The following is a 57,256-nucleotide window of genomic DNA, read 5'->3' as shown; positions in this document are numbered from 1 at the left end:
TTATACCGAAAGACAGGTGATAACTTAGCTATAGGATACATCAGTTTCTATTCATTTTTCAATCCTAGTAAAGCAATAACGTTGTTAATATTAATGTTTACCGCTTTCTTTCTATAATAGTTTCTGAAATAAAAAATATATTAAACGATTTTTTAATAGAATTAATTATTTAAGGTTCCTCGACACACCAAAATTTTATTTTATGGATCGATAGAGAATCTTTTTTGAAACATGATTCCACAAAACAGAGATCAATATCGGCTTTCAGTTATTTTATACGAATTTTTTTGTATTTTTTCAGTGAAATAGGAAAAACTGTTTTGCAGACAAACAGAATATATTAGAGCTTAAAACCTGTTGTCAATTCGTGTGTAATATAATTATAAATAAATTCATGCCAAAGATCGTTTGGTCAAGTGTTTAATTTTTTAATTAAAAAAATATTTCTGAAAATCAAAATTGTAATTCTTTAATATCTTTTTAATCTATGGATAAAATTTTAAAAATAACATATAGTCACATCAACTATTTACTAAACAATGATATTTTACAAAGAAATTGAAATGAAAATGCAAAATTTTGGAAAAATTGCTATTTATCAAATTTGAACCGATCCCGATTGAAAAAAAACTGATCCCGATCAGAATTTTTTTAAAATTGAAATTTTACAAATAAACTGCAGTTTTTTTAAGTAATTGATATAAATTATAAAGTTAGTAAATGACGAAACCATTTTAAAGCTAAACAACCTCAAATTTTTGCAAAATTCTGATTCATTCTAACTTTATGTGATTTCGTTCGGGATCAGTTTAATTACAATCGGGATCGGTTCGATTTTAAAATTTTCCATTTATACTTTAATTTCACTATTTGGTTTCAATTTCGTGTTGAAATATGATTGTACAGCAATTGTTAAATGCGAGTAACAGTTTATCTGCAGTTTTTATCCATCGATTTAAAAAATATATGCAATCCTTTTTTTTCATTTTCATAAATATTTTTTTTTACAAAAATATTTCAAAGTTTATCTGGCCGTTTTTGATATGTATTTATAGATAATTGTATTGTGCATTAATTGATAACAAATTTTTAGCTCTAATCTATCTTGTTCGCAGCTAAAACGATGTTTCCGGTTTCTATAAAAAAAATACCAAAAAATTCATATAAAATAATCAGAGGCCGATATAGGTGTCATTTTTGAATAATCATTTCTCAAAGAGAATTCTTCATCGATCCATCAAATAATGCATTGGTGTGTCGAGCCACCTTAATTGCATCGTATGCTCATCCTTGGGATTTTTTTTATAAGCATGGAATGAAAATTTGAGGGGGTGAAATATGATGAAGAATATGACGATGACAGGGAAATATGAAGGTTTTTTTTGCCCTGACACGTGATTGTCTAGAATCAGTCAGATGTCGCTTTATGTAGAATAATCATATTGAGGTATAATAATATATAAATAGTGCCTGTTTGGGAGAGTAACAGTTGAAATCGACACCCCGAGAAAACCATTGTCAAGCGGAGGTTGAAAATGGTTTTCGAGGGGTGTCGATTTCAACTGTTATCCCCCCAAATAAGCACTATTTATTTTATTATACCGAATGTCAGTTTTAAAGAAAGTTTACAGCGAATTACAGAATACCGGTAGAGTTTTCAATAGCTTGTTGGATTGCTCAATAGGGTATTCAATTTGGTCAGCAAGGTATCACATTAGGTTTAAATCTAGGTCCTATGGTTACCCAAGTGTAGATTGTTATTTTGCACTCAACCAATTCATTTGGCACAAAGAAAACCTCTAGAACACTCTCTCCTATTGTTAGCTATTCTATTCATAGACCTTTAAAAAGAATGTTCACCTGAACAGCACTGGATTCTATAGAGCATCAATTCTGCTTGGAGTAATTTGAATTTTGTTTTTCAAGAAATGTAATTCAAAAGACATTTCTGAAGAAACAAACAGAAGAGAAAAGCATAACTTTAAGAATTACGGAGATATTTTTTTTCCTGCAAAAAATCATTAGACATTTTGGTTCCCCAATTCCTGGTGCAACATACAGCACTAAGAGTATTTTTGTGCTGTGACTGCTTAATATTAGTTCAGACTTTTATAGCAGTAATGTAGGACAACAGGGAGAAACAAAAAAGGCCCAAATGTGCAAATGTTTACTAGATTAACTCACTTTATCGCTGTCATACCTGAGTAATCACATGACCTAGATTTAAACCTAATGTGATACCTTGCGGACCAAATTGAATACCCTATTGAGCAACCCAACAAGCTATTGAAAACTCTACCGGTATTCTGTAATTCGCTGTAACTGCTTTTCTATTGGAATGACTTGAATTTTACGGCGAACCGTACGCGCATCATTTACGCACATGTAACAATTCGTTATGTTAATTCGTTGCCAAGTGTGTTGCTAACGCTGAGGGTAATAGTATACAATTATTTAATGCTTGAGCAGTCAATAGACCAGAATATTTTTTGCCGAGGTGCAGGGAACAGCTCAGTATGATCTATTGCCCGAGGCCAACGGCCGAGGGCAATAGATCATACTGAGCTGTTCCCTGCACCAAGGGAAAACAATTCTGGTCTATTGACTGTTCAAGCATTAAATAATTGTTTTATTACCTAATTCCTTTTTTAGTTTTCAAGGTTTACAATTTGCATATTGCAGATGATTTTCGTGCCATTATGCAGTAAACTAAGATTTTTTTTTTCATCTTTTACATGCACCAAACCTGTTACATGCATTACAACATCTCAATTTAATATTAGTTTACACAAAGAAGTAGGAGTCTTCAACCCATTAGATTTTAAATAGTCTTTTACCTTATATGAGGCTTTAAAACTGTTGATTATTTGATACTCCATTTTGATAACATTGAATTTGGTTTCACCAAGTTCTATAAACAGCGTCTATGTAAAGGAATAATTATACATCCCCTGAGAAAGGATGTAACATTATATAAATAGTGCCTGTTTGGGAGGGTAACAGGTGAAATTGACACCGCGAGAAAACCATTGTCAACCGACGCGAAGCGGAGGTTGACAATGGTTTTCGAGGGGTGTCAATTTCAACTGTTATCCTCCCAAACAGGCACTATTTATTTTGTTATACTGAATGTCTTAATTTTTAAGAAAATTTTACTGCTTTTATATAGGAATAACGTGAATTCTACAGCGAACCGTACGCGCATAATTTTTGCGCATGTAACAATTTTTAATGTTACCCGTTGCTAAGTGTGTTGCTAACGCTGAGGGTAATAGAACGGATTATGAACTGCGTCTTAACCAATCAGATTTCAGTATTTAACATGAAAGTATAACAATATATATATAGTGCCTGTTTGGGAGGGTAACAGTTTGTAATGTTACCCGTGTCAAAGTGCGTTGCTAACGCTGAGGGTAATAGAACGGATTATGAACTGCGTCTTAACCATTCAGATTTCAGTATTTAACATGAAAGTATAACAATATAACATACACGCGTTCTGATATACGTTGCCGGTCTAATAGATCACAGTCTATTGACCGGCGGCCTAATAGATCGCAGTCTATTGACCGGCGGCCTAACAGATCGCAGTCTATTGACCGGTGTCGTATAATTTAAATTGCGGTCCGTAAAATGGTCCGGCCGGACCTTTAATGTTAGCATTTAAGGTCCGGCTTTCCCCTATAAGAAAAGGTCCTACCCGTAGTCACTTATTGCAATTTATCTCAGAGTTATTATTCTTTTTGCACATGTGCATTTACATGTATCTAAAATATGTCTTTGTTTATATAAACCACTCGGCCATTAGCGTATGGTACATCACAGTATAGCCGTATCACTAAATTATGTTGTGGAATATTAAATATTGATAGCGGATTAGATTTTGACAAATTGTTTGGGAATCGGAGTAAAAAAAAATAAAAACATGAGTATTTTTACAATAATTTGAACACACTATTTACACGTAGTCCCGTTGTTTTTAAATATCTTTCGGTGTATACGGATTAGCGGAGGATTTCACGACACGTACACACGGGTAAATGAAGCCCTGCAGGCATTCACACCTTACCTAATCAGAATAAACCCCTAATCTGAGAGAGAAAAAAGGCTCCACTGTAGTGTTCTGCACAAACAATATTATCTTTTTTTCTCGTGCTTTGTTTAATTTTCAATAGATCAGGAACGTTTGATAATATACTAACAATTCATACGTCTTTAGGTAGAGTCCATCATTATTTTAGGTAATTACTAAAAGGTCGCACATGTGCATTACCTGGACAGAGGGTATACATTCACAATGTACTTAGTAGTGTATACGTAACTGTGGTAACTATAAGGGCGTTAAAAGACAAAAGAAATTAATTAGATGATACATGTACAAATGTACTTATAATTAAAAAGCATCTTTTGACTGAATGAAGGTAAGATGTTTAAAAAAGGATTAAAAGTCTGATAATTTGTTAAGTTATAATCTCTCTCTCTCTCTCTCTCTCTCTCTCTCTCTCTCTCTCTCTCTCTCTCTCTCTCTCTCTCTCTCTCTCTCTCTCTCTCTTTTTTAAGGTTTCAAAAAAGATAGAAGGTATATTATTTGTGAAAAAAGTGCTATGATACCAAGCGTTTTGATGCAGAAATATATTTGTAAACTGTCTAGCAATTATCTTCAGATTGCTGTCTGAGCGCCTTTAAGGCACCATTTTAATTTGTTTTACTACTTCACATTTCAAAGCCTCACAAAATTAGATGCATTTCTTTACATGAAAAATTAAAGAATGATTTAGTTGAAAGGGAAAAGTGGAGAAAAATTATGACATTCTTTGATCGGAGCTAGTGATCAAAGAAAAAAAAATTTATCAGTCAAATAATCTCTACATCATTCGAGCATAACGTTTAAAGAGACATGAATAACATTCGGAGACATTTACACTTTTCAGATCACCAAATACACAACACTGTGGGATTGATACGAGGATTGCTCCAAAAGTAGTGTCACAGTTGCAATAAAATCATGAAAACTCGCTGTAATGACAAAATTTGAAGTGTATTATATTTACATATATTTCTTTAGATCTGAAAATTTTAGTGCAAAACGATATTTGTTTCCGAAGACAACGTATATAGAGCGTTAAGTAAGGACGGTCGCCGCACGCCTGCGACGTTGTTTATGCATTTTTATCTGTAAAATCCAGTCGTCCCGGGTACCAAACACAATTCTATGTTCTATTATTGTAATTTTCAATAGAATTTTCCAGATCGTTTTTAAAATATTACACAGTGTTGAAATGGCAAATACTTGAAAAGTGCATTTCTTCTGTTGAGATATTTCAGATCTTATTGAGATGTTAATTTTCTGAGTTTGTCCGGGCTTGATCTCAATAAAGTCTAGTGACTGAACAACCAATCATTGCAATAAAAATAGACCTTAACATGTAAATGTGCAGAATAGATACATTGTATCAGTTATTAGTCCATCACTTCAGTAGTCGCCGAAGGTGACACCAAAAATCGGCTTTTTTAATGAAAAATTCTATCTATTTTAGATCCTTTCGAATGAAATATACGTTATCCTCATTTGAGATATTTAAGGTCTTCCGTTTCCAACGGAAGACCTTTCTATTATTGTGCTGGTTAAGATTATTCTTATTAGGGTCTTCCGTTTCCAACGGAAGACCCTCTTGTTATTCTACGGTTTCTTTCTATTATTATTATTCTTAACATTCTTTTTCTGCCTTCTTTAAAGCTTTATTTCTCGAAAACTTTTCGCCCGATTTGCACAAAATTTTCCGGACTTATAGGACATCGGAGGGGATAAATGTTTTTAGTTAAATTTTTTGCTGACGTCACTTCCGGTTTCAGATATTGACGATTTTATAAATTTTTAAGGGTCATTTTGTCCATGCATCTCCTCCGAAACTAATCAAGATAGAAGCTTGAAATTTTCAGGGATTGTAGATGAATGTATGTAGATGTACCCCCATGCTTCCAATGATGAAAATTACTAAAGGCCTCAAAGCTCGCCTGGACCTGAAAATTGACACCAAATGTTTTCACGAAATTTTTGCACATTTTTTGTGAAATCTTTTGATGTACAAATATTTTTATAAAACATGTAATGCAAAAGTTGTTTCAAATTACACGGGCTTTCATTTGATATCAAGAAAAAGGGGCTGGCCTCTCAAATTAGGGACCAAGAGGGCTGTAAAGTCTTCTTACAATAACTCTTTACTGAATAATAATTTGTTATTAATTATAGAAGCAAAAATGTTCATTGTACAGCTGTTTATCTATACAGTACCAAACTTAAGTCATATGTTACGTAATTAGGGGTTTCAAGGGGCCAGAAATTCAAAATTTCGAACATTAATATATGAAAAAGGAGAAATATTTTGAAAAGCATTGAAGAACAAAAGTTGCTTAAAATAATGTTCTGTACAATATGCCACCTTTAATTTTTTTTGTTCATGGCCCCATTTAGGAGATAAAGGGTCAGCTCTTAAAAACAAACATTTGTAAAGATATCCTTAGAACGGTTAACATTTCGTGAACACTTGTTTAACAAAATATTTTTATATTTGCAAGACCTTTCATTTGATATCAAGAAAAAGGGGCTGGCCCCGCCAATTAGGGGTCAAGAGGAGTCTTAAATCTTCTTACAATAACTCTTTACTGAACAATTATTTGTTATTAATTATAGAAGCAAAAATGTTCATTGTACAGCTGTTTATCTATACAGTATCATACCTAAGTGTCATATATTACGTAATCATGGGTTTCAAGGGGCCAGAATTCAAAACTTTGATCATTGATATCTGTGAAAAAGGAGAAATATTTTTTAAAGCAATGTAGAACAAAAGTTGTTCAAAATAATGTTCTGAACAATATGATACCATAAATTTTGTTGTTAGTGGCCCCGGTAAAGAGTAAAAGGGTCGGCCCCTAAAATACAGTTGTTTAGATATCTCGATAACGGTTAACCATTCGTGAACAGTTGTAGAACAAAATATGTTTATATTAGCGAGACCTTTTATTTGATATCAAGAAAAAGGGGCTGACCCCTCAAATTAGGGGCCAGAAGGGCTATTAAGTCTTTTTTATAATAACTCTTTTCTGACTAATAATTTGATATAAATCATCAAGCAAAAAAGGAGCTTTTATTAAGCTTAATTTAAAACTGAAATCCGTTTTAAAATCGGACGATGCTTTACAAAAATATTGGGATTTAAAAATTGAGTTTTCCGGAAATTTTGATTCCAGGTTCTTGGTTAAGAAAATAGTGTTATGTTAAAAGTTAAATTAACTCGTGCCTAAAATGATTCGGAAATTGTTAATTCGTACTTGAAGACATTCGGGACTTTGTTTTTATTAAGTCGTTCTAGAAATTGTTAAGGTTTTTGTTAATTCGTTCTTGAAATCATTCAGACATTGTTAGGTCGTTCTAAGAATTATTCGATTTTTAAAAAAATATTTTTTTCATTTTCTTTGTAGTTGGTTTTAGAACTCTGCTTCATACAGGAACTTCTATCTTTACTCTCGACACCACCGGAAGACCCACTCGTTGCTGTGCAACGAGCTTTGCTCTAGTTTTTTTTTTTTTTTTTTTTTTTTTTTTTTCTTCCTAGACGCGAACTTTGAGGCTTCATATCGTGCTCATTTCTGAACGGTTTTTGCTCAAATTTTCAGGGCTAATGGACTTTACAAAACACTATCTTCATCAATTCATAAAAGTTAGAATTCCCTTTCCGGTAACGAGTTATTCCCCTTTTAAATTTTTTTAGGGCCTTTGGTTTCCAGACAAAGGCTCCGAGACTATGATAGCAGGGAATGGGAATCCAACGAATTTGAATAGCAGAGACATTGTAGTGGTGCACATTAGTTTTTGTTTTTAGATTACGTTTTTTATTTAGGAAAAGGTAGGGGGTCAAAAAACAGGATTCCAAAAAGTGCAAAAATTTAGACATATTTTCCTTTATATCTTTTTAACGAAAAATATTTTGTAAAGACATGTAGAATAAAAGTTGTGCAGAATATCAAGGGCTTTCATTTAACACCAATAAAAAAGGGCTGGCCCCTTAAATTAAGGGCCAATAGCCTCTAAAAAATTTTGCTTAATAACTCAAAAACGGTTAGGATTTTGATATGGCTGTCGCTGGAAAAGTTGCTTGTTGGGATCTCATAAAGGTCGTAACAATGTTATTTTGTAAGTGATTTGTGTAGGATGAGTGTAAAAAGCTTTACATTTTGACATGTACCTGTTTTCATTTGACAAGTTAACGAAAGTCTTTGTGCGTACAACTGGCATAAAGTTGCCGCAGAAAGTATGCTGGTTTATACAGGAGGCATTAATTCATAAGAGTTTTTGTTGTTGTTGGAGTATAAGCTTTTCCTTTAGGAGTTAAAGTCATTGTTGTTAAGTTCTTATAGTGCACAATCATTAAAAACGGCAATTGCAAAACAAAACATTCTTTTTCTTTTCTAGTAAACCACAAAATTTGAAATTAAAAAACTCTGTGCATTACATTTTAGTTATTAACTCCATGCATTTAAAATCTACCTTGAATCAGAGCTGCATGTGTGTGTGTACCATTACGTAAGCTCTCCCTTGCCCGCGGCCGAGAAAATCGGTTACCATGGTCGCGGCTGGACTACCTAGCGGTCAGCAGTTATCTAATACACGAGAGTTGCGTCTCTCATATATGAGTTTATTTAGCCGCGAACTCAAGAATTGTTTTAGTTTTGATTGCACAAAATCTTTTGTGGAATAAACGAGTGGATGTCAAGTAAGAAATAGTTCATTTAATTAATAAAAGCAATGTCATTCTCTAAAGCAATAATAGACATAGATCAATTGTGGGGTTTAAGTTTAAAATATATAACTTCTATTTGATAGAGTAAGGTCATTATACTGCAAGCTTTTCAAATCTTCCTTGGTTCTGAGCTGTGCGTTTCTGTGCGTTGTACCTTTACGTAATCTATTCTTCGTCCACGGCCGAGGAGATCAGCCACGGCTGCATTACCTAGCGGTAAGCGGTTATTTAATACACAAGATTCGCACACCGCGACTTACACTTACATGCATATGAACGTGTTTGAGTTAATATAGCCGTATATACAAGAACTGTTTTAATTTTATGTTATAAAAGTTTGTCCTACTTGTATATATATTTAATTAAATATTTGAGTGTAAATGAATATTAATGAACGATATTACTCCAAATCGGAAAAATCGTTAGACATAAACTAATGGTTCATTTGTTCAGGTAATTAAAGTACTTTAAAAACTGTACAATTAATGTTTTAAATCAACACCCCCCCCCCCCCTTCAAATATTAAACCTTTAAATGATGATCATCCCTCGCACATGGCTGAGGAGATCCGGCGCGAGTGGAAAAGTGATCCGCCGTCGGTTCGTATTCTTCTACATGTACCTTATGACGCGTTTATGTTTCATATTTTGCACGGACACAACTATATTTTATTATGTTTTCAACTATTATATTGGTTTAAGATGAAAATATAAATTGATTTTACTTGTACAGTTGATTAAGCATTGATTTATACGATAGCGTACAAGGTAGTTTAAACATGAAATCAAATTATAATCAAAGTTCCATGTTTGCGGTAGGGGCTAGCACGATAAAGGAATGCCCTGAATTGAGGCATTCGATTATTATTTTAAAAAATATTCACATGAGTTTAAACAACTTTAGATTAGATTCTATCGGTCACATATTAATCACTTCTTTAGTTTCATTGTGGAAGCGAACTCATTGCTGCCCCCCCCCCCCCTTCCCTCCCGCCCCGCTGACAGGTGCTCGCGCTGGATTTTTTTTAAATTGGAGAAAAGATAACAAGATCTGTCGAAAATCATTTTTGGTGAATTCTTCTTATGTGTAACATTTTGTTTCACTTTCCCACCCCTTTGTTTATTCGGCCAGTCTGTGTTAATTCAATTGCCGCATGCGACCGAGAATCTTGTGTCGCTTCAGCGCACACAGCTCAGAACATTTATAGCCCCAGGTCATCAATTATTATGTAATTGAGTAACAGTTGGAAGGGTGATTTTACTACATAAAATAATAAAATCATAATATAATCTATTTGAATTGAGTACCATGCGTATAGATTCCCATAATAATAATTTTTTTTTCCTCTCTATGTTTACATTTAATTTTGTTCAAATAATTAATAAATTTTCTATCATTTAAATTGTGTGCTTCATCAAATACTGATTCCGATTACCTTGAAGTCATTAATTTTCCATTGGCTTTGGACAAAAGAGAGACGCCTGACCATCCAATGAAAACAAATACACAGAGTTTGATTGACAGGTTCAGCCAGGTGCAGGTCTCACCCGATGTCCGAGGTTATGTGTGCTGTTTGTACACAGCCGAATGGTCTCAGTAAGAGTTATCAGTAGGAGTTATCGATGTAAATAAATAATAAAAATACATGCCTATCAAAACATGATCGTGCAAGTTAAAGTTGATTTAGGTTTGTTCAAATAGAAATCATGTTTCACTAACTGTATTTAATATTTTTTATGTATTATAGCGAATTTTAATATTGTTTCAGTACTGAAACATCGCATGAAAACGTTAAATATACATGTACTCTGTAACTAGTCGTCTTTTAATACATATACCTTTCTTTTGTTTGTTAAAAATTCGTTCTATTTTGTTAAAGTAATGTAAAACACGGGCGCCATTTTGAAACAATTAACTTGTCAGAGAGTTCCGAATGAAATCTGATGAACATTTCACACGGTTCTCGCACGCTTTGCCCGAAACGCTAAACGGTTTACATGAAACTCTAAAAGGTTTACACGAAACGTTTCTCGCACGTAGGCCACACGCTTTTTTGGTGTAGTAGTACGTTTTAGGGTCTGTAAATTTTGTCAGCACGCAATTCTAAACTTGCACATAGTCTTCAAAAAATTTAGAAATATTTTAATATAGAAGTTATATTTGAGAAAAGTTTACGTGTTTTGTAGGCGGGTTTAGTTTAAAAAAGAAATACACTTCCTGACATGAATCACGAGTACATTATATTTTCAACTCGCAGCAACAACGGAAGACCTACTCGGGGCTTTGCCACGAGCTCTGCTCTAGTTCAGATATCTATTTGATATGTTTCTTTTCTGATTTTGTACGCGCGATATATCAAAAACAGTAAGTGATTGAGCAACCAATATTTGCTTTATGATAGACCTTTTCATGAATATGTGCAGAATACGTATCAATAACTTGTCTGTCAGTTCTGGTCGTAACCAGAAGCAAGCAAAATTGTACTTTTTGCTTTTATAATTTTCGATAGAATTTTCCGGACTTTTTTTTCAGCGCATTATTGTAATGGTAAATACATGAATATTGCTTTTTTCTACTGAGATATCTCAGATATTTTAAGAATCTTTTCTGATTTTTGTCTGTGCAAGACTCAATAACGGAAAGTGATTGAGTAACCAAGATTTGCTATATGATAGACCTAAACATGTAGATGTGCAGCAAAGGTATCAATGATTTATCCGGCATGACCAGTCGTCACTGGAACCAAACAAAGTTGACATTTTTAAAACTGTCTAATTAATGATAGTATATATTTTAGATTTTTTTCAAAAAATCAACCCAGGATTAAAATCTCATGGTAAATCATCGAGATGATTACCGTATTGCGTTTCTTATGTTGAGATATATCGGATATATCATTTAGATGTCTCTTTTTTTGTTATTTTCATGTTTTATTTGAAATGTCAGAGTATCAACAGAGGAACACGTTTTCTTTTTTTATTATGGTTTTCCGCTTTGCAATTGCAAATGCAACGAAGTGTTTAATGACAACTTTTGTAGTTTAGAGTTTAGGGTTTTAAAATTCGTGTATGGAAGACCTATTCGTTGCTCGCAACGAGATCGCATCTAGTTATATTTACTTTTCAGTTATAGAAGTGGGGTCCATTGCATGTACATGCATTGTATCCCCAAAAATACAGAAAAATTAGTGTTATTTAATTTTTAAAAAAAGAAGTAGTAAAACATATTTGTAACTAAGTTTCCACAAACCCCTGGAATTAATTTTCAAAAGATTGTCCGTCTCCTTGAAATAATCTCAAAATAAGGTAAATTTGTGTGACGGTTTTGATTTTCATCTAATGACCTTCTTATCTTTTTTATAATGGAGGGGCCGGCAAGAAATGCATGTTATGATATTTGTGAAAAATTTTTAATGATACACGTATATGTGAGTGTAGAAGATTAGACAATTAGATAATTAAGGGGTCCTCTAAGGGGCACAGGTATAGAGTATACCTACGTTCACCTGAAAAGTACTAGAGTTTATTATTAATTATTACTTTCGTCATATGTTGAATTCATTTTATTTCATTGTAAAAAGTTAAAAGGAATGAACACGATTTCTTAAACTAAGATGTCACTCTCCTTGTTAAGGTAGAATAACACACCTGGAAAAAGTCACTCGAATTAAAAGGATTTTTTTTGATAATGAAAGATATAATGATAAATAATGTCACAAGACACGTGCAATGAATGTCAAATAAGCGAAAAAATTGCAGTTTGGGGATAAGAAATGAATATATAAAATAATTATTCCAGTAAGTAACAAAAAAAAACCTCTGCGGGATTCAAACTCGGGATATACGGATCACAAGTACGACACTTTATCCACTCGGCCATTGATTAAGTTACATGTTTCAGTCCATAAAATCGTTTTGATATAACGAAATGTCGTTTCGATCAGCGGTCAGCCATTTTGTGATGATGTGTTATTCCACCTTAAGAGCATTATATGTTAAATTAAGTTATTGACTTATTAATCATATAGTATACGCTACATACAAAAAAATAGATACTTAGTCCAAAATTTCCTAAATGTTTATATTAGAAGCAAACAATTTTTTATAAGAAAGATTAGATAAAAATATGAAATTACTTAATTGAAAAACTTCGAATATTTTCAAAATTAGGGATATCGTTTTTATTTTGCTCATATGAATGAAATGTATTCTATCCTTAATTATCATGATAAAATTATCAAAAATAAAACAAAGATAAAATTTAAAACAAACGACAAGCAAAACAAATGGTTTGCCTCAAATCCTAATGTAAGAGATAGAAATGCATTGAATTCCCTTGAGAAGATATTTCTTTTAACAACAATAATTTATAAGATATATTTATGGTTTTTGATCTATACTTGTATGTCTTAACTTCCCTCTCAATTTTCTTTGACAATATTAAAATGAAAACTAATGTTAAGGGGATATCTGAGTGATTCGAGACAGTTAGTACAATTTACATGTACAAATATTTAAAAAAAAAATTAACTAGCTAGTATTTTTTTCTGTACACATGTCAAATTCCGTATGTTATTCTTTTTAAAGGGGCATGGTCACGATTTTGGTCAAAAATTAATTTTCCGATTTTAATGTATACAATACTTCATTAAGGCAATTTTGATAGGCAGCCAAAATTCGAGTGTCATTCGTTAAGTTATCAGCGATTTACTGAGCTTACAATTCTTTGCTATGTAAACAAATATTTTGTTTACATTCTTAATGTCGAAGACCTAAAATGAATGTGTTAAATATTAGAAACTTATTTTGTTAAAATGAATATTAAGAAGATAGAATAAGCCATACTTATCCCGTAAAGTTGCTTTTTAGTGCTGAAATTAATCAAATATTACACATGAATATTTAGTTAAGAAGAGAGACACATCATCATGATGGAAATACCAGGAGAGAGAGAGAGAGAGAGAGAGAGAGAGAGAGAGAGAGCATATAATGTAATGGTTCGGGCTGGGTGGTTGGGTTGATTATGGGTGTTGATTCTAATATGTTACATGTAATATGTTTATCAAAGTAACAGAAATTATAAAAATACATGTATACATGGATAATTAAAATGAAAAATTGATTAATATCCTTCACATTGGGACTTAAAATTGAATTAAAATTAAAACTCTCGAAATCGAAAAGATAGAAATGAAATGTATACCCCGGACCTTTTATGTTAGGCGGACCTCTTCTTATACGGGCCGGACCCTTTTATAGCAAAGGCGGACCTTAAATGTTAAAATTAAAGGTCCGGCCGGACCCTTTTACGGAACGGACCTATAATTATACGACACCGGCAGTTCAAAATAGACGCAAATATTTAATTTGTAATAAAACAACAAAATCCCCTGGATTAGGTAATAAAACGGATTATCAACTGCGTCTAAACCAATCAGATTTCAGTATTTAACATGAAAGTATAATAATACACTTTCTATCACACAACAAATTTGACTACGGCGCATAAGCACAAGTAAACGTCATCACGCGTTTTGAATAGACTTACAAACTTACCTAACCAGTATCGATATTGTTAAAAATAATCGTTAAATAATATTTATCCTACCTCAAAACTGAGTTGGCAGTTGCCAACAAAGTTTCTGGAACTATAATCTCATTAAATATTATGTTATCATATGACTGATCCTTCTAATGTTCACATCCATGACAAAGATAAAGAATTTTCCACTTTGGGGGAAAATAGTATTCCCTACAGCTTAGAATTTAAATTGGTTAGGTATTGCTAATTTTGCGATAGAAAATTTTATTTTTCGAACGGATTTTAAAAAATCCTCTTGAATTTTTGTTGTCCAATCCACTCGAAATTTTAATTCCTTTCAGAGTTTCTTACAGTATGTGATTTGAATTATTTTTAGTTATCTTGTGGGGAAAATGTTTATTCCATGGTTGCTGTGGTTTTATCTTACTTGTTAGGTGAGATACATACATGTGATTGTAAACAAAAGTTGTCATATACTCTTTCGAAAATTAATGACCTATCATATGGCAAGATTATGATATGAACGGCGAAAAAATGCAATATTAGTTGGCAAGAATATTATCATCCGGAAATCATCCAGACGGACATCTTTGACTGATTGAATTAATAGTACATGTAATGGAATTCCACTACCAAACGGATCGGAGAGAATAAGGAAAAAATGTCTTAGCTAAACAAAAAGGTATCTTTCTAAAATATTTTGGAGAGAGAGAGAGAGAGAGAGAGAGAGAGAGAGAGGTGTTAAATCTTCACCGATATATATTTAAACAATAAAATGCTTTCTTTGGGGATTCATTCGGGATATGAAGGTAGCGACATTGCAGAAAAAATACACAACCCGCGTTAGCGGGTTATGTAATATTTTCCTGCAATGATCGCTACCTTCATAACCCGCATGAATCATCAAAGAAAGCATTTTATTGTTTATATTAACATCTCTCTTTTAACTAATTAATAAATTGATTATAAAAAATAAGTAAAAATCACTAAATTACTGTTAATGTACATAAGTACGTTAGCTAGAAGAAACAGCCAAATCGTCTCCTGTGAGACTTTGAGTCTGACTTCATCATGATTACTTCGTGCAGTCCGTGATATTTTGTAGGTCGCTGAAGGTTTAGACCAATCGATAAACTATGTCAATTTCAGACCTGTCAATATCTTCTCAGTTTCAGCCGCTGTAGATTTCGACCAATCGATAAACGCGGCATGCATATTTCAGTGTGGCTGTTTCTATAGAGCTATGAATTAACTATAAGTTTTCGTAAGAAATAGAGGGAATATTACTTGGTAGATGTAAATATATATATATATATATACTTTATCAGAAAGTGGATTTCAACTCAGTGTCTTAAAAAACCTCGCGAGACCTCTCCCACGAGAATTGGTAAACATACTGCTGAATTTGTAAATAAAATTCGCCCGTATGCATGCAGCTGGGCGTGAATTTAAAAAGTGCACTTGTTTATCTACATGTATCGTTCATTGTGATAGAAATTATACGAATCTGCAGATAAACTATTAGGGTAAAAAAAACATAGTGCTGAATTTGTAAATAAAATCCGCCCGTATGTATGCAGCTGGGCGTGAATTTAAAAAGTGCACTTGTTTATCTACATGTATCGTTCATTGTGATAGAAATTATACGAATCTGCAGATAAACTATTAGGGTAAAAAAAAATCATTTTACGGTATTCCTAGAAGATATATACATACCAGAAAAAAATCCCCCACATTTCCAAAGAAACTTAGCATCATATCTCAATTAGTTTTACAGAGAGCTGTATTCTGCGTTATTAGGAACACGATGAATGTTTCAATTTGCCTCCTCGCTGTTTTTTTGTATCAGTTGTTGTGATATCCAAAAGTGATCTGTCGACTGGCGAAACTGTTGTAAATGGATCAGCGACCAGTATCAAAAATTACAGCTCTGTAAAAAAAAAACCGTGACAAGTCTTGGATCAAAGAGATTTTCTTGAAACAGGATATGAACCAGGCGTTGTTACTCACGAATAACGTTCTACAGGTCATGACAGACGTCCAGCGACTGAAAGAGGAGGTTCTCCGTCTGAACAAGGAAAATATCAACCTGAGGAACCAGCTGACACCTTTCTTTATGAACGATTGCTACAAAACAGTCCGTTCTACTGATCTTTAAAATGTTCATCTCGAATTGAAATTTCAATAGAGACAGAATGATTTAAGCACATACAGTGAATGAGCTATGGCATTGCCGATGTGAAGCAAACTATAGATTTGCGATTCGATATTGAGATCCCCACCCCAACGAAATTCCAGTACACCACTGTGTAATAAACAATCGATTAAGAAAATAAAACCAATGGTTTAGAAATCTATTTTGTGGTTTATGATGGATACAGCACTAGCTCATCAATCTTTTTTAAAAAGATAAGCTTGTAAGCAAATTACATAGCTTATATAATTCGTTGCTTTGTAAACAGCCCTTTTGTTTACAGGTTTAGACCTAAAACGAATACATGTGTTTAACGCTAGGAACTGTTTATTTATGCTTAAAACGAATAAGATATAGACAGATAAGCTTGAAAAAGATATTTTACTGAATATATTGGTCCTATGTAAATAAAAAACAGGGCACGAGCCTTGTTTACACGACAAAGAATTTTTAGCCCTGTTTCTTGCTTATAACACTATGAACGACACTTAAACTTGATTTGATTATTAAGAATGCATTCCTAAAGCAATCATGTGCAAACAGAAAAATAAAATTGGACAAAAATCGTCCCCATGCCCCTTTAAAAGTACATGTAGCTCTTCTTTGGATTCAATGTTGTTGTTTCCTTTTTCTCAAATTCATGATCAACAACCTAACATAAAAAACAAGGTCAAATTAACGAAGTCATCAGCATCCTGCTATGTACCAGTCATCAGGGGAGAGGTCTCACGAGGTTTATCTAAGACTTACGCTTGAGTTAACTTTCTGATTAAGTAGTATCTAAGACTTATACATGTAGGGCTGAAATAACTTTCTGATAAAATATCTTAGACTTACGTTTAAATTTGCTTTCTGATAAAATAAAAATTGGTGAAGATAAATGTATATAATTTACATATGAAAGTCTTTCTAGGACATGCTTTCGCTAAAAAAAAAAAAAGAAGACAAGATTTTGATGCCATGGTGTTCATTGTTTTTTTTAGAATAAGTCTGGGAAAACTGACAAAAAAACCCCCCGCTAAAAATGCTTCAGCATACATTCATCGAATTTATTGATTGTTTTCAAGAACTAGGTCTTGTCAGCGGTGATGATTTGTGCTTAGGTCCAAACACTGTTTCAGTTTCGGTTTTCCAGAGTAACTGCATAGGACAGTTTAATCAACTTCCAAAAATAAAACATGCAGCAAACAAGTCCTGTTCTTGATCTTTTTTTTCTGTCTCAATTATTTAATCTTTATTTTTTTTTCATCGAAGATAGGATTTGTTTTATAAAAACAGTTAATCAACAGTAATTAACAGCTAACCATTCTCCTCCCTCTAAGATCGTAGTTGTTTTTAAAGACATTAACGATCCAGTTTTTTATTTGAAATTCTACGCATTTAAAGATAAGCTGTTGGGAATAACAAAAATATTTTCCGACATTTGTATGCATGTGGCCTTGATAAAAACATATAAAAGGACCAGAATCGCATTACGACTATTTTCAAAGAAAGCCGGATCGACTCTAGGTAGAGAAACATGATGAAAGCTTCCATTTGTCTTTTTGCTGTTTTGGTTGTGGCCTTATCCAAGAGTGATCTATTGACTGGCGAAACTAAAGTCAATGCACCCGTTACCAGTATCGACAATGATAGCTCTGTACCCACACACTGTGACGGAACTTTGATCAAAGAGATTCTTCTGAAGCAAGATATGAGCCAAGCGTTGTTACTCACGAATTTTAACGTTCTACAGGTCATGACAGACGTCCAGCGACTGAAAGAAGAAATACGTCATCTAAACAAGGAAAATGTTGACATGAGGAATCAGCTGACACCCTTGTTGAATAAGAGTAAGTGTCTATAAAACAATATGACCAAAGTAAAACTTTCATTTTTTAAAATATCTTTTATTGTTTCTGTAAAATAAGAATTATAATATAAATTGGTTATAAAGCGCTATTTGTTTAATCGAACAATCAATCTGATTGAAATACTGATCTCAACAATATGGAAACAATATTTGTAATCAGATTGTTATACAATTAGCTTATTAATGTGAATGTAAAAAAATATTTGAAAATATTAATCGATATTTTTATTCATCTTTGATAAAAAATCACAAAGTATATCGTTTCTTATATATAACTTGCTGCATAAAGTCTCATCAATATTTTGTGAATTTTAATGTTTATGTAAATCGTTGTGAAAGGGGCATATAGTCACGGTTTTAGTCAAAAATTATTCTTCCGTTTTTAAAGTTTACAATATTTCAGTAAGCAATTATTTAAAAATAATTCCCCTGTTTAAAAAAGTCTATCAAAACTTATGTATCATTGTGTTTGAATCGAGATGCAGAACTTGCAATTCTCCGTTATGTAATCAGAGCTTACGTAATGTTTTTGATAACATTTTGAATGGTGAAGGGAAAGCTTTACTTTTAGACCTAAAATGAATGTGGTTAACGCTAGGTACTGTTTATTTAGGCTTATTTATTTTTAGAATATAGAAAAAAATCAGCTTGAAAAAGAACTCTTATTGGTTCATTGAACCAATGTAAATAAAAACAGGGCACGGAAATTGTTTACATGACAAACAATTGTGAGCCATGTATCTTGGTTATAACTTTACGACCGAAACTTAACTTTTGATTAATTAGAAATTAATTTCGAAAGCATTGTAAGCAATCAAAATAGAAAAATAAAATTTTATCAATATCATGACCATGTCCCTATAAGCTGAATCAAGGAACTAAATGTTCAATGAAATGCAATCACAAATAACAGACTGTATTGATAAAATTATAGGCCGCATTTTCCCCCCCACGAATTCTACGATTACTGTTGTCCTCGAATATAAGAACCATTATAACAATACATTGGACTTTCGGTAGGATATCTGTAACTTCTTTTTCTTCTTGCATCAAAACAAGTTTCGAGTGAACTTCACATCGATAGCGTAGTCTAAGCTCAAAACCAAACAAATTTTGTTGACTTCAAAGAGCAATGGTTGAGTGCCTAACAATAGAATAGACAGGGCCTACATGTACGCCTCATGCCTTTTTGACACAACTACACAGACTCCTGTTAAAATGGTTCTAATAAAACAAGAAACAAGAAACTCAAATCCTTAAGCTCATTTGCTTATCTGGATCACAACTAGTACAGACTGTATATTAACGTAATATTTTAAAATTATATATTCAAATGCTTATAATTTTTATTTTGGTACTTTTGGTAAATAATAAAATAAAATAAATTTTCCCTTTAAAAATGGCAATTAATTTTAAAAAATTGTTTTTAATTGTAGGTTCAGACCCTAGAGAGCCTATTGCCTTTTACGCCTATTTTAGTAACGATTTCAAGTCTATGCCCAAAGGATCAACTTTTGTTTTTGACGTTGTCGAAACTAATCTCGGAAACGGGTACAACAAGGCAACAGGTATATTCACCGCCCCCTCTTCCGGTCTGTATGCATTCACTTGGACAGTGCAAGCAGCGGGAAAACACGTAGTACAACCTATCAACAGCAATTCACAATATGGCGAAATAAATGCAGCTTTAATGCAAAACGGAGCAGTAAAGGGTGTAATTGTGGCAGACACAGAGACCAAATACGACATGGATACCGCGACTGCATTTGTTGTGTTGGAAACCAAGGTCGGGGATCAGTTCCATATAGCTGTTTCTGAATGGGATGGTCAAGGGGATATTTATAGCAACAACTCAAACGGCCGAACATCTTTCTCTGGATTTAGGGTTTCATAAACTTGCTAGACGAAATCCTCGGGGCAATATACACAGATATGGACGTTCTTATCATATTTAATCTTTCACAAAGTGATGTACAGAGAGAGAGAGAGAGAGAGAGAGAGAGAGAGAGAGAGAGAGAGAGAGAGAGTATTATCTGAATGTAAATTGCCTAACTTTGAGCGAAATAAACTGATTTAGTAATATTATTTCTATTGTAGTTGTGTTAAAATGTAATGATAAACGAGCAATCTGTTGCAAGCGTCGAAAGAAATTAAAGGACACAAAAATTGAAGTCATTTTATTGCATGCATTTTACGCAAAGCTTCTTGCAGACATTTAAATAACAAAAATCTAAATATAAACTCATGTTCTTGCAATATATAACGTATATGAAATATTTGAATAATCTTAACTTTAAAAAAAAAAAGCACTATTAAAGTAATCATGTAACAAACAGTATTCGAAAATGACGATAGGAGGATTTAAATGTCTCACGAGGCAACAAAAACTTCCCAAAAGAACATCTTAAAACGTTCATTGCAAGGGGGACAATACACTTATCTACGAAAGCCGAGAAGGATCCTTCTCGGCTTTTGTACTTATCCCTATAAAGACACAAACAATAAAATATATAACGGGAGTGATAAGACAGACCTTCCATTATATCAAGTAACTGTATAGTAATATACATTTTAATTTTAATTATAAAGTGTTCTAGTATTTAAACGTCAACATCTTGATATTAAACATACACGATACTACTGTATACATCAAACTAATGCGCGTTTATCATGCAGGTTGTAAAATTTGCTTCACGATTTGTCGTAAAAATTTGAATAGCAAGATATACGTTGGTATAAGTAACATATACATACATAAATCACATATATGTCGATACAATTACTTACAAAAAAGTTGTATATTAATAAAAAAAAAATATATTTTGCTAGCTGTTTGGCACATTATCGACCGTTTTTACAGGTTTTTCCGCATTAAAAAAGTATTATTCGATATTGCTTTAATAGGGAATACATGCACAATGAATAATCGAATTTTTTTTCTCTAAATGCCCTCGTTGCAAATTTTTGAACAATTTTTGAACATAGTTACTACCAGGTAAATTCTACAGCCCATGCAAGATGTCTGGATTTTAACGAATACTTCCTTTTCGACGGATTAACGTCATTTTAAGCAGAACTGCTGAATTTCCTTATATCTTCCCACATACAAATTAACAGACATGGCCCGAGGATTATTAGAATAATTATCGGAAAGCAAGGAGGACAACAATGTTCATCCTGGTCCTTGTTTCGCTCTTTGTTCCTGTTGAAATAATTGAAGGAAAGAAATGCAGCGAATCGAGGTGAGAAATGTTATGTTTTTTCCAAGAGAAAGGTGTTAGCTATATTGCAAAAAATGTACATTACATCCTTCAAAATATGTTCCAAATTCTAGAGACATGTTGTTGATTTAAGAATGAAATTTTTAAAAAAGTAAAAGAAAAGAGAGGCGTATGTCGTGTGATCTAGATGGAACCCTGACAACAATGATACAATGTTTTAATAACTAATATTTACGAATAAAATGTCTTATAAATCACTTGAAATCAAATCCGTTGAATCCACAATTGTTATCTAGTCCCTTAGTTAACCTTTGATTATCATGTAATGCCAATAATCTCAGTTTAATAAAATATTTCAATATCTAAATTCTTTATTGTTTGGTATAACAAATGATTTCTACAATTCAATAGTAATCAAAGGAAATGTCATCTCAAAGTAAATCTTGTTACATAAAAAAAACCCTGTTTTGATGTTTATATAAATGGTGACATAAAATTTAATTTTGATGTTTGCATTGAATAATCATGCATAAATCGAAACAATCAGAACTCCGAGACACTGCATCCATAAAGTTAGAGTTCGATGTAAGATGAAATAAAGAGTCTGTAAACAACTAAATCTTAGATTATTCCAATGTTGTATCTCATCAACGTTGCCTTTGAATCTAACTTTTGCAATATGGAGTCTTTAATCATCGTAACGTAAGACGTCTGATATTTTTACACTTTGTAGTTGCTGCGTTGGTTACTGGTTCGATTCGTCCGGAAACTGTGTCGGTAAGTTGCCGTTTTTCTCTTTATACTAGTATACAGAGCTTGATTGTCTTTTTATATTTCTCTCATATGAGAGAGAGAGAGAGAGAGAGAGAGAGAGAGAGAGAGAGAGAGAGAGAGAGAGAGAGAGAGAGAGAGGTGTACAATTTGCACTCAAACATACATTCCAGCAAGCAAATAATGTGCATGGATCATATGTTTACCCTTGGCATTCACATTAACTGCCATGTAATAAATCCCTATTTCAGTCTGTCCGAGCGGACTACACGGAGTTCAGTGTTCGACTCCCTGTGCTAAAGGTTTCTATGGAGAACTGTGCACACGCCGCTGTGAGTGCTCGGATGAGCTTTGCAATGCCACAGTTGGGTGCCTTCGCAGACAAGGTTTGGTTTCTTGGTGACTCAGTTCAACATTTTAGCCGTATATTAAAACTGTGGAGAGAATAAAAACTCATTCTAAGTTGTTATAATAAATTCATAATTGTTTGTAATTGCAATTTTTACAATTAATTTGAGAAAGAAATAGTGATAAGAAATTAAAATTTTGACGAAAGATGGTTCATAGATATTTTCCTCATGTAAACAAAGATTCTGATTTAGAACTATAACGTCCAGTTTCCTGAAATGTTATTTATAGCTACAAATACTTAATCAAGTGAATTAAATTTTAACACTTAAAATCACTTTTTACCCAGCTGGTATTAAAAAGAGGGAATCACTCGCTATTCCTAGAGCAACGAACTTGAGTTGTCAACAGTTTTTTTTAGTTGTTTAGAAATAAAATTCAGACAATTACCATATACTTATAACTTATCAGAGAGAGAGTTTCCTTTGGTGGGTAAAATAATACCTTAAAACCGAATAATAACTGGCGGTGTCTAAAGATTGAGTCCGACATGTCATTAACATACATGAAAACATATTAACATTATCTCATTTTTTTTTAATCAAGGTTCAATTAACATTATTCCAGATAAATGATTTCCCCCAAAATAGCAATGCCTAAATCATATCCGACCTACAACCGAAAATATTTGCCTAATACATAGTACGCAGGTGGATTTACACGTACAAGCTGTGATTAATACTTGAAATTAAAATCTCTATTTTTGATGGACTTTGAAAGGTAAACTTTTTATGCTTTTAAAAAGTTTTAAGTCCTAAGTCAATGAATTTCAATATTTCCTTACGAACCGGAAACGTTTCCGATTGTACAAACATGTAGCATACATGTATAGATTCGTGCTATAAGGATAAGCGCCTCGTTTAATATTGATGGAAGTCAGTGATCCCTCATATCAGTTACTTCATAAAAATGAACTTTGATTAGGAAATCTTTTAATATCTTTGACCGTTTGAATAAGCGAGTGTTAGGGGCATGACATTCACTGAACAAAGCTATGCATTTAGTATAGAAGCATGTTCTCGGGAACAGCTTAGCCCAAATTGTAAACTAAAGATCAATCCAATCATGATCTATTCCATGGTACATCTCTGATCACGTTTTGGGTTTCATGTAACTCATCGAATATATCGATGTAAACAGATTGTTCACAAAATTACTCGCGAGTCGATTGTCTCTCATCCTAACAAAAATATACGAATGTACTTTGTCATGCAACAATTGTTTGCGTCAGTTCGGTAAAAAATGTATCTTCATCTGCACCTTTTTTCGTTTCAGATATGAGTCTTCCAAATACTAGCAATCTTTTCACTGCTATTCCTATCACACTTGGAGTCCTAGGTTTATTCGCCGTGATCATCACATTTTCGTACGTAAAAATATTAATATCTATCTATCTATCTATCTATCTATCTATCTATCTATCTATCTATCTATCTATCTAATCCATTTTTATTATTAGAACCATGTTAACAAGACCTTGGACTTTCGGTTGGACGTAGCTATCTATTTCTTGCGTTAAAACAAGTTAAAAATGACGCGGTTTCAAGCGAAATATGCACCTATTGCGTAGTCCTACCTCAAAAGCCGGACAAATCTTGTGGATTTCAGAGAGCAATGGTTGAGTGGCCAGCAATGAAATAGACAGGATTGCGTCACATTGCTGTTTGACACAACTACACAAAGTCCAAGCTCTTGTTAAAATGGTTCTAACCGGTAATAACTTAAATGCTGACCTTTACTCACATCACCTTATTGCTTCTCCACTTCTTGGAAGTGGAAGACTCTAAATATTATTTCTTACACTGTCCATTATATGCCTCCCAAAGAAAATCTCTAATTATATGAACGACAATTTCATACCAATCACAATTTAAAAGAATCTACTTTTTGGAAGTGATAAACTAACATTTCAAAATAACTTACTATTATTTGATAAAATTTATTTTTACATAAAAAGTACAAACAGATTTAAGTAAGTTAGGTAAAAATGTACATATTGTATAAAAATGTATCAAAATGGGTAACACTGACTTTCCTTACACTCCCTTCTTTTCATTTTAATGTGTACGAATTGTTTTAATGTGTACAAATTGGAAATAATATAAATAAAAGGAATAAGGAATCATTCTTAGAGTATTATGAGGTGATAATTTCGGTCGGGGCGTGGTCAAATCCAATAAAGCCCGAAGGGCTTTTAGTTTATGACAAATTTGACCACGCTCCGACCAAAATCATCACCTCATAATATTCAAAGAATGATTCCTTATTACTTATATTTATATTATTTCCAATTTGTACACATTAAAACACCATGATTTTAAAACCTCTATTATTTTATGTAGCACATGCTATGTATTAATACACGGCGCAGCCAATACTGTTTTATGCTATAAGACATGCCCATTATGCGTCCCTCATGTTTTATGAAGTTATTTAGGTTTCAGGGTTCAAAATTCATTCGTTATGTTATCACACACAAAGACTGTTGAAAATGTAAATATATAAATTAATATGAAGAAAGATAAGTCTTTCTACGACAAATGATTGATTGATTTTGTTAATTTTTGTCTAAATGATACAGACCCAGCTGCACGTGTTGATCTATCGTTCTTGTACGTAAAGGTTGTTTCCAAAATATTTTAACAGTAAGTTTTAATTGAAATTATATGCATCTGCAGATAAACTCTTTGCGTCAACAAAAATCTTTTCGACATCCTAGAAATAGAAAGTATATACTAGTAGTATGTAAGCTATATACCTTCTAGGAATGTTGAGATGATTGTAAAATCGTATCTTTTTTATTTATTAATTTAAAAAGTGTCACACAATGTTTTATAAATTGGATATAGTATTAATGGAAGCAAGTATTAAGATCTGGGACCACTAAGTCTTAATATACAACGATTTGTAGGATCTTGAAGACCCTTAACATACATGTACGTGTATTTTTAAAACTATCTGGATAATAAACATAACAAGGTTGTAGTCACGAGATTCTAAATGCTAATTAAATAAGACATGATTTTTCATTTTCAAATAGGCTATTTAAGATGAAACAACTTTCAAAGCGACAAGTTTCGCAGAGGACGTCAAAAGAGAATGTTTATGATGATGTGCGCAACACCTCGAAAGGCAACAGACAAACATGTACCAGTGGCACGGACTTAAAACCCATGGACAACTCGCCGCCACCTCTGTATCCAAAAGACTTTTAAGATTGTGCCATTCTTCAATCATTCTACCAAAATGACATTTCTACTTTTAGGTATACGTGAACCAATGTCACAAAATGCATGAGCTTGTTGTATTTGTGTCATAAAGTCCCATGTATGAAAAACAGCTTCTATTTCACAATTTTTTACTAGTTGTAACTAAAAAGTTTTAACAAAGGCGTACACAAGATAAGATGATGGTTTTTTTTAAAATAGTTGATAATGATACATGTTCTCTTAGTAATAATGAAGTTAAAACTATTGAACATGTTTTCACATCCTGTTCCTTTACTTTAAATTTATGGAGTAGTTTAGGGATGCATATATATCATGCTGTTTCAAAATGAATTGGCTTTAATGAATATAATGAACATGTTATTTGGAGAGACTCCTCCTTCTGATTCTGACTTAGTCTTCAACTTTTTGATCCTGTATACAAAACAATATATTTTTCAATATCTGTACAACAAAAAATTCCAATATTTGCAGGTCGACTATGTCATTTAAACCTTAAATATGAAATTGAAAAATGTGCAGCTAACAGAAACTCTTCTTTTGATAAACATGAAAATAGATAGTTTGAATGGAAAATCTTTTTCTTAATATTTAACTTCAAGAGCTTTATTCATTTAAAATTATGCAAAATTGTATCAACTTGAATAGTTTTCAATATCTATAAGATCATGAGTTGTATGTTTGTGGGTGCAAATGTGTTATAAAATGAAAAACTGTAAATAAAAAAAAATAATGTTTTCTACAGGATGAAAGTCTTTTAGTGGCATAAATAACAAATAGTAAATGTATTTAATGTTCTTTTCATTATATAGATATAATAATCCGTACAAAAACCGATGGTTGTGCCCATTTATAGACTGTATTTATCTCCTTTAGAGATAGAACTCTATCTAAGAATATGGTAAAATGAATGTAATATTTATGGATTTTTCATAGGTAAATAAGTGATATCTGAAAGTTTTAAGTGGACATGATGGTTTATTTGATGACCATTGAACCTCCTTAAATACCTAACATGGATACATGTACTTTCCGAACTTACAGCCACGCAGTTGACGTGGTTTCCGCTAACTACTATATAGTCTGCCCCAAGTAACTGCTTCCTTCTCTTTTTGAAAAAAAAAATAATGAAAATACACAATCCTATCAAGAAGAATTAAAGGGGCATGGTCACGTTTTTGGTAAAAAATCATTTTTTCGATTTTAATGTTTACAATGCTTTAGTAAGGCATATTTAATAGGCAACCAAAATTTGAGTGTCATTTGATAAGTTATAAGCGAGTTACAGAGCTTACAATTCTTCGCTATGTAAACAAAGCGTTTGTTTACATTTCGAATGTTGAAGTGAAAATTCCAGTTTTAGACCTAAAATAAATGTGTTAATCGTTAGGAACTAATTATTTTGCTTTAAATGAATAATAAGATAGACAAACCAGCTTTAAAAAGATATTTTCCTGGTATATTGAACCTATGTAAACAAAAACATGGCACGAGCCCTTGTTTACATGACGAAGAATTGTGAGCCCTGTATCTTGCTTAAAACTCAACAACTGGCACCCAAATTTCATTTGATCATTAGAAATGCATTCCTAAAGCATTGCAAATAATAAAAACAGAAAAATAAAATTTGACCAAAATCGTTACCATGCCCCTTTAAAATCAATGCAAGGTTTAAAAAAATCCATGATACTTACACTCCTCTGTGTTTTCCCATTAAATTATGGGATTTTTAAATGCCTCTGAATGCAACAGCCTAATCACTGCGTATGAATTTACACGTAATTTACAGAAGTAGTTCCAAAACATTGATTTCTAAGTTATTTTTTTTTAAAATTTTATTCATTACATGTGAAAACACAATGTTCTACAATTATTTAACAATGAAAAAGATTTTATTGTTAAAAGCAAATTTTCAGAAGTTTATTTTCATGAATTTTATTTTCATACTCATATCAACGGCCTGTGTGATAACCAGTTTAAACCGATTTTAGAAAACAGGTGCTCTCGCTGTTACTAGTATACTCTCTCCGTGATCTGCAATTTGTACCGATTTATTTAAAAAAAATTGATTTCATCAATAAGGGACTGTAAATATAAGCATTATGCACTTCAAGCAAAATCCCCGCAGAAACCTGAAGCGGTAGAAGGGGCGTTTCAAAACAGAAAATCTTGACTATTTTGTTCAAGTGAATAAACGTAGTTTAGGCGCAAATTTATTCATAATTATCTAGATATTGAGCAAAATGCTGTGGATTCAGAAACTTGGGTCAAAGTGAAGTACATAGGTAAAAATATAACATTAAATATCTTCTAATCCCGGCATACTTAGAAGGTTTTGTTCACAGTATTTTTTACAAGAAAGTCATTCTTCCTTGGATGAAAATAGAAGTATTTCGCAGAATGTTTGTGTATCAGTGTATTTTTACAATAAGAGTTATTCATCCTTTGATGCAAATTAATGCTTTGATAAAATGTTTGAGGAGAAATCCCACCTACAGCCAAATATTATTACTTATTAGGTTTGTTACTGACTGTTTAAAGAAATTTGTGGGGTCGGTAAAGTCCATAGAAGGCGAGGCGGAGGCCGACCCCACAAATTTCTTTAAACAGTCAGTAACAAACCTAATAAGTGTTTTGTTTTGTCGAGGACCTAAAGTTTGATATGTAAACAAACGTTTGTGTAGAAAATCAGTTCAAATAACGTTACGTCCGCCATGTTGCGCTATAAATTTTGACGCTTGCCTTTTAAAGAAATTTGTAAGGCAGCCACGTGACGCGTTTTATCCAATGACGTCGCGACATTCTAGTCCGAGGCAAAACAAAAAGTATGAATAATGCAAAAATTAATATATAAAACAAGTAAAACAAACTTATACAATATGAAGCAAACAAAATTCACAATAGAAGATTCTGATTGTTGAAAATACCGGTAATTGAGATTGAAACTGAACAAGTAAAATCATTTTATTAAATTAAACAGTTCTGATACTTTTAAACATTCTCTCAGAAACAATTTTTGTATGTGTTTTCCTGTACACACTTAAGTCCCTCTCAAACACATAGTGATCATGTATTTCGGTTTGAAGAAATACTTATAATTGCATATATGTATAATGTTTATACAACTTGTAGGATATTAAAAGAATGCTCACAGTATACTTTAAATCGATCTGACACGAACACCACCGACTGAACATATATATACTGATCGGTCCAACACCTGTCAGACAACGAACAAATAATTGTTTAAACGGAAGGATAATCTTATTAACTTGTTAAACATTTTACAACCACAAAATTGCTCGGTTTTCAAAACGTAGAGTGTCTTTTCGTTATTGCTGTGATGATTTTCTTTTACCCTATTGGTTTTTAGAAGGCAAAGATTTCAAATATTTATTCTTATCGTTCTATTATCTTTGGCAAAACTTAACATGAGAGAGCGAGAGAGAGCGAGAGAGAGAGAAGAAGAAGAAGAAGAAGAGAGAGAGAGAGAGAGAGAGATTTGCTGTGGAATATCGATTTCAAATTTTATTATTTCAGTGTATTGTTGAATACTCTCCAGCTTTAGTGACACAATTTCGAGCATTGACTAGGAAATCTGAAAAATGCAACATTTATGGTTCTTCTGTTTTCCTCATCTTGGCCATATGACTAACTTTGATTAGAAATGCGGTGAAAACAGGTTAGTAAATATGAAGTTGATCAAATTTGATAATTCATTTTCCTCAGTTCTGCATCCTTGTTGTAAATGCAGTGTTTTTATATTTGTTAAATTGTTTTAAAATGACTTGATTTCTTATTGATTTTAAAACTTTTATAATATACAATGATAAATACAATTTTCTTCATATTTTATTTCTCATTGTTTTAAATACTGATTTACAAAGTAAAAAGTGTTTAATTAGGCCTACTCTTTAGTTGTTGTTCAGGGTTCTATTTTGATTCGTCTGGGGATTGTGTAGGTGAGTTTTGTCTTTAGATCAACTTATTTTTACCTGAGGTCTTTGGTTAATATTGACTTTTTAAATATCAAACTACGTTAATCATTTCAGTTGCTTTTTAGCTATCAATATTGAAAGTAGTCTGAAATAAATACAAAAAAAAATGTCACTAAAAGCAGATATTTATTTTGAAAATAACTTTGTTCATTGGAACGTCAATTTAAAGGTTATTCATTTTATTTCCATGTATGTTTATTTCTATATCAAATGTTTCCTGAATATAAAACTCCAACAAACGTACCAGAAATTTCTTCATCATAAACAGTAAAACAAGTTAATAAATATTTCTTTAGTTTAACTTTTTCATTATGAAAATTTATTGTTTTAGCTTGCCTACTGGGCTATTATGGAGTAAATTGTTCTTTTCCCTGTCCGAACGGTTACTATGGAGACGGATGTCGAAAAATTTGTGATTGCCCTCAAGAAATGTGCAATGCAACATTTGGCTGCAAAAGGTCGTTTGGTATGTTGTATTTTTATATATTTTTTTTTATCTTAGAAGAATTCTGTCAATATCAAAACTAGGATTTTTATTACATTTCATTCATTTGCATTGAAAAATATCTAATTGGAAGTATGACTTTATTTTATTTAATGTTTTATTCAGCAGAGTTAACAATTGTCCAGTCAAATATATAAACATACTTAATATAAAAGAAAAAGCCAACAACATGAATAATAACATTATTTATCACTATTTGTACAAACGTATGTATCGTTGAAGGCTGTATATTTTATTATCTTCCGTTAAACATGGTTGAAGTAAACATAAAATGCTTTCTTCTGGGTTTATGAGTATGATGGAACCAGGTTATTCGGTAGACTTTGTCAGCAATGATCGATACCTTCAAAACCCGTATAAACCACCAAAGAAAGCATTTTACTGTTCATGTATACATATCTCTCTTCAACTTTCCATATGAAGCGATTAAAGATTCATTTATGATCATTGATCATTATTGCCAATCAGTTAGTTACATAGAACCACCCCCCCCCCCCCAAAATAAAAACCATACATGAAGATACATTGTACTATAGCATTTTCATTATAAGTCCCATATCAGCCTGTACTCTTTTTCTAATTATATAAATCTCCTTCAGATGACGAGGAGATCTGTATGTAGATAAATGAAGTTATTTCCTATGTCGCTTATAACGCGAGATCTGATTGGTTAACAAGCCGGGTGTAAATTTCCGTACCACCAGCTGATGCCATGTATAATAAAATGCGACGTCACAATGCATTTCTTGTTTACAAGTGCACCTATAGATCTTTGCGTAAAAATTTTTTAACGTTCAATGAAGTAAATGAATAAATAATTTGTCAAAATCTCTATTTCTCACTATTCTATTGGCATGAATAAATGATTTTCAATACAAATTCAATTTCATTTTTTATTATTAATTGATTTTCAAGTTGCAAAGCACTGGTAAAACATTATAATTTTAAAAGTTGCACAACATAGGAAATAAATTTCTTATCCAAGTTCAATGAATGGTGTACGGGGGTTTACCCCAGGTGGTATTCCATACACCGTATGGAATACCACCCTGAGGCCTCAGGGTGTATGGAATACCACCCGGGGTAAACCACTGTACATCCGTGATTGGACCTGGAAAACTAATAATATTCAGATTTTGAATATAAAATATTTGTAGTTTTTCTTCAGTAGTGAATAGGTAATGACCAAAATATCAGTTTTATAATGTTAAAAAAAATGCATGTATAATGGGCAATCTATTAACCATTATGCTTTCGTAATTTTGGATGGATCTCAAAATTATCCATTCAATGTCTACCTCAAAAGATTTATCAACTGGCAGATATAAATTATAATTCTATTTAGCGTTTGCGAAATAAACGAGATGTTTCGCCGAAATTCTTATATCATAACATCTAATTTTTTTGTTCATTAAAATTGAATAGAAGATTTCTTTCAGATGAGAATTACCTAGACCTATGGCCAGTAACACTTCCAACGATTATCCTTGCCGTCCTTGGACTTCTCATTTTGTTCATCCTTTTCGGCACTCTCATGTACGTATTACCCATTTTATCACGTTTTCCCTTTTTAACAAGAAAGACAAAGTTCTAGCGCATAGATATAGCTCATCCAAAAATATAGACTCAACTTGAACATCATGACCTTCTTATAAGGGATGTAGATTTTGCTATGATTATAATGCATCACTTTATCGTCTAAACTTATTATAGAATGATGTATAATCTACATTGGTTAAAAAACATAAGAATCGAGTCAGAGGATGATAATGTACCTTTTGATATTAACAACCTCCTTATTGATTTCATACCATGTTTTTTATCAGATAAACAAATATTATTCTATATTTTCTTTTCATTTTTTGTTTAACAGAATTGGCATAGAGCTTCTAAATTGCATACCTTTACCATGTTATATCGCCGAGCTTTATTCTAAACCTATTTGTCTAATTTAAATATGTGTCTTTTTTAACAGAGTGTTAAAAATGAGACAAAATACACAACTGGAAAACTCGCAAGTAAAGTTAAAAACCAGTGACGTCACATCGCCTTACGAGAACGACTTACCAGTGGCAGACCTGTGTGGTCCGGTCGATTTTCCTCCATTTCAAGAAAACAAAAACTTCACCGACTCACAAGAAAAAATTACTATGTACGACACATGTGTTTGATACATGGATAAGATGTATAAAAAAAAACTTGGATATTTTAACAAATGATTTGAATGTACATGTAGTGGAATTATACAAACATTTTAGCGATTTTTGTATTCTTACCTTCAAGCGATGTCACCAAACATTTATAAGAGGAATAAATTCTAAGTAGATTTCTTTCATGCAGCATATCACGTGGTTATTTTGATTTAACTGTAAAATCTATGTAAATCTATAATAAATGTCGATGATGACTTTTGTACATGAAATTGATGACTATCGCAAAAGTCCTGTTCGACGTACTTAAAGGTAAATGAGGAAATGAGGAATTGTCTGTCAAACGCTTTTTGAATCTTTTGCCTACGGAACAGCTAATTATCATGTTACGATTCTATTTCATTCAAGAAAAAACACTACGGATACCAGATGCAACAAACATGTATATGTATAAAATATGAATTGTAAAGAGGGATAAGACGCAAAAGCTTTCAATAAGCTTATGCTATTCTTAAAGTCATAAACAAACTTCATAATAGTTGTTTTGAATGATAAATGCAAGATAATGCTACAAAAAAGTTTAGTGTTAGGTTTTCGATACACCCGATATTTGGCACGTTCCATTATCGTGCAAATAGAAAAAAAATGCTGCAAAGGTTTTTATTTGGCGTTTACGATATTTGACGGAAAATGATTTTGCAAAAAGTAAGCTTAAAATTAAATTGGTGTATTTCTAGATGCGACTTACTGGTAATACTTTATATATATACATGTCATTTGGCGATGTAGTTGAATTAGCGGAGTCTGCTTTCCACATAAAAAGCTAAAACACTACCCAGCCAAATGTAATACACTGACAGTAGGATCCTTACAATGACATGTTGACATGGGCTAGGTTATACAGATGGAAACTGCATAAAAATTAGCTGTATTAAATCACACACATACAACGCTTACAGGACACTAATCAATTAATTACGAATCTAAAAATGAATTTCTTAAAAGGTGATTTGGCAGTTTATTACTTCAGAGCAAGCGATCGGCCGCACGGCCAAAATTTTACCAGATATTTCCATACAAAACTGTAAATGATGCTGTAGCTGTTTCAATTATCGTCTCTTTCAATTGATAGTTTTAGTTTTAGTGCTAGGTTTTGTTTACTGTTACGGTATGATGAAAAAATGACAACAACAAACAGTGAACCATCTCAAAAATCCATAAAACGAAATACAAATTCAAATCAGAGTAACACGGACCTCCAAATAAATAGAGGTAGCATCAGGTGCCTAGGAGGAGTAAGCATCCTATGCTGACGGTCACACCCGCCGTGTGCTCTTTGTCGTAATCGGTGGAAAGAGATCGGAAAAGTCTGTAGACAATTAGGTGATTAATTATGGTCTAACAATTAGTATGCAAAAAGACGTCAGTCAGCATGCGACCCAGTGGAAGATTGGATTTGCTGACAAGGTCGTTGTATCGACCATAGAACGGAAACTGTTGATAGTCCTGTTTTATCAACTTGTTTGTCGGTAGCTTGCTTTGTCTTAGAAACTGTTCATACAAAGAGCATGCCCTTGGGTATCGAATCAACTGAGAGACAAAAACACCATATGCAAGTTTTTTAATATCCACATCTGATTCACACCACTTCTGGAGTATCTTGAAGTTTCTCCTTCACTACTGTAAGAATTTTAGCAAGGAGTAAAGAGAGAGGTTTGGTGGAACATTTACTGGAACCTGCTATATATCTCTGTTTGAAATGACTTTTGTGAAGCTTTGGAATCTAGTAAAAATAAGGTAAATCAAATTCATTTTGTGTATTGGGGATATTAAAGATATCCATTACAGATGTATGATTTTGAAGTATTTCCTGCTTGGAAAGGCTGCTATGGCTGTAAGTAGGATTACCATGTGTAGAATCAAAACCAAGTTCTTTGAAAATGCAATTAATAATTATGTGCCTTACAAACAAAGGCAATGTTGTTACTTGCCTTATCAGCAGGGACCAGTACATACTGATCGTGCAATCTGTCTAGTTCTTTTCTCTTTTCTGCTTTATTTAAAACAGAAGGATAGATGGTTTTCATGTGACCTCTCAGTCGTTTAATACGAGATTTTAATATACATCTGATGCCTTTAACCCACTCTAACAAGGTATCCAGTTCTTTATCAGATTTTGCCCATCGCTTGGCGTATTCTTCAACAGAATTCATGGTATGTATAAAATTACAACGCCATGTGAAGAATATAGGCTCCCTAAATTTTGGTCCTTTCATAAGTGATTTTAAGTTTTCGTTGTTAACTAAATTAACATCACCAGTAATGACGTGTCCGACAGGACTATAGTTGGAGGGCGAAGAAGAACATGAACACGTTGGAGGGTTATCTTTCAGATGTTCGATATTAAGGTCTTGTATATTTTGTTTGTAATTGAAGAGTTTGGAAGCAATGGTTTAAGAATGATTGTAGGAAATACAAGGGGTTGACTTTATCTTGAAATATGGCGGAATGCAGGTTTCAACTTTTTTGTGATCAACATATAAAAATGAAGAACACAATTGGGAAAATTACCAAAAATCAAAATTCTGCTGAATTGTGATTGAACAATATCAATAATAATCATTTAAAAATACTTAGGCCTATATATCTTTCTTTTGCTAATTTACAAATTTTTAATTGTCAATGAGTCCAAGACTAATTAATAGACCAATTAACAATTAAAAAATTGTTAATTAGTAAAAGACATATCTTTTAGCCAAATTGTCCTAGTTTCTGCGTTTTATGTTTTAGAATTTATTTCTAATGTACTTGCAACTAAGAAAATCTCAACCACATTATAAAATATTCTATTGCTAATGACTAAAAAGTAGGTCATTGACTTAGTTTATTAAGAAATTCTGAGTAAACTTCATCCTTAATCAACAAATTGAAAAAATGTTAATAATAAATTTTATTGGTAAAATCTAAAATTATACAACAATCGGAATATGAAACTACAAGTTACGGATGTACGTCTAATTTACTCTAAAGCAACGTTGCCGGATTATCAACCATAACTTCCCGATGAATAATGTTGTTAACTGTCATTGATATATAATTTTAAAGATAAGACTTTAAGCTCACAAAAACAACACAATACATAAAAATACACAAAGAGGATAATGAATAATTTGTTTTTTATATTTGCAGTATTCTTTCTTTACTTTAAAGGGACTATTGAAAAAAGATGTAGTGAAACGAGGTAAGAAACGAGTCTAATTCTAACAATTTGTATATTTGGTAACCAAAATGGAAGATTTTAAAATTTTTAGGAATTTTAGTCTACTGCAAGGATTAATCGATAAACCATCTAATCTTCACATGAACATTATTTTAAAATTTGATTGAAATTCAAGCTGAAAAATATTTATACTACTAACGACTTTTTAGAAACTTCATTAATGCATAAGTTTGTGAACATTATCAAAACGTACGCGCTTTCATTTCTTCTTCAGACGTTTCACAATACATTTAAAAAAATGTATTGTGAAACGTCTTGCGTTTTGCGATTAGTGTTGTACCGGACACTGTGACTTTTTATATTATTTGGATATATATATATATATATATATATATATATATATATATATATATATATATATATATATATATATATATATATATATATATATATATATATATATATATGTATTTGTAATAGATAACAAACTGACATTGTAATATTACAATTACACTCAAAATTGTGATTTTACCCTTTATTATATTCATGTGGATTTTCGCCACATAGAGACTCTCTTAATATCTTACTCGTCGCTTTTTGATCAATTTTAGTATGCATAGGTAATATGTAATTGTTCAAAAATAAACTTTGTATATTTCAGTTGTTGTGCTGGCTACATGTTTGATTCGTCCAGAAACTGCGTTGGTATGTTAATATATGTTTCTTGTGTGTGAGTGAAAAATATAGCTTTCTTTTGCAAACGTATTTAATTTGTTTAATTGATTTTATGTACAGTTGCAATTGAGAGAGAGAGAGAGAGAGAGAGAGAGAGAGAGAGAGAGAGAGAGAGAGAGAGAGAGAATCTTCCTAAGTCATTTGAACATTAAAACTTGCACTTTAACATACATTCCCGAACATACGTAAGCGTGCGAGTTTGTAAATGTATGAATCGTCTGTAGACCTTAGACATAAACAATAACTGATATGTAATAAATCTCTATTTTAGTCTGTCCGAGCGGACTACATGGGGTTCAGTGTTCCACTTCTTGTGTTAAAGGTTTCTATGGAGAACTCTGCACAAGTCGCTGCGAGTGCCCGGATGAGCTTTGCAATGCGACAGTTGGGTGCCTTCAAAGACAAGGTTTGGTTTCTTGGTTGCTCAATTCAACTTTTTCCCTATACCAAAACTGTTGAGAGTATAAAAACTCATTCTAGGTTGTTATAAAAAAAATGTTCATAATTGTTTGTTATTGTATAATTTTTGACAAATAATTTGAGAAAGAAATAGTGATAAAAAAAATCAAAATTTTGACGGATATCTTCCTCAGGTAAAAAAAAATATAATTTTGGAATTATCACGTTTAGTTTTTCTGAAATGTTATTTATAGCTGCAAACACTTTAATCAAGTGAATAAAATTTTAACACATAAAATCAGCTGGCATTAAAAAGGGAGGAAATGAGTCGCTATTTCTAGAGAAACAAATTTCAGTCAAAAGTCTTTGTTAAATTGTCATCTTTCTTTTTCTGGTTGTTTAGAAATAAAGTCCAGACAATCACCATTTTCTTACAATTTGTCAGAGTTTTTGTATTAAAAAAAATAATCTTAAAACGAAAAATAACTGATGGTCCCTGAAATAATGTGACCGACGTTTTATTAACATTCAAACATATCACCATGAAAGCCTTTAACACCCAGACACATTTTTTTTTGTTTAGGTTCAATGGGACGCAACTATTGTTACAAATAAATGATTTACCACGAAAAATTAGCAATACGCTTGTGTTCGACCTTTATCTGAAACATTTGCCTGGTGCATTGTACGCAGGTGGATATACACCTATTTACAGACTGCACGTGGTTAATACTTTTTAATTTAAATAGCTAATTTTTGCTAGACTTTGACAGATAAACTTCGTATGCATTAAAAAGTTTTATGTCCCAAGTCAATGATATGTAGTATTTCCTTACAAACGGGAAACGTTTCCGATTGTACAAATGTAGCATACATGTATAGATTCGTGCTATAAGAATAATTCAGTTATCAATACAATTCATCATAAAATCTGATCTTTGATCAAGATCATCTTGCGTAGGTTTAGAAATCTTTCAATATCTTTTTACCGTTTACCGTTTTAATAAGGGAGTGTTGGGATGTATGACATTTACTAAAGGGTATAGCTTTCATGCATTTAGTATAGAGGCATTTTCTCGAGAACCACTTAGCTCAAGTTGTTAACAAAAAAATATCTTTGCTCACGGTTTTGGTGGTTTATGAACAACTTTTCATTTTACTCATCGAATAGGTCGATTTGAACATCAGATTGTTCACAAAATTACTCTTGAGTCAATTGTTGTCTCTAATCTAAACTCATTATGCAAGCAATAAGTGTATTTTTAATGCAAATATACGAATGTATTTTGTTGTACATGATTGTGTGCATCAGTAAAAATGAATCTCTATCAACGACCTTTTTGTTTTAGATACGAGTCTCCCAAATACTAGCAGTCTTTCCACAGCCATTCCTATCACAATTGGCGTTCTAGGTTTATTCGGTGTAATCATCACGTTTTTGTACGTAAAGTATCTATCTATCTATCTATCTATCTATCTATCTATCTATCTATCTATCTATCTATCTATCTATCTATCTATCTATCTATCTATATATTCCTTTTTTTGTTTTTTAAAAAAAATCCATAAATAGAACGTCTATATGTTTTTATTATTTAAAAAAATCCATCAAAAGAACGTCTATACGTCGGTTTCCTTAGGACCTCACTTTATAAATAATCTTTACAAACACCCTGACTTGAAACTATATGTATTGATATGTAGAGAGATAAGTCTTTTAACAAAAATTACTGATTTTGATAATTCTTTACTAAAAGTTTAAGACCCAGCCGCACTTCTTAATCTGTTGTTCATGTATGAAAAGGTTGTTTTCAAAATATCTTAACAATAAGTTTATTAGAAATTATACGCATCTGCTGTTTGGCTCAACAAAAATCTTTCCGACGTTCCTAGAAAGTATATAGTTTTCATACTTGAGAGAAAAAAACTAACATATCTATAAAAGGACTCAACATCGTATCTTTATCATTTTTGAATTTATCAATGTCAAATAATGATTTTTAAATTTGATATAGTATTTATACAAGTACATATAAAGCAATAAGATTTCTGGGACCCAGAATAGCCAATATATTCATGTTTGGTAAACCTATCACAACAGGGTTATAGTCACGTGATTCTAGAAGCTAATCAAATAAGAGATGATTTTCATTTCAAATAGGCTCTTTAAAATGAAACAAATTATCAAGCGTCATGTTTCGCAGAGGACGTCAAAAGACAATGTTTATGATGATGTGCGCAACACCTCGAAAGGCAACAGACATACATGTACCATTGGCATTGACTTAAAGCCTATGGACAACTCGCCGCCACCTCTGTATCCAAGAGACTTTTAAGATTGTGCCATTGAATTCAATCATTCTACCAAAATGACATTTCTACTTTTATTATACGTGAAGCAATGTCGCAAAATGCATGAGCTTGTTGTATTTGTGTCATAAGTTCCACAGAGATGTATGAAAAACAGTTTCCATTTCACAATTTTTTTAATAGTTGTAACTAAAAAGTTTAACAAAGGTGTACACAAGTTAAGATAATGTTTTTCTTAAAATAGTTGATAATGATACATGTTCTCTTAGTAATAATGAAGTTCAAACTATTGAACATGTTTTCACATCCTGTTCCTTTGCTTTAAATTTATGGAGTAGCTTAAGGATGCATATATATCATGCTTCTTCAAAAGAATTGGCTTTAATGAATATAACATATTATTTGGAGAGACTCCTCCTTCTGATTCTAACTTAGTCATCCTATATACAAAACAATATATTTTTCAATGTTTGTACAACAAAAAAGTTCCAATTTTTGCAGGTCTACTATGTCATTTAAACCTTTAATATGAAATTGAAAAGTGTGAAGCTATCAAAAACTCTTCTTATGATAAACATAGATGATTTGAATGGAAAATTCTTTTTTCTTAATATTTAACTTCAAGAGCTTTATTCATTCCAATTTATGCAAAATTGTATAAACTTGAATGGTTTTCTATATCTATAAGATCATGAATTGTATGTTTGTGGGTGCAAATGTGTTATAAGATGAAAAACTGTAAATGAATAAATGGATAATGTTTTCTACAAGATGAAAGTCTTTTAGTTGCAAAAATAACAAATACTAAATACATTTATCGTTCGTATAATTTAAAGATAAAATTATAATAATCCATACAAAAACCGATGCTGTAGACTGTATTAATATCCTTTAGAAATAGAGCCCTATCTAAGAATATGGTAAAATAAATGTAATATTTATGATTTTTTCGTAGGTAAAAAAATGATATCTGAAAGTTTAATGTAGATATGATTGTTTATTTGATGACCATCGAACCTCCTTAAGTGCCTAACCTTAATACATGTACTTTGCGAACTTACAGCCCCGCAGTTGACGTGGTTTCCGCTAACTACTGTATAGTCTGTCCCAAGTAACTATTTCCTTCTTTTTTTGAAAAAAAATAATGGAAATACACAAACCTATCAAGAAGAATTAAAATCAATAGGTTAAAAAATAATCCGTGATACTTACACTCCTCTGTGTTTTCCCATTAAATTATGGGATTTTTAAATGCCTCTGAATGCAACAACCTAATTACTGCGTATGAACTTGCATGTAATTTACAGAAGTAGTTCCAAAACATTGATTTTTGTTATTTTTTAAAAAGTTCATTTAACACATGTGAAAACACCATGTTCGACAATTATTTAACAATGAAAAAGATTTTATTGTTATAAGCAAAATTTCAGGAGTTAATTTTCATGAATTTTATTTTCATACTCATATCAACGGTCTGTGTGATAACCAGTTTAAACCGATTTTAGAAAACAGGTGCTCTCGCTGTTACTAGTATACTCTCTCCGTGATCTACAATTTGTACCGATTTATTTCAATAAAATAACTGATTTCATCAAAAAGGGACGGTAAATATAAACATTATGCACTTCAAGCAAAATCCCCGCAGAAACCTGAAGCGGTAGAGGGGGCGTTTCAAAACAGAATGTCTTGACTATTTTGTTCTAGTGAATAAACGTAGTTTAGGCGCAAATTTATTTATAATTATCTAGATATTCAGCAAAATGCTGTGGATTCAGAAACTTGGGTCAAAGTGAAGTACATAGGTAAAAATATAATGTTAAATACCTTCTAATCCCTGCATGCTTAAAAGGTTTTGTTTACAGTATTATTACAAGAAAGTCATTCTTCCTTGGGTGTAAAATAAAGTATTTCTCAAAATGTTTGAGTATCAGTGTATTTTTGCAATAAGTTATTCATCCTTTGATGCAAATTAATGCTTTGATAAAATGTTGAGGAGAAATCCTACCTACAGCCAAATATTAAGTATTGATAATGCAAGAATTAATATACAAAACAAATAAAACAAACCCATACAATATGAAGCAAACGAAATTCACAGTAGAATATTCTGATTGTTGAAAATACCGGTAATTGAGATTGAAAATGAACAAGTAAAATCACTTCATTAAATTAAACAATTCTGATACTTTTAAACATTCTCTCAGAAACAATTTTTGTATGTTTTTTTTGTACACACTTAAGTCCCTCTCAAACACAAAGTGATCATGTATTTCGGCTTGAAGAAATACTTATAATTGCATATATACAACTTGTAGGATATGAAAAGAATGCGCACAGTATACTTTTAATCGATCTGACACTAACACCACCGACTGAACGTATATATACCGATCGGTCCAACACCTGTCAGACAACGAACAAATAATTTTTCACTAATTACTCAATAATTATCAACATTTTCGGGATTTTTTTTAATCATTATGAAAGGTTGAAAGGCCTCTAATTGTTCCTTGAACAATTCCTTGAACAATTAGTCTACTAGTTTTTTTTTTCTTCTCTTGTTTTCCAGGGAAAGCTTTTTTTTATTTCTAGAGATATTGAAAAAAAAATCTTTATGTTATTGAGCATAAAAAGTTATGGTACCAAATGACCCTTTGCTTGAAAACTCCCAGAACTTACAAAGTTATTGCCCTTGTGTACGAAAAGCTTGTTATCGCTACTCCTTTGAAACCATAAGAGATAGACACTTGAAACTTTTACCAATGTCTTCAGTACACTAAGAGGGTTCTTCAGTCTATTCAAATCCAAATAATCCTAACTTGTTAAACAATTCACTTTTTTCAACCACAAAATTGCTCGATTTTCAAAAGGTAGAGTGTCTTTTCGTTATTGCTATGATAATTTTCTTTTACGCTATTGTTTTTAGAAGGCAAAGGTGTCAAATATGTATTCTTATCGTTCTATTATCTTTGGCAAAACTTAACGAGAGAGAGAGAGAGAGAGAGAGAGAGAGAGAGAGAGAGAGAGAGAGAGATTTGCTGTGAGGGGCGATTTCAAATTTTATTATTTCCGTGTATTGTTGAATACTCTCCAACTTTAATGACACAATTTCGAGCATTGACTAGGAAATCTGAGAAGTAGGAATGCAACATTTATGGTTCTTCTTCTGTTTTCTTCATCTTGGCCATATGACTGATCTTGATCAGAAATGCGGTGAAAACAGGTTAGTAAATATGAAGTTGATCAAATTTGATTATTGATTTTCCTCAGTTCTGCATCCTTGTTGTAAATGCAGTGTTTTTATATTTGTTAAATTGTTTTAAAATGACTTGATTTCTTATTGATTTTAAAACTTTTATAATTTACAATGATAAATACAATGTTCTTCATATTTTATTTCTCATTGTTTAAAATACTGATTTATAAAGTAAAAAGTGTTTAATTACTCTTTAGTTGTTGTTCAGGGTTCTATTTTGATTCGTCTGGGGATTGTGTAGGTAAGTTTTGTTTTTAGATCAACTTATTTTTACTTGAGGTCTTTGGTTAATATTGACTTTTTAAATATCAAACTACGTTAATCATTTTAGTTGCTTTTTAGCTATCAATATTGAAAGTAGTCTGAAATAAATACCAAAAAAAAATGTCACCAAAAGGAGATATTTAATTTGAAAATAACTTTGTTCATTGGAACGTCCATTTTAAGGTTATTCATTTTATTTCCATGTATGTTTATTTCCATATCAAATGTTTCCTGAATATAAAACTCCAACAAACGTACCAGAAATTTCTTCATCATAAACAGTAAAATAAGTTCATAAATATTTCTTTAGTTTAACTTTTTCAGTATGAAAATTTATTGTTTTAGCTTGCCTACTGGGCTATTATGGAGTAAATTGTTCTTTTCCCTGTCCGAACGGTTACTATGGAGACGGATGTCGAAAAATTTGTGATTGCCCTCAAGAAATGTGCAATGCAACATTTGGCTGCAAAAGGTCGTTTGGTATGTTGTATTTTTATATTTTTTTTTATCTTAGAAGAATTCTGTCAATGTCAAAACTATTATTACATTTCATTCATTTGCATTGAAAAATATCTAATTGGAAGTATGACTTTATTTTATTTAATGTTTTATTCAGCAGAGTTAACAATTGTGCAGTCAAATATATAAACATACTTAATATAAAAGAAAAAGCCAACAACATGAATAATAGCATTATTTATCACTATTTGTACAAACGTATGTATCGTTGTAGGCTGTATATTTTATTATCTTCAGTTAAACATGGTTGAAGTAAACATAAAATGCTTTCTTCTGCGTTTATGAGTATGATGGAACCAAGGTTATTCGGTAGACTTTGTCAGCAATGATCGATACCTTCATAACCGGTATAAACCACCAAAGAAAGCATTTTACTGTTCATGTATACATATCTCTCTTCAACTTTCCATATGAAGCGATTAAAGATTCATTTATGATCATTGATCATTATTGCCAATCAGTTGGTTACATAGAACTCCCCCCCAAATAAAAACCATATATGAAGATACATTGTACTATAGCATCTTCATTATAAGTCCCATATCAGCCTGTACTCTTTTTCTGATTATATAAATCTCCTTCAGATGACGAAGAGATCTGTATGTAGATAAATGAAGTTATTTCCTATGTCGCTTATAACGCGAGATCTGATTGGTTAACAAGCCGGGTGTAAATTTCCGTACCACCAGCTGATGCCATGTATAATAAAATGCGACGTCACAATGCAATTCTTGTTTTCAAGTGCACCTATAGATCTTTGCGCAAAAAATTTTTAACGTTCAATGAAGAAAATGAATAAATAATTTGTCAAAATCTCTATTTCTCACTATTCTATTGGCATGAATAAATGATTTTCAATACAAATTCAATTTCATTTTTTATTATTAATTGATTTTCAAGTTGCAAAGCACTGGTAAAACATTATATTTTTAAAACTTGCACAACATAGGAAATAAATTTCTTATTCAAGTCCAATCAATGGTGTACGGGGGTTTACCCCAGGTGGTATTCCATACACCGTATGGAATACCACCCTGAGGCCTCAGGCTGTATGGAATACCACCCGGGGTAAACCACCGTACATCCGTGATTGGACCTGGAAAACTAATAATATTCAGATTTTGAATATAAAATATTTGTAGTTTTTCTTCAGTAGTGAATAGGTAATGACCAAAATATCAGTTTTTTTAATGTGAAAAAAATGCATGTATAATGGGCAATCTATTAACCATTATGCTTTCGTAAGTTTGGATCGATCTCAAAATTATCCATTCAATGTCTACCTCAAAAGATTTATCAACTGGCAGATATAAATTATAATTCTATTTAGCGTTTGCGAAATAAACGAGATGTTCCGCCGAAATTCTTATATCATAACATCTGATTTTTTTGTTCATTAAAATTGAATAGAAGATTTCTTTCAGATGAGAATTACCTAGACCTATGGCCAGTAACACTTCCAACGATTATCGTTACCGTCCTTGGGCTTCTCATTTTGTTCATTCTTTTCGGCACTCTCATGTACGTATTACCCATTTTATCACTTTTCCCCTTTTTTACAAGAAAGACAATGTTATAGCGCATAGATATAGCTGATGAAAAAAATAAACTCAACTTGAACATCATGACCTTTTTATAATGGATGTAGATTTTACTATGATTATAATGCATCACTTTATCGACTAAACTTATTATAGATGTATAATCTACATTGGTTAAAAAAACAAAACAATCAAGTCAGAGGATGATAATGTACCTTTTGATATCAACAAGCTACCTCATTATTGATATCATATCATGTTTTTCAGATAAAGAAATATCATTCTATATTGATTTTCTTGCTTAACATAACTGGCTTAGAGCTTTTAAATTGCACACCTTTACCATGTTATATCCCCGAGCTTTATTCTAAACTGATTTATCTAATTTAAATATGTGTCTTTTTTAACAGAGTGTTAAAAATGAGACAAAATACCCAACTGGAAAACTCGCAAGTAAAGTTAAAATCCAATGACGTCACATCGCCTTACAAGAACGACTTACCAGTGGCCGATCTATGTGGTCCGGTCGATTTTATTCCATTTCAAGAAAATAAAGACTTCACCGACTCACAAGAAATTTTTCCTATGTATGACACATGTGTTTAATAAAATAGGTGAAATGTACAAAAAACTGGGATAATTGTATGTAAAGGAATTATACAAACATTTTAATTAGTTTTGTATTCTTTACGTCAAGCGGTGTTACATGTATTAAACATCTATGAGAGGAATAACTTCTTAGTAGATTTTTATCATGAAACATATCACGTGCTTATTTTGATTTAACTGTAAAATTTAGTTCAATCTAAAATAAATGTCGATGATGACTTATGTACATGAAGTTGATGACTATCGCAAAGGTCCTGTTCGACGTCCCTTAAAGTAAATGAAGAATTGTCTGTGTCAAACGATTTCGTTACATAGACATAGTTACATTGTCAATCGTTTGCGTACGGAGCAGACCATTAACATGTTTCAGTTCTATTTTATTCAAGAGACAGCATTGAGCATTCCAGATGCAACGTACATGTATATGTACAAAATATAATTAATTGTAAAGAGGGATTAGAAGCACAAGCTTTCAATAAGCTTATGCTATTCTCAAAGTCATTAACAAACTTCATGATAGTTGTTTTGAATGATAAATGCAAGATAATGCTACAAAATCAGTTAAGTGTATAGTTTTTGGTACACCCAACATTTGCCACGTTGCGAGCTTGTAAAAATAGAATAAGAAATTGCTGTAAACATTTTATATTTTGCAATTACGTTATTTGACGAACATTGCTCTTGGAACAAGTTAGCGTGGATTAAATTTAGTGTATTTCTGGACGCCACCTATTATTTTATATACATGTATGGCTTTTTGTAATGTACTTGATTTGGCGGAAGCTGCTCTCTACCAAAACGTTAAAAAAAACAATAACCAGCCAAATGTAACCATTTACACTGTGACGTGTTGACGAGCAATATCAAATCACGTACATACAACGCCTACAGGACACTAATCAGTTAATCTCAAAATTTTTAAAAGGAATTTCCTTCGGTTTTAAAAATGACGATTGTCGATTGTAATACAGGAACTTTTTTTTATTAAGTACCTTTATTAGCCCACTGAGACGTGAATCTGAGAGTTTATTCGGCAGTTTATTACTTCAGAACGGACGATCGGCTGCAGGGCCAAAACTTTACCAAATATATTTTTATACAAAACTTTAAATGATGTTGTAGCTGTTTTTTCCATAGTTTGTTTCAATAGCAAGTTTTAGTTGTAGTGCTATTTTTTGCTTTGGATGTTTCTATTTTTTATGTAATTTCTTTGTCCTAACTAAGGGACTAGTTGTCCTGCAAATTTGACAAATATTTGATTTACTGTAACGGTATAATGTAAAAATGACAAACAATCAAAGTACTCAAAGTACTGAAAAGCGCTAAGCCAGCCTCAATGCTACTTTTTTCAAACCATTGTTAATATTTCAAAATCATAATTATACAGAAAGTAAAAGAAAAAACAGTTTCATGAAAATGCATCATATGTATGAGATCCTGACCATACCATTTCAATCAATTTGAAGAGAGGTGTTTGTAATGTATATTAACTGATTAGTCAGCCCACGGACTGACTAATTACATGTAAGTTGGGATGAAAATTCGATTGCAGTTTTGTACATTGGAATTCTGGGAATGAATTAGACAGTCCTCGTTTAAGAAATTCGAAGTTATGAAACTGACTGTCCCTGGGTGCCGGAGTCTGCATATATACATTTCTCGAATTTGAGAGGATATGTGGTGTAAAAATCAGAGAGCGATCTTTGCAATTTTAAAAGTCTATATAATTATAAATAACTAAAGTTGGTGTGAAGTCATACATTGTACCGCTGCACGCCTGTCCCCTACCCTACAGTTATAAATTTAGTAAAGCTTGCAAACTCAATGTACACCCGCAGAATATTATTGCTCTGGTCATTATATATATATCTTGTATTTTTATAGGTTGTATATTCAATTTTGATCTAAAATTAATATTCCGCTGGCTGACTTTATTTCCTTGTTTAAATGCTAACCTTGTTGATATATACAGTGTACGGCAAGTTTTGAATACACTTGCTCAGTGAGTGAAAACAAGACTAACCGTACCTTTTCACCAATTGAGACCGTAAAATATCACTAAATGTCATTTAATTTAAAATCGACAAATTGCACGAGCTAGAAAATCACGACATGAATCAAAAGATCAAAGTTACATAACAAATATTTTTTAAAAAATATCACGTTGCTAACTTTGTCGTCCTTTGAGGGTCTCAAAATTTTTCTATGTAACTTTTGATAAAGCAACAAGACAAGGGAATATCTCTGATCGCATGCTGTGACACTCCGAGATCCGCACCATAGCCATCATTTGTTTACATCCCACAGCGGTCACCCAACATGCATCTAATAATAGCACCATGGAATGTCTCATGGTATGTTTAGTTGTGTAATCGCCAATGCACCCTAGACTCCACTGATATTGTAAAAGTTTGCCATTTGTTCTGATCTCGATTAAGTAAACCCACAACTCTACGTTCTTTTACAAAACCTGGGATCTTGATAGAAACTTAAGGATACCATGATCTTGCTATTTTTAGAATTCGAGCGTCGCTCAGCATGATCACTAGGTGGCGCTTATAAAAAGATCACGAGATTTAGTGCATCCCTAATAAGCGCTAGCGCATGCGCTTAGCGCTTAAAAATTGCAAAAAGATAACTAAAAATCAAAATTCTGCTGAATATTGATGGAACAATAATACTATTAAAAATCAGTTAAACGTGCCTATATATTTGGTTTTTTTTTTATAGTCAATGAACCCACGACTAATAAATGGACTTATTAAAAATTTAAAATTACTAGTTAGTAAAAAACATATCTTTTAGCTAAATTAGTCTTGTTTCTATGTTTTATATTTCAGAGTTTATTCATCAGACTGAGTGATATACTTTCAATTAAGAAAATTTCAACCATAATGTAAAATTTTGGAGGACATTTTTCGAATTTTCACTTTCTAAAAAGCACGCTATAACTAGTTACCTAGTTTTTTGAAAGTAAAATAAAAAAAAACCCACTACAGTTCAGGCTCTATAGGATACAAAATATGGTGTTTCATTATTATCAGCATAGGCGTCGGGTCGGAACCGGGGGGGGGGGGGGGCTAGGGGGGCTTAATTATTTGAGTGTTTATACGATTCTCGTATGATCTGCCACAGATGATACACAGGTTTCGATATAAATACATATGGTACACTTATGATTTGATATACATATAATACACATATGATTTGATACACATATGATACACACACGATTCTCATGTGATTCTCAAATGAAAGGCTATGCATATGTGGATCATATGTGGCGAAATTGCTATGTAACATTTCATTAAAATCGAAATATGTGATTACAAGTTACGCATGTACATGTACGTCTATTTTTCTCCCACGCAGCAATGCCAGTTGTTTAACCATAACTTCCCGATGAGTGTTGTTAGTTGTTGATTTAACTATAATTTTTCAGTTAAGACTTTAAGCTGATAAACAACGCAAAACATCATAATACACGAGGAGGATAATGTATAGTTTATCTTTTATATTGGTGGTATTCGTTCTTTATTTTGAACGGACTACTGAAAAAAGATGTAGCGAAACGAGGTAAGAAACGATTACATTTTGATAATTTTTATATTTGGTAGTTTTGGATAAAATGAAATATTTTTAAAATTAATGCACAGAACAAGGATTAATCGGAAAACAATATAATCTTCACATGAACATCATTTACAAATTCAAGCTGAAATTACGTATACTGCTAACTACTTGACTTTACAAGAAACTTTAAGTTTATCAATGCACAGGTTTGTGAACATTGTAACTACGCCAAAAAAACTTTCAAAGATAACATTGCATGTTCATCCTAATCTTTGATCAAAATCATAAATATAAAACCCAATAAAAATGATTGTAAGAGATAATAAACTGACATTGTAATTCTGTAACTTCGCAATTACGATCAAAATATTCCTCACTGTCTCCCTATTGTATTAATTTGGTATGCATTGCATTCAAATAGGCAATCGTTCAAAGATAATCTTTGTATATTTCAGTTGCTGTGCTGGCTACACGTTTGATTCGTCCAAAAATTGCGTTGGTATGTTGATATTTGTTTCTTGTGAGTGTATGCTGTCAACTTGAACACAGCTTTCGTTTGCAAACGTATCTGAATTGTTTTGATGCACAGTTGAGAGAGAGAGAGAGAGAGAGAGAGAGAGAGAGAGAGAGAGAGAGAGAGAGAGAGAGAGAGAATGAGAATTAGTTGATTTAAAACGTTAAAACGTATATTTTCAAACAAACATTCACACGAACAGATTAAATACGCATACATACTGTCCAAAGTGTATACAAAAACAGAAGCGTTTACAATATCGAATGATATTCATTTAGCGGTTCTGTTTGTATTTCAGTTTGTCCAAGTGGACTCTATGGATTTCACTGTTCCGCCCCTTGTCCTCGAGGTTACTATGGAAAACTATGCGCACATCAGTGTGATTGCCCGGTCGAGTTTTGTAATGCAACAGTTGGCTGTGTATTTAAAAAGGGTGCGCGTGTGTTTTCTACTTTTAATAATCAGAAATATTTCTTTGCTAGTGAATAAAAGAGTTAGTTTTGAATTTAGTTTGATTTAACTTCACGAGTATCTAATGAAATATATTATTAATATTACATTCAAATATCATTATGATAAACAGTCAACCATGGAATCTATTTTCCATAACATTGCTGTGGATAAAAACCTTTCGGTAAATTTCTCAAATTGTCAATTCCAATCTTTCTTTTTATTCTTTAAAAAAAAAATCACGGGTCCTTGTTTGGTTTCATTGTTCTTTTTTTTCTTTTTCAGAGTGTCTGCCTGGTTATTTTGGAGAGAACTGTTCTACAACTTGTCTACAGGGTTACTATGGAAATCATTGCAAAAACAAATGCAAATGTCCTGATGAACTTTGTAATGCAACCACTGGATGTGTCAGTCATAAAGGTTTCATTTTGATTTAGATTTTCATGAAAGTTTGAATCGTGCTTTTGCCTGTATTAAACGGGAATTGATGAAACGGGTTTATCTTTCAAAATAATAAAATAGTTTCCTCGTCAAAGTGCTAATGATTGAACTAAAAGATTTACATAATATCTTTTATCCATAATTGACAATTTTCACAATAGACCATTACTTCATATAGCATTATTCCACGCATATTCATGAAATAATTAACCTCTATCTGCTCGAAATTGAACCACCTGAGCCCTTCATCTTTGTACAGTAGAACATCACATAACAAATAGCATGTTGCACTCTGCCACTTTTGTGTCTTCATTGTTTAACCACATTTGGTATGAAATAATCAGGAAAATGACAATAGAGGATTATATAACAATAATTGATAAGTTTATCAAATTAATCATAAAATTATGAATATTTCATTCTTTATGCCATAATATTTTACAACTAAAATAATCCATAACTCCCATTACTGATGTAATAAATGATGTGATTGATTAGATAATTTATGCAAAACATAATCCTTGTGGTCGGAAAGCGCCATGTACTTGATTAATCTTAATTAAATCAAGTTCAGACCCCAAGGAGGGAGGGAGAAAATTTTAAGTGGCAAAGTGCATTCCTATACCTTTAAAAATTGACTAACATTTGCCAGGATATACATATGCCTTACAAACCTTAGTCCCATATACATGCAAACACATACAAATACTATTCATGCATGGGTAAGGATATACATATGCCCCACCTAACAAGATGAACAAGGTAACCTAATACTTGTTATATATAGTAATCATAGGTAGGAATATACATATGTCCAACCCATTCAAAGCTTCGACATGAAAATAACAATCAATATTTCAAATTATTTTAACTCTGTCAAAGGCAGGAATTAAACTATAACCGACAGTCCTAGTTACGCAATATACTGTAAGTTATCAAAAAATATACATATGTTCCTGAATAACAGTGTCTATCCAAGTTCACAGTCAGTCTTTGCTCTCTCTATACTAAATTAACTGGTCTAATATAACTTTTGAATGCATCTGATTTCCATCGACCTAAAAGTCTAATTTTGCTGTCACTCATGCCAATGTCCGCACAGTGAGACGCCATGCCTATCCGGAAAGAATGGCTAGTAATTCGACTCATATCCAACTTTGCAAATGATAGACAGTTTTTTAATACCGCCGAAATTAAAGTTTACCCCTGGAAACTGGAATATTTGGTACATAACAAAAAAGAGGCCCATTTTGTACTCCTCTTAACTTAATGTTGTCTTCTAGGCATTGAACTAATACTGGACAATACTTTTTTTTTACTTGCAGAGTGAATAGTGAGAAAAAATGGTTTGCCTATGTGATGTTTATATGTAATTTGACATGATGTTATTTCCCCGACTCTCAAGAATCCATAAAAGGCTAACAAAAACATTGCTCTAAACAAGGCCTTTTCAAATGCATTGAAAACTGTTACTGGTAAAAAATCACAAATTTGATGCAAAATATTTTTTGTAATAGGTATTCTAAGATCTTGTGAAGGTTTAAGTTTGCGTGTTGATAAGAGCAATTTTTGTATCAAAAAGGACGAGCAGAGCATGGATCCCCAAAACTGTTGATTTTTTGGACGTAACTAATAGCAGAGAGATATGATGAAATAGTTGTTGCAGCATAGTCCTTTGAAAATAGGTATGCAACATAGTATACTAATATGTGTTGCTTCACTGGAAACTCAATAATTAACCCGTATTTCGCGGCAAAATCTTTAAAAACAGTCCAAGCATGGGAGTACGAAGCTAATGAGGAATTAGTAAGGCTCGCATCCCATAGTCTTTGTATGTCACCTCTTAATTTGGAAATGGCGGTAGTTGAGGTATGTTGACTGGATTGCTGTTGGCCAAGGGTGCCAGTTGTAAAAACTGATTAACCTTTGAACGAGAAAGACAATCACATAGTAAATTTTCTTTTGAAGTCAAATGCTGAGCTTTAAAATAAATATTAAACTTCAAGCATATCAATACCAGTTTTCGCAAAAGAAACATGATGTGCTTATCTTTTGCCGTTTGTTTATTAATGACATGAACCAGTGCTTGATTGTCTGTGTTAAACAAAATGCACTTATTAACCATATATTTTGACCAGACATCAACAGCCAAAACTATTGGGTATAATTCTAAAACTGCTATGTTATGATTTCGCCAACTGTCATTCCATTCTCCTTTGAACCACTGACTACCAAAAACCGCATCATACCCCACAGCTCCAGATGCATCTGTTTATAACCTTAGTTCAGTTGAAATTAACCATATATCTGGGAAAAACATTGAAACACCATTTAAAATTACTCAAGAAATCATACCAGACACTTAAATCCTCCTTAACTTGTTTCGTCATCCTAATTCTATAATACTGCTTTTTAACTCCAATGGTTAGATCTATTAGCCTCCTTAAAAGGCACTACCTGGCAACACTACATTACAAGCAAAATTCAATAAACCTATAATTGACTGCAGCTGCCTTAATGTTAATTTAGACTGTTCCATCGCAAACTGGATATTGTTGACACACTTTACAATTTTTTCCTTTGGTAATTCGCATTCCATTTTTGTTGAATCCAGTTCATAACCCAGGTAAGTTATAACTTGGTTAGGACCACATGTTTTTTCAAGTGAAATGGGAACCCCAATGTCTGAACACATATTCCAGAAAGATTTCAGCTTGTAGACAAATTGAGTTGGCGATGTATCCACAATGATAAAGTCATCCAAAACATGTGATATACATGGTATACCAAGTTTATTTTGTGCTATCCATTGTAGAGCTGTTGAGAATCGTTCAAATATTTTACAAGATGAACTTAGACCAAACTGCAAACATGTATCAAAGTAATATTTACTCTTCCACTTGAACCCAAGTTAATGTCCTTAATGTCAGTTAATGTCAGTTTTACAACAGAAAGCACCTTTTCCACACTTTTTTATGAAATGAATAGCATCTGAAATAGATGAGTATTGAACAAATGACTCATCAGGTGGTATGCAATCATTAATTGATTGATTTTCTGGGTATGACAAATGATAAATCATTCTAAATTCACCTGGCTATTTCTTTTCAACCAAACCCAGTAGTGAACATTGTAAATTGGAAAATGGTTTACTTTCAAAAGGTCCTTGAACTCTACCAGCCGAAATTTCTTTTGGTTTTTTTTGTCAATAATTTCTGGTGTTGAAAGAGCCGAATTAAAATTTTTTGACTCTATTTCAGGACATTCTTCAACAAAGCCTAAATAAAAACCATTTGACCCTGAACCCTGAACTAGAAAATTAGTTTCATCTTCATCATACCCTGATAACCAATGAGCAAGTCTATTTACCTTGATTGGTGTTGGGCCCTCGCTTGTATGTACCAAAAGATTTTGATTGGTTATATTGTTTCCCTGTATTTGTACTACCTGTTTGGTTTTGATACTTCTGCATGATACGAAAGGGCTGCTTGGCTTGCTTTGTATATTGAATAAAAGGGTGTGACCCGCCGCAGTTATAACATCTGTGTTGGAAGCGACAAGACAAGCCTGCTGAACAATGCTTACCTGAATGGTACTGGAAACAGACACCTCTTGGCATGGACCTTTATGACATATCTTGATGACTTTTATTAGGTTTTGAAGATAGAGCTGTCATCAGTCTGGCATTAACATATAATTCCATGTGTACATCACCCCATGAAACTTGTCCTTGGGCAACAAGCATCCTAAAATCGGTGTCGTAAGCTTTCCAATTGCCCTTGGCGTCTGCAAGTGTCCGACAGGTTTTGTTAGTACAGCAATACCAATTGATGCAAGGGTATCGGATCAAATTAAATCAAAAATTTGGTCAAACCAGTCTATAGAATTTTCAAGCCTTTTGTCGAAGGACAAACAAAAGAAAGGTAAGTTCTCTATTCAGGTCGAAGATGGTGACAGTCCAGGCAAGCTGACAATCCACCAGGTCGAGAATGATTCCCAAAACGAGTTAACTCTCTCATCTATGCATGACTGGCTTACAGCATGGAATAGATTTCCTGCAATTTATTGTATGAAATACCCAGAAAAACAATCTGAATTAGCTAAACATTTAGAATCAGTCAGAGACATGGATTTGAGCGACTCCAAATCAATAATGCAGTACCAATACCATAGATTCAATATTTGCTGCAAATTCTTCGGAAGACATCGCATGTCGAACGTCATTGCCCCCAACAATTAGAATTATGTTACGAGGTTTTAATTTTTCAATGAAACTCGCATCCTCGCGGAGAATGCCCGAAATAGTGCGACCTCCCACTCCTCTGTAAAATATCCTATGATTTGCTCTTAGACCAAGATCTGCACCGTACCTAATATCCTCATAACTAAATAGGAATTGTTGAAAGCGGCGCACAATAGAATGACCCAATATAAGTACTTTATTGGGCTCCATCAGTAAAATAAAACAAAAATATAAACCCTACCGCTTTACAGATCGCTTTGAAAATTTTCAATGCTTAGCTATCGGCGTCCTGAAAGAAAGTGAGAACCCACGCTATTAAAATGACGTTCCCGAGATTTTACCGCGGAAGAAATTGATTGGTTACATCAAGCGACGTTGATTTTGTGTCCATATATGAAGATGCTATATAACTTTGACAATACCGCAGGAAAGATAACTCTCGCGAACTTAACAAAATTATCAGTATGCATGAAATATTTTAAGAAATCTTAAAAATCATTAGTGGATTATTTAGAGGAAATGAAATTAAATCTTCCATGAAGCCTTTTTAATAGTATACTACTGTAAAAAGTTCTTTTGATACAAAGACTAAATGATTACTCCTCTTTGCTTCAGTTTGCCCACCAGGCTATATGGGAGTCAACTGTTCTACCGCTTGTCCACGCGGATTTTATGGAAAGAAATGTGGAGAACATTGCAATTGCTCTGAAGAATTATGCAATGCAACACTTGGCTGCATCGGAGGATATGGTATACATTGTTATTTAAAAAAATTATTTTGGTAACATATGGTAGAAACAATTGGTAACATATGGTATCTACAAATCCGACAATCATTTCTTTCGAAAGGGTCAATGAATTTAAAGTTTGAATAAAATTTTGGAATCAAAGTTTTTTCCGTTGTGCGCAAAAAGTAGCGATTTATCTGGAAACCAATTTAAAAATTCAGATATAGCGTGCTCCAAATTGTCTGCCTCTACGACCTGGATTAATACAAAAAAGGTTGATAAATTATATCAAATTAAAAGAGAAAATAATTTATTTAGAAGAAGCCGCTGACAGTCTGCAAAGTATTAATAAAGTGATAATTGTTTTATATTGTTTTATCAAATCCGGTAGTTTCCAGATCGAAAACTACAATATCTGCGCCCAAAGCAGATTCTGCGTCAACGCAAATTTGTGCTGGTGGCTCAATTATTTCAGGAATAGTGTGTATTGCCTCGATATCTGTATTATTGAAGTCTACCGATGTTGAATACTCAATGCCCTCTCGAATTTCTTTGCTTTTCGTTGATTTTACTAGCATTGATTTGCGCATTAAACGTCGAGTTTTTGCTCTTTTCGTTTGTTTCCTACATTTTTCTGCTTTTCTTTTTTGTCCATGTTTTCATTGTGTTTAATAGTACGATGTGCCGGCGATAGTCCGTGACGATCGTGAACCTTAAATTTCAATTCGGAAATGTATGTTATGCTTTTGTAAACATGCATAACATTTCATAAAGATTTGATAACTACCATAGTCTAATATTGTTTATCAAGTTTCATATTAATATTCATATAGTCTTTACTATATTTCAAGTTTGACAAATTCATTTCAGGTTTTATAAGTACATGTACTTTGTATGTTTTAGTTTTAAGTTTCATGTATGCATATATTTTTCGCCTAATATAATTTATTTGATACACCATTGTTGCTTACAGTCAATACCTGACAAAGATATTTTCTGCCGCAGTTTTTTTGAGATATTGCTGCGGCCAGTCGGTGACTCAGGGAAGAGGATCCACCGAAATGTTTAGCTTTTGGGGCTTTTGTAGCTATGATTTGTAGCTATGGTTTTTGTCACTCATTTTCATTATATTAGGATCAATATTGTTTCGCATCCTGGAAATAGTAGTAGAATCATCATCCATTGTAATTTTGGAAATCTTAAACCCTCTGTCTTTTTAAAGATTTGGCCATATCAAGAGCTAATGCAGACTCCATGGCTTTTGAACTGCCGTAGAAATTTTTATTACACTCATGATCATTGGAAAATAGACATTTTCTGCAGTCCGTCGTTTTAAGGTCAAACGCAACAATTTTACCCGTTTCCATTCCAATCATAGTGGCAGTTGCTTAAATATAAAATCAAAAATTAAACACAGTATGTAATGAATATATCATTTTTATTTAGTAGGGGTGGTTTTTTTAAAATTTATATACTAAGATTCAACCTATGTACCTGATCGACTATTATACGACCGGCCACTTCCTCGTTTCAGCCACGCGGCGTCAAATGTGATATTTATTGGACTTGTGTCATCTTCCTCATCTTTTCCGGACTTACTAAAATTTAGACTTATTTTTAAAAAAAATCTTGATATCATTTAATCATTTATCATTTAAAGACTAGAATTTGTTTGTTTGTTTGTGTTTGTGTGATTGGCGTTTGGGTAATCAGTAAACTGCGTATTTGTTTAAGCATAGTTCATTAGAAGCTATGTACTACGGAAATACAAAATATCAATTTCAAA

General features: G+C 32.3%; 4 protein-coding genes and 2 long non-coding RNA genes across 7 annotated transcripts; all 6 read left to right on the top strand.

The window, feature by feature from the left end:
• Positions 1 to 18,007: 18,007 nt before the first annotated feature.
• LOC117691751 (complement C1q-like protein 2) lies at positions 18,008 to 20,473 on the top strand. The gene is made up of 2 exons (XM_034478420.2): positions 18,008 to 18,368; positions 19,825 to 20,473. Exons 1-2 carry the CDS (start codon positions 18,056 to 18,058, stop codon positions 20,280 to 20,282), a joined length of 771 nt encoding a protein of 256 aa, XP_034334311.2. The 5' UTR covers positions 18,008 to 18,055; the 3' UTR covers positions 20,283 to 20,473.
• A 235-nt stretch (positions 20,474 to 20,708) lies between these two features.
• Positions 20,709 to 26,650, top strand: LOC109617590 (scavenger receptor class F member 1-like). The gene is made up of 5 exons (XM_020063948.3): positions 20,709 to 21,630; positions 22,343 to 22,386; positions 22,632 to 22,766; positions 24,064 to 24,154; positions 25,829 to 26,650. Exons 1-5 carry the CDS (start codon positions 21,557 to 21,559, stop codon positions 26,001 to 26,003), a joined length of 519 nt encoding a protein of 172 aa, XP_019919507.3. The 5' UTR covers positions 20,709 to 21,556; the 3' UTR covers positions 26,004 to 26,650.
• Positions 26,651 to 29,930: 3,280 nt separating this feature from the next.
• Positions 29,931 to 32,853, top strand: LOC117691746 (uncharacterized). The gene is made up of 4 exons (XR_010709604.1): positions 29,931 to 29,977; positions 30,345 to 30,479; positions 31,958 to 32,054; positions 32,494 to 32,853. It is a non-coding gene; the product is annotated as an uncharacterized lncRNA (long non-coding RNA).
• Positions 32,854 to 35,712: 2,859 nt separating this feature from the next.
• LOC117691748 (scavenger receptor class F member 1-like) lies at positions 35,713 to 41,414 on the top strand. 2 transcript variants are annotated; one of them, XM_034478413.2, is made up of 5 exons: positions 35,713 to 35,909; positions 36,550 to 36,593; positions 36,895 to 37,029; positions 38,372 to 38,462; positions 39,184 to 41,412. In XM_034478413.2, exons 1-5 carry the CDS (start codon positions 35,830 to 35,832, stop codon positions 39,356 to 39,358), a joined length of 525 nt encoding a protein of 174 aa, XP_034334304.2. In that variant the 5' UTR covers positions 35,713 to 35,829; the 3' UTR covers positions 39,359 to 41,412. The 2 variants fall into 2 exon arrangements, 1 of the variants encoding a protein (XP_034334304.2); XR_010709812.1 differs by having other exon boundaries at positions 35,715 to 35,909; positions 39,227 to 41,414.
• Positions 41,415 to 42,023: 609 nt separating this feature from the next.
• On the top strand, positions 42,024 to 45,565 carry LOC117691745 (uncharacterized). The gene is made up of 5 exons (XM_066071891.1): positions 42,024 to 42,555; positions 42,786 to 42,829; positions 43,198 to 43,332; positions 44,796 to 44,892; positions 45,323 to 45,565. Exons 1-5 carry the CDS (start codon positions 42,476 to 42,478, stop codon positions 45,516 to 45,518), a joined length of 552 nt encoding a protein of 183 aa, XP_065927963.1. The 5' UTR covers positions 42,024 to 42,475; the 3' UTR covers positions 45,519 to 45,565.
• Positions 45,566 to 49,001: 3,436 nt separating this feature from the next.
• On the top strand, positions 49,002 to 50,465 carry LOC136271583 (uncharacterized). Its single transcript, XR_010709526.1, has 4 exons — positions 49,002 to 49,097; positions 49,550 to 49,593; positions 49,907 to 50,041; positions 50,344 to 50,465. It is a non-coding gene; the product is annotated as an uncharacterized lncRNA (long non-coding RNA).
• The last annotated feature ends 6,791 nt before the right edge of the window (positions 50,466 to 57,256 follow it).

This window comes from Magallana gigas, chromosome 9 (genome assembly GCF_963853765.1).
Source record: "Magallana gigas chromosome 9, xbMagGiga1.1, whole genome shotgun sequence".
NCBI lineage: Eukaryota > Metazoa > Mollusca > Bivalvia > Ostreida > Ostreidae > Magallana > Magallana gigas.
This window is presented reverse-complemented; position numbering and strand designations above follow the sequence as displayed.

Coding starts and splice junctions, on each gene's coding strand:
- LOC117691751 (XM_034478420.2), top strand. CDS start 18,056: ATGATGAAAGCTTCCATTTGTCTTTTTGCTGTTTTGGTTGTGGCCTTA. Junction 18,369..19,824: donor GACACCCTTGTTGAATAAGA/GTAAGTGTCTAT, acceptor TTTTAATTGTAG/GTTCAGACCCTAGAGAGCCT.
- LOC109617590 (XM_020063948.3), top strand. CDS start 21,557: ATGTTCATCCTGGTCCTTGTTTCGCTCTTTGTTCCTGTTGAAATAATT. Junction 21,631..22,342: donor AAGAAATGCAGCGAATCGAG/GTGAGAAATGTT, acceptor TACACTTTGTAG/TTGCTGCGTTGGTTACTGGT. Junction 22,767..24,063: donor TGGGTGCCTTCGCAGACAAG/GTTTGGTTTCTT, acceptor TTTTCGTTTCAG/ATATGAGTCTTCCAAATACT.
- LOC117691748 (XM_034478413.2), top strand. CDS start 35,830: ATGAATAATTTGTTTTTTATATTTGCAGTATTCTTTCTTTACTTTAAA. Junction 36,594..36,894: donor TTCGTCCAGAAACTGCGTTG/GTATGTTAATAT, acceptor TCTCTATTTTAG/TCTGTCCGAGCGGACTACAT. Junction 38,463..39,183: donor GGTGTAATCATCACGTTTTT/GTACGTAAAGTA, acceptor CATTTCAAATAG/GCTCTTTAAAATGAAACAAA.
- LOC117691745 (XM_066071891.1), top strand. CDS start 42,476: ATGCAACATTTATGGTTCTTCTTCTGTTTTCTTCATCTTGGCCATATG. Junction 43,333..44,795: donor TGGCTGCAAAAGGTCGTTTG/GTATGTTGTATT, acceptor GATTTCTTTCAG/ATGAGAATTACCTAGACCTA. Junction 44,893..45,322: donor ATTCTTTTCGGCACTCTCAT/GTACGTATTACC, acceptor CTTTTTTAACAG/AGTGTTAAAAATGAGACAAA.